We start from the raw sequence: 72089 nt of genomic DNA, 5'->3' as shown, positions 1-72089 counted from the left end.
GCAAAAATGTCATGTTTTTTGTTAATCTTTTCTCTTTATTGTAAAACCTAAGAAGAAGAGTGGAGAATAAGTCCTGTCTAGCACAGAGGGCTGATAGCAGTGGGAGAGGGATCTGGTGGGGAAGAGGGGTTGGAGAGTGAATATGGTGCAAAAAATGTAAACACGTTTACATTTGTAACCTGTTTAAACTGTTCCATATATCATGGTGGGGGAGGAGTAAAGGGTTATGGTGGGGAGGAGTAATGGGTAATGATGGAGAGGTTGAATTCAAGTATGATATAGTTGATACATTGCAAAGACCTTTGTAAATGTCGCGATGTACCCCAACCCATCACAACAGAATGTATAAAATGGCAGTTGGATTTATGCTTGCTCACCCATATGGGTTTACACATGTGATGTCGAGCTACCGTTGGCAAAGAAATATTCAGAATGGACAAGTAAGTTTTCAGTTGCTCAAGGTATCTTCTTCTCAAGAAATGAACGTATCTTGCTTTTAACTTCACAAGATTTCTATACACTCATTATTTATACATCATGTGTTTATTTTAATGAAACCTGATGTTGAATGCTTATTTAATAATGTAGCAGATATTAAAGAGATAAAATTTAAGTTCCTTTTATTCTAAAATTCTTATGAGAATACTTTCTGAAGTGTGATAAATAAACCCTCCACTACAGAAACAAATCAATGAAAATAAGAAGATACAGAGAGTAAGATGTTAACTTCTCGTGAGTATCTACTTCTTAGAGTTGATGTAAGAACTGAATTGAGCATATTACTACTTATTAAGAACTTAAGAGTTTCTGCCCTAGGTATGCACAGTATAATTTTCATATAATTTTTTAAAAAATTTATGTAACACAAAGAAAGGATTCAGTTGATCTCAGGCAAAATACGAAAAACAGAAGAGTAAGAAAATTATGTGTATTAAAGATTACAAGTTTACAGAGTAATTCAGGAAAAAAACCCTGAAATATAATTGGGAGTGTGTTAAAGACATTACTCTGAAGGGCAATTTAAAACACTGACCAAGAAACAACATGATAAATGTATTTTAAAATTTAGAAGATTCCTTTTTAAATGGTAGTTTTCAGACGCAGCATCATATGGAACTTCATTCCAAAAGCAGAAATTTTCCTGTCCTGAAAGTCAAAGAATTATTTACATACAGTTTTTCTCATTCCACTCAATTTGGGAAGACCACTACTCTGTCTAGGAACACATTCTATTGTAGGATAGCATTAATATTTATGAGGTGCCCTAAAGTGGAGTTACTTTTGATATTTCCATGAAATAGTCTTATTGTATCAAAGACTTGGATTATTTCTAATTCCCTTATTTCCTTTTTTAGGTTTCAGCATGCTAAATTATCTTAGTGTTGTGCAAATGATGATTTTAGATAATAACCCTCAAAATTATATTGTTTTATTTTCTAGATATATCTTTCATGTGCCAAGAATAAAAATAATTTCAAAACTTTGGTCACTTTTGTTAAGAATACAAGGATGTATTGGTTACCATATTGGTGGAAAACCAACTGATATTAATTTGGGAACATTTCTGTTCAAATCATTTTTCATACCCATTGCTTAATTTTTATAGGTATCAAGGAATATTTCTAGTTTACACCTGAAGAAACTGAGCCAGACAGAAGTAATGTATCCTAACAGAGATTTTTAGACAAGTATTATTGGAACATAGGTTTTAATCCCAAGTTTCTTCCACCAGTGCAACTAAAGTTTCATGACATTGAAGTGATTCCAGGGATATGAAGAAGTCATTGGTTGACCAGAAAACAATTGGATAAAAATACATTGTTCTTTTTGAAATATGTCACTAGAGAACTAGAGTCCCCAGAGAGGATAACATCTCAGCAAATGAACATAAAAGTACTGAATGAGTTGAATTTTAAATATAGACAGTGTAGAGACTTAGTAGCAGAATCAATTGGGTTTAATGTAATGGAGAAGGAAGATGGATATACATGTACGTTAACAATCTGAACCTTTTTGCTTTTCATAACTAAGGATGCTAATGATTGGATTGGGCCACCCAATAATAATGGAGCAACTAAAGAAGTAACCATTAATGAAGACAGTACTTGTGGCAATGACTGGGTCTGTGAACATCGATGGCGTCAAATAAGGTGGGAATGTTTATTTACAGATATCCTCTAACAGGATTCTTAACCTATTTTTTAATGTCTAGAAGTTTAATGGTACCAGCATTTCATATGACATTGTGCTTTAGGAACATGGTTATCTTCAGAAACGTAGTTGATGGCCAGCCTTTTTCAAACTGGTGGGATAATGGTAGCAACCAAGTGGCCTTTGGAAGAGGAAACAGAGGCTTCATTGTCTTTAACAATGATGACTGGTAAGTAGCTCTCAGGTAACAATTATCCTTTATGCTATGATAATCTTAGTTTATTCTCTCCCTTCTTTGATTGTTTACTTTATTTTTCAGTACTGCATATTTTTTTTCCCAGCTCTGTGTCTGAACTACTACTCTGTCCGCTGTTGTGGAATACAGACTCCTCTTTTCCTGAGACAAATAATATTTTAAGCATATGTATACAAAATATGCATTGTATGGTCGGGATGTTCTTGGGAAATTTTTGAGTTCACCTGTAATACTTCCCATTTGACTTCTGTACTATTAAATGTTAGTACACTAGGAAGTTTCTAGGTCTTTGGTATAATCACCTTTGATCTTCACATCTACCAAGAGGTTTGTGTTTGGTCTTTTTCTTATTAAGACTTTGACAGCGACGAGTTTTACAATACAAAGTTAGTCTCTTTATTTGCTTTAGAGACAGCCCACATTCTTGCATTGACAGTGTTGAATTTTAGTTAAATATTACATTTTATTGTTCAGGTCATTTTCATCCACTTTGCAAACTGGCCTTCCTGCTGGCACATATTGTGATGTCATTTCTGGAGATAAAGTTAATGGCAATTGTTCTGGACTTAGGGTCACTGTTAACAGTGATGGCACTGCCTATTTCTCTATTAGTAACTCTGCTGACGACCCCTTTATTGCAATTCATGTTGATTCAAAATTATAAAATAAAAATTACAAACTTATAACCATGTAAGACAGCTATAACCATGCATATTTGTCTTCTTGTTTGTAGTAATTCTAATTTTTCATTAACATTTAGTAGAAGTTATAAATAATGAGTTTGAAAATAATTTTTAAAAACAGTATATTGCATGTACAATTACAACTACAATAAAGATGTTATTATTTTGGAAGACTTACTTTAACCTACATTTGAAAACTATTTCTAAGAAAAGCATCCTGACAAATGTATTTTTTTTCTCATTAAGAGCACTGTCCACTATGTATCTTGCATTTCTGGTTGTAATATTTCTTCCATGGAGTGTTCCTCTCAATTAGTTAGAATTTATTTGAAGGTGATTTCCTGTAAAATGCAGCTCATTCATATGGTTTTCACAGTAAGGAAATAACAGTTCAAAACAGAAGAAACTTTAATTATGCACACAATGTTTTTTAAGTTCTATTGACTTCATAGGATTGTTATACTTGCTGTATAGTCTTCTCTAACTTTCTTTGTCTGGATTTGTTTGTTTTGTATGGCTTTATGTTCATTGTCTTTATATCTATGAATATTTGGTTAGAGATGCCATGACACTATGTGTCCTAGGTTTTCTTCCTAATCCTATATCCATTTATTCTCTTTCCTATGACTTTCTATGTAAAAATCTTGTTGCTTGCACCTAGATCTTCTAATAACTCTCAGTTGTTTTCTTATGTTTAAATAAGAAAATAGAAGCTATAACTTATCAACCCCTCCTTCTTTTTCGTATCATCCTATGAAGCAGATTCACTGTGTATGGATTTTCCATTTCAACCCACTGTACCTTGGGCTGCACTTTCTACCATTTTATGAGTCTTATGAAATAGAATGTATACAAAAATAAGAAGTTGCATGAAACCTGCTTATTATTTACTGATTGTCATCATGGGACATCAGAAACCTAGCATTCATAGTGACCCAGACCCGGAAGGATCAGGAAAGCTGCCTAGGTCAGATGGAGTCTCATCTGCATCTGCTCCATTTACTGCACAGCACAGGGACCCAGAAAGTAGTGTGCTCTAGATTGGATACCTTAGGAGTCACACTGAGCTGTTTGTTGGGGGATGTCCTCTCCTTGAAGGGACAGAAAGTGTGGGTTATTCCTGCCAGTCCTTCCTCATCTTAGGATGTGTTTCCTGCACATTCTACAGTTATTGTTGAGAATTACATGCATAAAATGGGGGAAAAGTAGGTTGGTCTATGACCACTTGACAATTTGTCTATTTTGCCCTAGAATTTTCTTTCTTCCTATGTCATGATAAATATATGCCTCATCCTAAGAAAGTCCATTACTTGCCCTTGAGGTAATGATGCTGTGCCATTTATATATTTTTTGTAGTTATCTTAGGCTACATTGTTCCCGCAGATTACTTGCACTCCATTCTTTCATCTAGAAACCCATGCTTTGTTTTGATGGTAGTTTGTTCCCAAGTAATCTTATCTGGAAGCTTGGTCCCTCTGTGGTGATGGGAGAGTTTTCAAACTACTAAGAGATTGCACCTATTGAGATGGTTCGGTCATTGAGAATGCTGCCCTCAGAAGAAATGAAGCAATGTTTTTTGGGTCCCTCTTTGGATTCCTGTCTCACCCTGTGATGTGATGTAAGGCCATGATGCCATGTACCATGATGCCCAGCAAGAGGTGAAATGAACTGACTAATTGATATTGGTCTTGCAGCCCTCCTAAATGCAGACAAAATAAACCTATTTTCTGTCTTTACTACTCAGCCTCAGCTACTTTGTGGTCACATTTCAAATTGAATTCAAACCAGGCACAAAATTCAGAAATTCAGGTATACCTCTTATCTTTTCTACACAGATTTCTATTTTTTCATTACAATCTTCACATTCTCAGAATTAATCATTTTTCTTCAATGTCCAGTGTCCATCTTCAACACTTCACTGAATCTGCTGTTGTCATCATCAATGGGATATTTATGCTGCCAATGCAATGTGCACCTCTATTCTCGTTGTACTCTACTTCAGACACTATATAATATGGTGGTTGCTCTCCCATTTCTTCCTTGGCTCCTACAACTCTATAATTACAGTCTCCTTCTACATTTTTGACTACTGTTTTTCATGTTCTTTTGCTGGAGAATGTTCTTCATGCCAGAATTACATTTATTCTTTTATATAAGACAGGATCTGAGAACCTCATTCAGAATTTCTCAGTGGTTGGCCAGGGAATAATGTATGGTGCCTATGATAATAAGGAAGGGATAAAGACGTATCTACCACAGCAGGAGAGGGGAAAATGACCATATGGACATGAGGTAGCAAATGACTTTAAGGATACCTATAAAGAATTCTATAATAGCATAATAATATTTGTCCATGGGAATATTTGTCCAGGGGTTAAAGAGATGGTCCAGGAAAGTAAAACATTAAAGGTGTATATTATATGAACTGTTTAACTTATAGAATACCTCAAATGAAATTCTGTTGATGATCAAGGGAGTAAGTACTGCATTTACACCTACTTAATTTTTCTTCTAATCATTCTTTTCTCTTCTGTACAACCAGGCCAATATTCAAAAAAGAAAATTACCATCATCCCCACTGCAGTGTCTCCAAATTCTATCATTGGATTCCCATTTACATTAGGATAAGTCAACATCTGAAAGTCTTACCTCGTAAAAATCTGCCTTTAACTTCTGCTTCCTAACCAGGCTAACCTTTAATTACTTACAGTAACCTTTCAGTTATTTCCTGAGGAAGCCTGTTGCTGGATCAAATTCAATACAAAGAACATTTTGCTCCTTCTACTAGCAATGCACCTTCCTTTTTCCATTTATCCAGTATCTAGAACATATAATAAGAGATCTCAGCCATTATTTGTAAAATGAACTGAGATAATGTAAGAGTAGAAAAATTAAAATACTGGTGTTTGACAAGAAATGTTTTCTGCTTTGGAAAAATTGTTTAGTAGGAAACGTGGTCTAAGCATGGAGATTTTACTCTTGTGTTCTTTCCAGTTCTTCCCAAATTTCATTCCTGAATAGTTTTGACTTCTCAGGTCATGATGTTCAAATGTTGAATATTGTGGATGTACCCTATCACATTTTCGGGATTTTATAAGTACAAGAGTAGTCAATTCTTTGGTTTGCTACATCTCTAACAAGTCAGCAAAGTACTCTTTAAGTAGTATTGGAAAAATGATGCCACACTGGGTATGATAAATTTGACATCAATTTTACTATATCCTTAGAACTTTGCAAGTATCTCTTGTATAATAAGTGTTACTGATTTCTTTCTTTTGGTTTTTTATTTGTAGAACAATTTCTGTCTGCAAAACTGCTGTTTTTTGCCTTCTCAAACAAGAAAAATGTCAATTTTTTTTTAATTCTCCCTGTTCGTGATTAGGCTTTCATTTCCAAGGTCACTGAGATGATAGGTTGATATATGATGAAAATGTCAAGGCCAACTTTGGGAGATTAGAGTTGTTAGGAAAGAATCAGGCATAGTCAAGGGAAGGCAATCACGAGGAGATAGAGGGGCCATTGCCTCAAAGCTTCCTCCTGGGGCGTTCTGTGGCATAAAGGGCTTGTACCGTAAGTGGAGGAGGAACAGGACAGGAAGTCTCTGTGCTGAGAGTGGTAATGACCATCCAGGGCATGAGTCTCCTGTTTTTTTCTTCTCTGGAACTTCTGATTATTTCTTGACCTTTAGTGGCGGGCTATTCAACTTTTTAGTGGCGGGCTATTCAACTTTTTGGTTTTTAGTTTTTTAAATTTTAATTAATGCTTTTTGTTAGTTGATACATAGAACCAAGAACTAAAGAAAAAATTACAAAGGTCATGAGCTATTCTGGATTCCGTAAATCTAAAGACAGGTTTAGAATTTAACAAGTGAACATCTAGTTGGAACCTCTCTTTCACAATAGGATTAGGAAGGGGTAAAAAGTGGGGAAAGTAAAGACAAGTCTAAATGGGTGGCCCAGTGACACTATGTTCAGCTAACCAAATCTCTGAAGACTTCCCTTTCTTTGTTATAAAAGGACAGTTTTTGAAAAAAAATTTATTATTATTATAATATTGCTGTAGAGTAATGGCCCAAGTGATGGAGTGTCTGCATACAAGCCCAAGACACATTAATACAAAATAAAAATTAATACAAAATAAAAAAATCTTAATCAGTTAAACCTAAGTTTTTAGAGTTTTCAAGTTTTGTCTTGTGGGAATATCCAAGTAAATTTTTCAATCATTTTGAAAATGACTGGAAAAAAATTCAGGGTTGTTTTGCTAGTTTGAGTGAGTGTCAGTTTTTCTTGTGATTTCTTGTGCAAATTAAGTTAAAATAAAAAAATAGAAGGAAAAATATCTAGGTATAATAGATGTAGCTTGCAAATTGGTGGTTAAGATGATGAAGTTTTAGAAGAATTCGGTTAAGATCTCCAATAAAAAATACTTTAAAGAAGTTAAATAATATATTAAAATACATTTTGATGTTTTTCACACGAAGCAGAACATATGAGTAAATACATAGTCTGTTTTCTGGTTTTGTCATTGAACATAAAACTGAAAAAAGAAAGCAATCATATGATGTGTTCTGATGTAGATATAAATGTGTTAAAAGGGCTTAGATACAAATAGCATCACTTTGGGATGAATAAAAATCATGTTTGTTTTTGCTCTGCACTTATGAATGCAACTCATTATTTTTTATGTTATTGATTTAAAGGCGCTTTTTTGAGTTGTATAAAGTTATATTTTTAATAACTCTATAAATAAATGGACATTTTTAAAAAAGCAAGCTTCTCTGAATCCCAGTCTCTTCATGGAAATGGACATAATGGAAAGCATAGCTCTTTTTTCAGCATGATGGACTAAATAAGAAGTAGTATATAATAAAGTAAACACTGTTACTGAAAAAGGCATATGTCCTCATCTCGTCATTAATTGCATGGCTGTTATTCCCAAGATTGAGGGCTGGCAAAAATCCAATTCAAAGAAGAATAACACATACATTTGGAATTAGAACAGAAAGTAATACTGCACACTTGTGTGACATCTTACCAATTTCAGGCTATATCCCATTAACTGAAGCTAGTTTCTGTTAAAACCTGCTTTTGCTAAAGAAGCACCTGGGCCTGTACATGTCTGATGGGTGACAAAAACCATGATAAAAATTTGGTAACTCTGCTTCAAATCGCATCTGTCTCCTCTGCCATGTTAAATTTTGGTTCAGAGTCCTGCTGAACCTGCTTGTAGAAATGTGAATAATTTAAGGAATGTTGTCTAAAATGTAATATGAGGTTGTTAGTCCTAAATTTAATCTAATATCTCTCCTCCTCTTCAAGACTGAAGATAGCAAAAGAAGAATAAGATATTTTAAAGATTTTCAGGTACATCTGTTGACATCATAGAGAGTAGATTATCACCACCAGCTTTTACAACATCTGTTCCAGATCACCTGGTGCCACCCAGAAGGCATGGCCTTGAAACAGAAGGAGGACCCAATCATGGTCCTAACTAACTCCATTTTATTCCTCTAAGCTGCTCTCTGTCTTTGAGTCATTTCTCCTCCCTAGTTTATCTTCAATTCTGGCAACAGTGGGCCTTGAAAGCAATCATTGCCATTGGCCTGAGTAAGACCCACAGAACTAGACCTGAAATAATCACCAACTGACCACAATTTGATGATGACCACTTTGTTGTGGATACTTCTTCCTCCCCTCCCCATACTGTTGTCCTTCTCCTGTACAATCCCACAACTATTTTCAGTACCTCAAATGCAATCCTTAGGTCAACGTTCTTCCCAGCATGGCCATAGAAGATAAATTCACTTACTGCCTTATCATACACACTCTCCCTCTGTGGACTATATTATCATAGAGTGACTGGGTCTGGTGTGTCAGGTCTCTTAGAATCAAAATCCTAGCTTAAGATTCTGCTAAGAAATTGACAATATGTAGCTGTGTTGAACTTAGTGTTGTTTGTAATTCAGTTTTCTGGTCATAGGATTTGTAGGCAAGTTTCCATCAAAACTCAGGTTCTACATTGTATATTATGATCAGGTATCCTATATGTGCTCTTGGGCCACAGGTAAAGGTTAAATAGATGTGTATACTGCAGTGAAAATCCACATTAACCAATACAACAAATATTTATCAATTCTTAGCTGTCTTTTAGGTACTTTGAAACATGTTCCTCATATTTAAGTAGAAAGAGAGGAAAGCAAATTACATCTATAATATCTTAATAAGAATGCAGTAAAATAGTTAAAGTAAGGCATGATAAAGGAACAAAAGTAGCTTTTGGTCCTGTGGTCAGGGGAGAGATAGGGCATGTGCTGAAGTGGTCTGCAGAGTTTTATTGGAAAGGAAATGCTTGGTATAGATCCCAGAGATTCACAAGAAAAAAAAGGGAGGGCGCACTTTCCAATAAGAAGAAAAAGTATGACAATGACATAAAGAAATGAGTGAAATTTGTCAGTGAATAGTTCAATTGATTAGGAAGACTGCAGTGGCAGATTTATGTAATTAGCAAAAAATATACTGAGAAGAAGAAATAGTCAATAACATAATCCATTTCATGTCAAGATTTTCCTGTTACGTTTGAAGGTTTCATACCAGCAATACTATCTCTAAATATGAACAATGTCACTAGCTGCTCAAGATAACCATATAGTTGTACCACAGAGAAATTCCAGGATCTAATCAGCTTTCTAGGTATTAATACTGATAAAGATTGGCTAAAGAAATTTTAATGTACATTACATTTGCTGTTTGCTTCCCTCTTCCCTCCTCCCTCAGTCTTCAATTTAAATGAAACCGAATTCTCCTCCCCAGCTGCCATTTTTTGAATGGCTCCAGATTGTATGAACTTGCATTTGTCAACCCTCAGAATTCTATCATCATGTGTTGAAATAATTGATATTGAATGACAACCTGCTTCACCACTGGAGATGGAAAGAGTGGAACTATCCCTTGATCAACAGAAGCATGCTACATAAATTAAACAAAGCCCAAAAAGTTCCAAGTGCTGATGATTTCAGTAATACCAATGTCTTTTGTCAAATTTCAGACATAAATGTTTCCCTTCTTCATAATGGGATTAATACGATATATTAAAAATGAAAATGCAGAATTGCATCCAGCAAAAGAGTATTGGAACCATAGAGAAATTGGGAAATAGGAGCTTACTTTTTGCTATTTGCCACTCTGTTAGGAATTAAGCTTGACTCTGGGAAAACTCTTTCTGAGAATGGAGCCAAGACATGAAAGGAAAGCACAACCAATCAATGAATAAAGAAGGTATCTTGAGGATTTTGTGAGCTCACAATACCAGTCTGAAGCCATCTGTGTTGCTGTGCTTCTGAGTTGTCTAACAGAATTTCTTCCCACTGAGTGAATGGTTTTTGCTTGAAATCTGAAGCATTTGTCTGAACACTTATGACTTCCTTTATTCTGTAGTCTTTCTGCAAAACTCTTTTTTTCTTGATTCCCTTGTCACATCCCTTATCTCGCACACCAACATCATCTTGTCTCATGGGCCAACAATTTTTCTGACATCTTAAGTTTTCACTCATGATTAATTCACTTATTTTGTTTCCTGAAATGAAGATTTGCTGAATAAAATGTGTTCTTACATCATCTTTATTTCCCTATTTAGGAATTTATATTAACCCCCAGATTCTAGTGAAAAAGGTATATATGTTTCATTGTATGTCCCTAATATTAACTATAGTTATTATTGCCACACTGCCAGCTTGCCTTCAAACTCTTCCAAATTCTCTGTTCAGATGGCTTGGTGACATATTTCACATCTGAACACATTCCCGCTAACCACAGAGCACAGGCTACTTTCTTCCATTATATTATGGATTCCTAGGTGCCTGTTCACCAGTGTATGAATTGGCTTTTTAGCAAATATAGTCTTTTCCTTGCTCTTGTGAATTCTCTGTGGAAGAGACCACTATGCTCTGAAGCCACACTTCCATGACAAAGCTACTAATGGAGCTCACATACAGTTGGCTTTCAGTATCAATGGGATCCCCACCCATGAGTTGAACCAACTGTGGATTGAAAATATTTTTAAAAACCACAAAATTATTTTTGTATGAACATGTACCTATTTTTGTCATTACTTTGGAAATAATACAGTGCAGCAACCACTAATGCAGTATTTACATTTTATAAGGCCCAATAAATAATCTGGATGATTTTAAGTAATGGGACAATGTGTGTAAATTATGTAACTTTACACTATTTTATATGAAAACCTTAGTCATCTGCTGCCCTTAGTATCATGGAATTAATCCTCTGTGAATGAACACCATGAAGTCTAATATTTAACAAAGATTTTTAGTTATGATGTATAAAATCTTTCTTTGGTCATTATCAATCAATCTATGGGAGGGGTTGAATAGTAGAGCCCAAAGAACAAAGCTGAAATTTACTTCTTTCCTATTAACCCTCAAATTTTATCTTTCCTTCTTACAAATTTTATCTTAAGATTTCCTAAGTTCTTGGGAAAGACAGAGGTCTTATCCCTTGCAATCTTTCATTGTTTGTGCAATTGTATCAGCAATACAGCTTCTAGTCATGTTGAGAATACATCATGAAAATATGAACGTTTCACATTGGATATGCAGGGCTTCACTGAATTCCTTTTGATGGAGTTTTAAATTAAAGTTACTTTTAATTGAGCCATAAAAACGTAAAATTGTGCATGTTTATGGAATACCAAGTGACATTCTTTGAGACAGGGTCTCACAAGGTTTTCCAGATTGGCCCCAAATTCATGAGAAAGACAAGACTGGAGGTGAATTTGTGCATTTCCATATCAGCCTCCCAAGTGTTTTGATTACAGATATTCAGCACCATGTCCAGCTGATGTGATGATTTGAAATAGGTATTCTTTGTGTAATGTTTAAATCAAGTTAAGCACTTCTGTCTTCTCAAACATTTATCACTGTGTTATTTAGAAAATATTCCAAATTCTCTCTCCCTTTTAAAATGCACAGGAAATTACCAGTCTCATGTCAATGGCTCACATCTCTGATCCTAGCTGTTTGGGAAGCTGAGACCAGGAGGATCGTGGTTCAAGGTAGCCTGGATAAATAGTTTTCAAGACCTCATCTTTAAAACAACATGAGCAAAATGAACTGGGGCATGGCGAAAGTGGACGAGCATCTGCTTTGCAAGCACAAAGCCCTGAGTTCAAATTCCAGTCACAAAATAAGGGAAATATACAGTATTTTATCATAATCGAGTCATCCTACTACATAGTAACATATCACAGCTACCAATTCCATCTAATTTCACTTAGTCTCTAATATTTTTGTTGTGTATCAGATGACAATCCTATTCCTATTTCCAAATGAACATTCCATTATTTGAAGTCCACTTCCATTTTTATTTATCATAATATAGTCATTGTACAGGGGGGATTCATTAGGACAATTCCAAGTGCATTTATATTGCACATTAGTTAAGTCTCTACCAGCATCTCTCCCCCTGTGACCCTTCCCTCTCCCACTTAAAGTAAGTGCAAGAGGTTTCTTTGTGCTGTTTTATATAGTCACGTAGTACAGATTAATGAATTTATCTCCACCTTTCCCTCACTCTTACTCCCCAAGCCTCTGAAAACCACCATGATACTCTCAACTTCAGTGAGATCAACTTTTATAGATTCCCCATATGAGTGAGATCATACTGTTTTCTCTGTGCCTGCCTTATTTCACATAATGATATCATGTTCCATTGATGTCATCACAACATATAGGATTTCAAGCATTTTTGAGAGGTGAGTAGTACTGTATGATGTATGTGTGCCACCATATTTTCATTATCCAGTTATCAGTTCATGATAATTTAATTTCTTGTCATGTCTTAACTATTATGAAAAGTACATACATGTAGGAGTGCAGGTATCTCGTTAACATACTGATTTCATTTTCTTTGTACACACACCCCATAGTAGTGTCAGTATATACACATGTCAGGTGCTTGGTTTTGCCAAAGAAGTATTTCTGGGGTAGAAACACAAGACAATTTTAACAGAACAAATTTCGTTAATGAAGAAGTATGTACATTGGCAAAATTATATCCTCAAACTAATTTAGAGGCAGAGAAGTTCTCCAAGCAATCGAATGCTCCAAGCTCTGAGTCTAAGGCATTTTAAAAAAAGGGCTCCATGAGTATGCTAAGAATATGCACATAATTGTGGAGATTTATGGGAAATGGGAGGAGTTTACAAGAACAAAGGGAAGGGGACTATATTGCCTAGAAGGTGCCCTCAGACACAAGTTGTTGAATTGAGGAGAGATGTGCACATAACTACAACTATAACGAGATGCAGTTGAGGCCTCTGGTTATTCGTTAGGGTTAGCAAAGTCTGTTGGGGACTGATGGTGATTGCACCTAGAAGTAGCCTCAATTCTGGTCAACTGTAACTCCAAGTCAAGGTGGAGCAGGATGTTTGGCAAAACATAGCTGGATAAGGTACTGCCCCTGGTCTTTGTCTCCTTTGTGTCAGTGTTTCCTTTCTGCCTGTCTTCCTGCCCAACCTATCTTAGTAGGACTGATGGTGAGAGTTCTAACTTTTTAAGTCATCTCCATACTCTTCAAAATGACTTTACTAACACATATTTCCAGTGAACAGTATCAAGATTTTTTTTTGTCCTGATTTGCATGAACACTTGTCTTTATTCCTGGAGTGAGATGATATATCATTGTGGTTTTGATTTGCATTTCCCTAAGGAGAAGACTGCTATCAAGCATTATTATATAACTTTGGCCATTTGTGTATATCTTTTCATGAGAATTGTCTGTTTGGAGATATATCCTACGTTTTCAAAATCAACTTACTTGTTTTATGACTGTTGAATTTTGGAATTACTTATATGTTTTCCCATTAACTCCAAAGCTGATTCACAGATTTCAAATATTATCTCCCATTCTGTAACTAGTTTCTTTATTCTGATCATCATTTCCTTTGTTGTGCTTTTTAGTTTGATGCAAATCTGTTTGTCTAGGTTTCCTTTTATTTCCTGTGCTTTTGAGGTCTTGTCTCTGAAATCCTTTTCTATGCCATGTCCACCCCAAAACCTTATGTTTGTCTAGTAGTTTATATTGTCAGGAATCCTACCATGAAAACAGAAAGCATTTCTTACTGAAGATACTGAGTTTAATCGATGTATATATGTTTTCAAATGACTATTAGGGTACAGCTGGATTATCTTACCTTGTCTCAGAACAGATATACATTACTGTAGATTAAAGTTATAGAAGCTTAACACAATAATAGAATAGGGAATAACCCATAGGCAAACAAGAGTAAGTGAAGTTTTCCAATGAATACAACACTAGCTTTTAGAAATCACAGGACTGTTAGGATTATTTCAAAATCAGACATTTCTATAGTCCAAATGTTTGTATTTCCCTAAGCCTCATAGGTTGATATTCTACCCACAGATATGATGGTATTAGGAGGTGACACCTGTGGCCAATGATTAGGGCCTGATGGTTTAGCTACAAGAAAGCCAGGGTACCTCATTACCTCTTCCAGCATTTGAGGACCAGCAAGAAGAAAGTCACCCTATGAACTGGATAGTTGGCCCTTGCCAGACCCTGCTCCCAACTGTGAACCCTAGCACACCTATAAATAATTCTACTCGAAATTTAATTATTTCACCCAAATGTATCTATTAGTTTAGAAAAAAATACAAACTTTTGCTATCCTGTTTGAATGTGGCAATGCTTGTATTTTGAAATATATATTGTATATCACTTTTGAATCTTTATTTATATTTACTAGATTACCTTGGTCTACTGAATTCAAAGCTTTTCACTACAGTGTTGCTTTAGATGGTAAAACATATAATCATTTCCAAAATTTCATTGCTACCACATCCTGTGAGAGAAGATATTATGTCAGCTAAGCTGTGTTTGTGATACATAGCTATAGAGGGACTGCCCAGATGCTCTGTGGCACAATAGGAGATTGGATGAATCAAAGTTTGAAGATCTTACTTCTGGTCTGGTTAGGATCGTTGTTGTCCCCTCAGTGGGAAAGAAGCTACAGAATCGCCTTCTCTATGTTTCTTGTCTTGTGGTTACTAACATTGTATACATACTATAAGCATCTATTAACCATAATATAAAAAATCATACTGAAATTGAACAGGGATGTTGGGACTCTGCTAAGGAAGACTGCTTTTTCAGATGCAATAAGAAGTAAAGTAAACATCTTCTTTGGTACAGTTTACAAGAATCAGTGATAGGAATTCTATCTCAGGTTCTTGTATTCAGTCACTATCAGTCTTTTCTGTAATTTAAATTAAGTAAGGCATTTCTTTCTTTTTTACTTGTTCAATAAACATTACTTCAATGAAGATTTACTATTCCTATTCTAACAGAGAATATATGTATATATGTATAAGTATACATATAACATCCAAGGGATTATATATATATATATATATATATATATTTGTATCAAGAAGTCTAACACATTGGAAAGAACATTTATACCTTTAGAGTAAATAATATGGTGCAAATGAAGAAGCTGATATTTTCATTGTGATAATGCTAATGAGTTGCAAGCATTTTAATTAAAATATGTTGCTTAAATATTTCTATCACATTATTAACAGTAGTATAAAGTATACATACAGTAAGGTATGATGGTAGATATGAAAGGAAAAGAAAATTGGAATTAAGACATAAGTGCCAATAACATTTGTCTAAAATCTCTGTCAGTATTCGTAACTTCTGTGTGCCTCAGTTTCCTTGAGGATCTATAGAATGCGGGCAGCAGAATGCGCGGGCGGCAGAATGTGTGGGCGGTAGAATGCGCGGGCGGCAGAATGCGCGGGCGGCAGAATGCGCGGGCGGCAGAATGCGCGGGCGGTAGAATGCGCGGGCGGCAGAATGCGCGGGCGGTAGAATGCGCGGGCGGCAGAATGCGCGGGCGGCAGAATGCGCGGGCGGTAGAATGCGCGGGCGGCAGAATGCGCGGGCGGTAGAATGCGCGGGCGGCAGAATGCGCGGGCGGCAGAATGTGGGAGTAGTTTCCCATAGCCTGAGAAATCAATGCACATGATTTGCAGGTTAAGTCTTTTGATGGAATTGGTGAGTTCTTTTATATTTCTTTTGCAGCTCTTGCGTCTAAGAATTTTTCTGTTTTTAAATATATCCATCTTATCTGTGAGCTCTGAAATTCAGTTGTCCAGTTGTTCTAGGCCTTTGGAGTGGCTTTAAACTGTATTTTTCATTTGACTTAAGGAACTTTTTATTTTGGAGGGATACTGGGACTTGAACTCAGGTCTTACACTTCACCAGTCCTTTTTGGTGTTTATTTTGTGGTAGGGTCTCATGAACTATTTTACCGGGCTGGCTGAAACCAAGATCCTCCTGATCTTGGTTCCTCCTGATCTTAGTAGCTAGCATTATAGGTGTGAGCCTCCATCCCTCAGCTAACTTAAGGAACTATTTATTTACAACTCCCTTTTTCATTTATGAAGGTTTGAGCATGCTAAAATCTCTTCGTTTTGTACAAATTATGATTTAGCACTGATAACCATCCAAGATTTCTTTGTTTTATTTTCTATATATATCTTTCAATGTGCCAAGAACCCCCCAAAATTTAAAAGTTTGGTCAATTTGATAATGAAGTACAATGTATTGGTTAACATATTAACATAAAACCAACTGATATTAATTGGGGATGTTTTTCAGTTCAAATCATTTTTCATATCCATTGCTTAATTCTTCTAGGTGCCAAGTAATATCCCTACTTTATTCATAAGGAAACTGAGGCAGACAGAAATTTTGAATATTGACAGAGATTTTAGACAAGTGTTATTGGCACTTATGTCTTAATTCCAATTTTCTTCACACAAGTGTCTTGCAGTTTCAATGACAACTACTTTCAGTGATCGTAAGACGTCATTGGTTGAAAAGAAAATAATTGGACAAAAATATGTTGTTCTTTTGAAATATGTCACTCCAGAACTATAATCTACAGAGAGGATAACATCTCAGGAGATGAATATAAAAGTACTGAAGGAGTTGAATATTAAATATAAACAGTAAAGAGATTTAGTAGCACAATCAATTGGGTCTGGTATAATAGACAAGGAAAACCTATATACATGTATGTTATTAATCTGAACCTCTTTCTTCATAAATAAGGATGTTAATCATTGGATTGGACCAGTTAATAATAATGGAGCAATTAAAGAAGTAACCATGAATGCAGACACTACTTGTCACAATGACTGGGTCTGGGAACAATAGTGTCAAATAAAGTGGGATCCTAACAGGATCCTAAACATATTTTTTAATGTCATGAAGTTTAATGGTACCACCATTTCATATGACATTTTGCTTTTAGGAACATGGTTATCTTCTGAAACTTAGTTGATGGTCAGCTTTTCCAATCTGGTGGGATAATGGTAGCAACCAAATGGCTTTTGGAAGAGGAAACGGAGGATTCATTGTCTTTAACAGTGATGACTGGTAAGTAGCTCTCAGGTAGCAATCATCCTTTATGCTATGATAATCTTAATTTATTCTTTTCCTTCCTTGATTATTTACTCTTTTTTTCAGTACTTCAATATTATTTCCCCCAGCTCTGTGTCTCAACTAGTACTCTGTCTGTTACACTGGAATACAGCCTCCTCTGTGTCTCTGTGATAAATAATATTCAAAAACATATGTGTAAGAAATATGCATCATATGTTCAGGATTTTCATGGGAAATTTTTTAGTTTACTTGTAATCCTTCCTATTGCTAGCCTTTCATTTTGATCCTTATATCCTACACATTTCCTCTAATGATTCCCTTATGTACAGAGATGTTCCTCTTTGTAAGCAATTGAAATTTCTCAGTTGAAGACCAATTTCTACTCATGTTCAGACCTTTTTGCATAAATTTTATATTACTGGCCAAACAAAGACTAAATTATTGAAGAGCATCATTTTTGCCAAAGAAGTCCTTAGGAAGCTCTTTAATTACTATCTTTTCTGAATGAGGAGCCAAACTAAATTCATAAAAGTAAATTTGTGTTTCAAATTATGTATTTCCTAGAAATATAAGTTATTTTTTTCCTGTTTTAATTCCTTTTAGTCTCTTGGACTGAAGACAATGAAAGAATTTTCTTTTGAATATGTGAGGTGTTTTATACCTTGGCTAAAGTGGTATTTGCCAGGGTTTACACATTTATCAAAACATTAACCTATACACTGAAAATGTATGAAATGCATTGTCATTGAATCGTATTTTGAAACAGTTCACTTATAAAAATATAAAGGTTTATTTAAGTGTAGATTAGATCAACTTAAAATTGTACTGGAGCCTAGATATAAGCCTGCCTCTGGGTCAGAATGTTCACCCACATTAAGGAAAATGAAATAGTAGGCATACAAATGGTAAAAACATATATTTACAATTTTATCCCAAACTGGGGAGAAATAAATTCTCTGTCTTCATCTCGCCCATAGCAGTACTACACATATAAAAAAGACAAAACAAAGCCCGAAAAATATATATTCATAGAATGAGGTGTGGTCCCCAGTTATCAGAAGTGGAAGGTAAGTTTTTCACCAACAACATGGTTCAGAGCCATTGTCACTCCCAGCATGGTATTTCCTGTTGGAATTTGTAGCTGAATAATGTAATGTTAAGAAATAAATGCTAATTCCTAAAGCAACATTACAAAAAAGAATTGCTGAAAGATATATTTTCCTAGGAAATTTGCCATCGGTGCAAATGCATACATCTGTGTCTTTCTGCAATGTTAGAATTTATTGAAAAAAATGTATTCAAATATATATCCATTTCCAGGATACTTGACATCAAAAGCATATAATTCTAGCCTTGGCTACCCACATCTCCTTGTACATGGCACAGAGAAATATGTTCTTACTCTACCTCAAAGATTCTCCAAAGTTTGCACAGTTCCAGCATTTCTCAAAATTCACATCCCCATTCTCTTCTGAGACTCAAGACAAATAATTACCTATGAGTCTCATTAATATTCAAAATACAAACTATGCTCTTCTAGCATATAATGGCATAACATAGACATTTGTATTACAAAAGTAGGATTAGGAAACAGAAATGAGAAATTGAAACTTAAAAAGATGAAAATCCAGCCAGGCAAACATTGAACACTGTTGCTCCATATCCAGTATTTGGGGAACATTGAACAATGATGTGAGGTCCAAATGGCTTGTGAAGTTCTTCCTCTGTGTCTGTGCTGCTTTGAGACAACATGCCATCACTCCTGGACTTACTTCATTCACTGAGTTATGGTTTTCCCCAAAGAACACCCATGCTATTGGACTGGCAGAATGACTCAAGTGGTAAACAGCCTCCCTTGAATGCATAAAGCTCAGAGTTCAAACTCCAGTACTGCAAAAACAAAGAACAAACACACATGCTACTGATATCTCTGAATTTTCACATTTTGCTCTCAGCTTTTATTCACTCTCATAGTTTCAAACATCAACCTCAGGGGTAGCCTACCAGGATTCTCACCTTGCCTTACATTTCCTGAGTCCTAGACCTTTCTATGAAATCTTGTTGGAAGTCTCTGTGTCCTTAGAACTTGCATTCTTCATGCCTGAAAAACAAGCATCACATGCAGGACACCAAAAGCCCTGCTGCCAATTTGAGCAACATCCTTGTGACCTTGGTCCACAGTTGTAGTGGCCTCTGAATGCCTGGATAGCTGAATGTAGGAAAACAGTTCCCTAATCAGTCCTGTGTGAGCATGGCACCATGGAGTGCTCCTCTGTTATTAAAATTCTTTCAAATGGGTTTATACATGTTCACCATTCACCCTGCCATGGGTGTTTCTTGGCCAGTTACTGAAATGCCCTCAAGGCATTTTTGCTGTTTTCCCAGGAGAAAGTACTTGGTTTCTTTTTAATGGGGCTAACTTATTCAGCAACTATTCTTTCTTTGGCTCCAACTATAAACATACACTTTTCTGGTCAGTCCACGAGGTTTCCAAATCCTCTTCCTGACTTTTGTACTTGATTCTAACTGTGGATCTGGTTAAAATCTGCCAGCAATGTCCATGCCATCACTCCAGTGATGTGCTGCCTTGAAATTTTCCTGGCCAGGTTAATTGAACTGTTCACCTTTAAACTGAACCTCCCACAAGCCTTAGGGAAAGGACCCAATGTGAACATATTCTTTGCCAGAATGCTAAACAGATGGCCTCTCATATCTTTTCCAAGTGTCCTTCTTTCATCTTGTGAACACAGTGTCACTCTTCACATTGCAATGGCCATTCTGGTCTTCTGAGCTCACACTGGAATCATCCCTTAAATTCTGCCTACACTATTGTAAGCCTTTTGTACCTGTTTGACCAAAGTTTTCCAAATCCTGTATCAATCCAGAAAGTTCTGAACCATACAGTCAGGTACAGTTACACAAGAAAACCTTACTTTTAGGTGCCACTTTTCTTTGTTACCTTTTGTCTCTGTGACAAATAACTAATAAAGGACATGAAAAGGAGGAAGAATTTATTTTCATGGTTTCATAGGTTTCATTCCATGTCACCCATCTCCATTGATTTTAGGCTGTTGTGAGACAAAGTTCATGGCTGGGAGCATTTGATGAAATGAGAGAGATAGGAAAGGGACAAGATATACCTTTCCAGGATATGACATTGAGTGAGCTATGCCATGAACATAGATAAACACATGTGTGACTTTTTTGATGTCAAAATTTATATAATAAAACAATTTCACCAGCTATGTCAGTTTTATCAGTTTTCACCCAACTAGTATTCTTGAGTTATCTTGGAAATAGAGGCTCTGGTAAGTACAAATTTTTTATTTCATTCCAATCTCTATTCATAAAATCAATAGTACTCAGAACATATATTGTATTCACATGATGATAAATGATACACAACAGCTAATAATGGCTAAAGGGGCTGAGGGATTCAGTCATTACTGAAATCATATGTAGAAGGCAGATACTGTTGCAGAAGTTCACTGCAGGTGATCAGAGAATAGATTACAGTACCCAGCCTCAGTACAATTGATGGGCAGTTTCTGTTGCCATTTTGGATTCTCAGCTTTAAGTGGACCATATCTCATGGGCAGGAGAAACCATGCTTGAGTTTTAACTCAGGACTAGTGAAATTTCTTTCTCTAGCAATCTTTCTGAGAAAATCTACTGAAATCAAACTGTGGGATTGATCAGAATGGTTTGCCATCAACTTGTGGTGCTCCTTGTTTTATAATCTCAGGTAGTGGACTTATTGCAAGTGTTATTGATCTGCTCATGGGTCTAGTTTGTTTCATATATTTGAAATATTTACAAGATGGATTTTCGCAAACATGAATAAAGTATTCTTTAGTTTGTTCCTTCTGATGTGCTGGAAGATGATTATTTGTCTTCTTGTATAAACAAAAAGAACAGTCATTCTACTTTGGCACCTACACTCAAAATGGATTAACTCAAGGCAAATTATTGTTTCATAAAATGGAATCACTCAATACAAGGCATAATCTGATAGGTGCTGTTCTATACTTGATAGAGTAACTGAGCAGGGCATATACTGCTCTACAAATATATTATTTAAATTGTACAAAGTTTGAAAATGGACAGTATCAGAATTTAAAAGATATTTTGTACTATAATGGTGAATTCTGCATATTTGATTTTAGTTCTAGATTTAAAGATTTAAAGCAGTCAAATACAAATAAAATTTGTATTTTTATTTTTTTGAGTTTCATGAAGGGCTCCCTTCCTCCTTTTGTCTTGAAATAAGTGTTTTCTGTCCCATGATTTTTATATATTTCCGAGTCTCACAGTCCTTTTGGTTTGTTGACAATGCTTGTCTCACTGTTCAGCAGCACAAAATGTATTATTGATATTGATGTTGGAAGTGTGACAGAGCCTTGGCTCAAAATGTTTCTGTAATTTCAGGCATCTTCTTCACAAATATAATCAATTTGCCTTCTTTTTCTCACCTTCACATGGGACTTTTCCTAAACATAGTTTCGTTTCCTTTTTTCTTTTTCATTATTCTGGTTGGGAGAAGTGGTAGATGCTTTACTGATTTGAGAAAAATGTATAGCATTCAGAGATGTGATATTAATGCAACCTTGTTCAAATATTTGATGATATCTCTATGAAATGATTTACTCCATAGGCTCATATAGAGTTACTAGAACATTAAGCTAGTACATGGAAATGAGAAGAGTGGATTACTGTCTATTTTTGATTGATTCTTATTCATTTGTATGGTATAAAACAGTAGTATGTGACATATAAATAAAGCTACTTAAAATAGGAAGAAAAATCACGTTAAAATAATATTTATATATGAACAGGATTAAAAGAGATACACATTTTTTGGAAGCTACTATTATTTAACAGAACTTTTTCAATTTATTTAAGTCTGCCACTTGCAAGATTTAAGAGTTTAAGCTAAATTACTGAATTATGGTTCTCAATGTGTAAAGAGACATCCTGACTTTCCACTAGAGTTTTACCCCTATAATATTATTCATTTTCTGCATATTAAATAAATTAATAAATGTATGTTAGATAATATGAATTGAAAGAAATTTTGAGAGCACTATCAAGTGGGCACTTTTGAGTTAGAATTTTCTTAACATTGGATTTGATTTTAAAATTTATACTTTATATTTTACTTATTTTTATTTGAGCTACAGTTATTTATAGTGTACACTTTGATCATTCAGTACACTATATAATGTCTAATTACAAATCAGGTTAGTTCCATCTCCTTAAATATAAATGCAATTACTTCATTAAACTGCAATGATCATATGTATTTATAAGGTGACTATAATTCAAAAAGTAATAAGCAGTATATGAATTATTAGAAAAAGGAGCTTGAAGACTCCATTAAATACAAAGTAATGATATAAGGAAATTTTCATTAACCTATTTTGATCAGTATACACAGTGTCTATGTATTACAGTTTCAGTCTGTATCCCATATATGTCACACACTGTTGTTTCAGGAATGATTTAAAATGTATTAGTAGGTGAGTGTTAAGCTCAATCCCGAGGTCTGCATAAATAAAGCCTCCAGCAAAAGCAGGCTGACAGCAGTGGGCAGGTGAGCCACAGCCACAGATAGCCATTCACAGAATTGTCTCCAGACTTTTTTTCCTCCCTACCTTTGATGAGACAACAATTGAACTACACTTGCATGCTGAAAAACATACTGAAACTATATTGCATTTGAACTTGGGACACTTTGTGGTGTTTTTGTTTTGCTTTGTTTGGTTTGGTTTGGTTTGGTTTTTTTCCCCTTTGATGAGACAATAACAGAACTACTTCTGAGAAACCATCTCCAGGATTGGAGGCTTAGGGACTAACACCAAAATTACTAAGACTGAAATTTTATTGCATTTGAACTTGGAGATTTTTTATTATTTTTTATTTATTTATTTTTATTTATATATATTGTTAATTTATTTTATTTTTTCCTCAGTCATCTTTCTGTCTCTCTAATGCCTGTTCAGCTTACTGTTGATTAGTACACTATCTCTTCCTGTTTATATCTTTGAAACTTTGTTTGTTTGTTTTGAGTTTTTTGTTTGTTTACTTGTTTTTCCCTCTTTCCTTAACTTATTTGCTTTCCCTCTCCTCTCACCCTTCCATTCTAAATATCACCATTGTTATTATTGCAAGCTAGAAAATACTTAATTGCACACAGTACAGGGACAATAACAACACCAAGGGCAATGACAGGAAGACAGAAAACACAGGGAAACCAGTTTCCCCACAGCAAAAAATTAGTACAGAAACCAGAGGGAAATGAAGAGAACAAATACTCAGATCCAGACTCCAACAAAATGCAGATAAACTATGCCAAAGAACCCAATGAAGCTCACAAGAATAATCTAAAAGAAGAAATACTACGGGTAATCAATGAGAATTTTATACAGATGACACTGGATATCAACAAACAAAATGTACAGGAGACACTCAAGAAATTCCAAGAAAACAAAAATAGAGAATTTGAAACAGCACAAGAAGAATTAAAAGAAATCACAGAAGCGTTGTATAAACAACAAAGTAAAACAAAGAACATGATTAATAAAGAGATAAATGAATTCAGGATGAAAATAGACAACATTAAAGAGAAAATGACTCAGGATATGGAAAACCTCAGAAAAAAAAATGAAACAGAATTGCAAAACAAAATGGAAGGATAATCCAGCAGAATAGAACAAACAGAAGACAGAATCTCAGAACTCAAAGATGAAATGGTAATTAAAGGAAAACCAAAGAACTATTAGTTAAACAATTCAAGACCTGTGAAAAGAAAATGCAGGAACTCACTGATTCCATCAAAAGAACAAACCTGAGAATCATGGGCATTGAAGAAGGAGAAGAGGTGCAAGCAAAGGGAATGCAGAATATATTCAACAAAATAATAACAGAAAATTTCCCAAATCTAGAGAAAGATATTCCCATACGGATGCAAGAGGCCTCCAGGACACCAAACAGACCAGATCAAAATAGAACTATCCCACAGCATATTATCATTAAAGCAACAAATACAGAGACCTGAGAAAGAACACTGAAGGCTGTAAGACAGAAAAACAAATAACATAAAAAGGTAAACCCATCAAAATCACAGCAGACTTCTCAACAGAAACATTAAAAGCAAGAAGAGCTTGGGGTTAGATCTTCCAGGCACTGAATGAAAATAACTTCAACCCTAGGATACTCTACCAAGCAAAACTGTCATTCAAAATAAATGGAGCAATAAAAGACTTTCATGATAAGCAGAAACTAAAACAATATGTGACCACAAAGCCACCACTACAAAAGATTCTTCAAGGGATTCTGCACACAGAAAGTAAAACTCAACTTAACCATGAAAAGACAGGTAGCACCAAACCACAGGAAAAGAAAAAGCAAGAAAGTAGAGAGTAACCTTAACTTAGGCACACACAATCAAACGTTCAAACAGCTAAGACAACTAAATGACAGGAATCACCACATACCTATCAGTACTAACACTTAATGTTAATGGACTTAATTCCCCCATCAAAAGGCACTGTTTGATGAATTGGATTAAAAAGGAAAACCCAACAATTTGTTCCTTACAGGAGACCCATCTCACTGACAGAAATAAGCATAAGCTTAGGATGAAAGGCTTGAAGAAGATTTACCAAGTCAATGGCCCCCAAAAACAGGCAGGAGTAGCAATACTTATCTCTGACAAAGTAGACTTCAAACCTACATTGATCAAACAAGATAAAGAAGGACATTCCATACTAATAAAAGGGGAAATAGACCAAATGGAAATAACAATTATCAACCTATATGACCCAACGTCAATGCACCCAATTTCATCAAACATACCCTGAAGGACCTAAAAGCATATATTAACTCCAACACAGTGGTTGTGGGAGATTTTAACACCCCATTATCATCAATAGATAGGTCATCCAAACAAAAAGTCAATAAAGAAATCCTAGATCTAAAATATACAATGATCAAATGGACCTAGTTGATGTCTACAGAACATTTCAACCAACTTCTACACAATATACATTCTTCTCAGCAGTCCATGGAACCTTCTCCAAAATAGATCATATCCTAAGGCACAAAGCAAGTCTGAGCAAATATAAGAAAAAGGAAATTATACCATGCATTCTATTTGATCACAATGCAATAAAACTAGAATCTAACAACAAAAGTAAAGAAAAAAACATGCAAACAGCTGGAAACTGAATAACTCATTACTCAACGAACAATGAGTCATTGATGAAATAAAAGAGGAAATTAAAAACTTCCTGGAAAACAAGGAAAATGAAAACACAACCTACTGGGACCTATGGGACACAGCAAAGGCAGTCCTGAGAGGAAAGTTTATAGCCATGAGTGCATATATTAAAAAGACTGAAAGATACCAAATCAAGGACCTAATGATACATCTCAAACTCCTAGAAAAACAACAAGCAAACCCCAAAACAAATAGAAGGAGAGAAACAATAAAAACATGACCTAAATCAATGAAATGGAAACCAAAAAAACATACAAAGATTTAATGAAACACAAAGTTGGTTCTTGGAAAAATAAACAAGATCTATAGATCCCTGGCAAACCTGACTAAAATGAGGAGAGAAAAAAACTCAAATTAGTAGAATCAGGAATGCAAAAGGAGAGATGACAACAAACACCATGGAAGTCCAGGAAATCATCAGAGACTACTTCGAGAACGTATATTCAAATAAATTTGAAAATCTTAAAGAAATGGAGAGATTTCTAGATACATATGATCATCCAAAACTGAACCAAGAGGATATTAATCACCTGAATAGATCTATAACACAAAATGAAATTGAAGCAGCAATCAAGAGTCTCCCCAAAAAGAAAAGTCCAGGACCTGATGGATTCTCTGCTGAATTCTATCAGACCTTTAAAGAAGAACTAATACCGACCCTCCTTAAACTCTTCCATGAAATAGAAAGGGAAGGTAAACTGCCTAACACATTTTATGAAACCAGTATTACACTTATCCCCAAACCAGGCAAAGACACCTCCAAAAAGGAGAACTATAGGCCAATCTCCTTAATGAACATTGATGCAAAAATCCTCAATAAAATAATGGCAAACCAAATTCAACAACACATCAAAAAGATCATCACCATGACCAAGTACGCTTCATCCCAGGAATGCAGAGGTGGTTCAACATATGCAAATCAATATATATAACAAACCACATTAACAGAAGCAAAGACAAAAACCACCTGATTATCTCAATAGATGCAGAAAAAGCCTTTGATAAGATCCAACACCATTTCATGATAAAAGCTCTAGGAAAACTAAGAATAGAAGGAAAATACCTCAATATTATAAAAGCTATATATGACAAACCTATAGCCAGCATTATACTTAACAGACAAAAAATGAAACCATTCCCTTTGAAATCAGGAACTAGAAAAGGATGCCCACTATTTCCACTCTTATTCAACATAGTACTGGATTTCATAGCCAGAGCAATTAGGCAAGAAGAAGGAATAAAAGGAATACAAATAGGTAAAAAACTGTCAAAATATCCCTATTTGCAGCTGACATGATCCTATACCTTCAAGACCCAAAAAACTCTACTCAGAAGCTTCTAGACATCATCAATAGCTATAGCAAGGTAGCAGGATATAAAATCAACATAGAAAAATCATTAGCATTTCTATACACTAATAATGAACAAACTGAGAAAGAATATAGGAAAACAATTCCATTCACAATAGCCTCAAAAAAAAATCAGATACCCTAGGTGTAAACCTAACAAAGGATGTGAACGACCTCTACAAGGAAAACTATAAACTCCTGAAGAAAGAGATTGAGGAAGACTATAGAAAGTGGAGAGATCTCTCATGTTCATAAATTGGTAGAATCAATGTAGTAAAAATGTCTATACTCCCAAAAGTAATCTACATGTTTAATGCAATTCCCATCAAAATCCCAATGACATTCATTAAAGAGATTGAAAAAATCTACCATTAAATTTATATGGAAACACAAGAGGCCACGAATAGCCAAGGCAATACTCAGTCAAAAGAACAATGCTGGAGTTATCACGAAACCCAATTTCAAACTATATTACAGAGCAATAACAATAAAAACCGCATGGCACTGGCACAAAAGCAGACATGAAGACCAGTGGAACAGAATAGAGGACCCCGATATGAAGCCACACAACTATAACCAACTTGTCTTTGACAAAGGTGCTAAAAATATATGATGGAGAAAAGACAGTCTCTTTAACAAAAACTGCTGGGAAAACTGGTTAGCAGTTTGCAAAAATCTGAAACTAGATCCATGTATATCACCCTATACTAAGATTAACTCAAAATGGATCAAGGATCTTAATATTAGACCTCAAACTCTAAAGTTGGTACAGGAAAGTGTAGGAAATACTCTGGAATTAGTAGATATAGGCAAGAACTTTCTCAAAGGAACCCCAGCAGCACAGCAACTAAGAGATAGCATAGATAAATGGGACCTCATAAAACTAAAAAGCTTCTGTTCATCAAAAGAAATGGTCTCTAAACTGAAGAGAACACCCACAGAGTGGGAGAAAATATTTGCCAGCTACACATCAGACAAAGGACTGATAACCAGAATATATAGGGAACTTAAAAAACTAAATTCTCCCAAAACTAATGAACCAATAAAGAAATGGGCAAGTGAACTAAACAGAACTTTCTCAAAAGAAGAAATTCAAATGGCCAAAAAACACATGAAAAAATGCTCACCATCTCTAGCAATAAAGGAAATGCAAGTTAAAACCACACTAAGATTCCACCTCACCCCTGTTAGAATAGCCATCATTAGCAACACCACCAACAACAGGTGTTGGCGAGGATGCGGGGAAAAAGGAACCCTCTTACACTTCTGGTGGGGATGTAAACTAGTACAACCACTCTGGAAAAAAATTTGGAGGCTACTTAAAAAGCTAAACATTGATCTACCATATGATCCAACAATACCACTCTTGGGCACATACCCAAAACTGTGACACAGGTTACTCCAGAGTCACCTACACACCCATGTTTATTGCAGCACTATTCACAATAGCCAAGTTATGGAAACAGCCAAGATGCCCCACTACTGATAAATGGATCAAGAAAATGTGGTAACTATACACAATGGAATTTTATGCAGCCATGAAGAAGAACGAAATGTTATCATTTGCTGGTAAATGGATGGAATTGGAGAACATCATTCTGAGTGAGGTTAGCCTGGCCCAAAAGACCAAAAATCTTATGTTCTCCCTCATATGCGGACATTAGATCAAGGGCAAACACAACAAGAGGATTAGACTTTGATCACATGTTAAAGCGAGAGCACACAAGGGAGGTATGAGGATAGGTAAGACACCCAAAAAAGTAGATAGCATTTGTTGCCCTCAACACAGAAAAACTAAGCAGATATTTGAAAGCAAATGAGTTCAATAGGAGAAGGGGACCAGGAACTAGAGAAAAGGTTAGTTCAAGAAGAATTAACCTAGAAGGTAACACACATGCACAGGAAATCAATGTGAGTCAACTCCCTGTATAGCTATCCTTATCTCAACTAGCAAAAACCCTTGTTCCTTCCTATTATTGCTTATACTCTCTCTACAACAAAGTTAGAGATAAGGGCAAAATAGTTTCTGCCTGGTAGTGAGGGTTAAGGGCGGGTAAGGGAGGTAGCAAGGGGGGTTGCAAGGGAGGCTGTGGGGAGAATGGGGGAGAAATGACCCAAACATTTTATGCACATATGAATAAAATAAAAATTTTAAAAAAGTATTAGTATACCATTAAAAGGGATAAGAGGAGATGAATGCAGGCCACTGGTCTAAGGACCATGGAACAACAATGGATGTTTTTTGAACCTTCAAAAGTAGATACTTCTTAGAGAGTATTGCTTTTCTGTTAGGATATTACCAAATGTCTTCTTTCATACTTGTGTGTATTTCTTTGTATATGTGTGTGTGTGTGTGATCCTTGTATTGACCAAGGGCCACACACATGCTAAGCACATGTTCTAGCAGTGAGCTAAGTTCCTGACCAATAAGCAAGGTCAATTTTTAAGGAAACCCCCTGCTACCTCATTTGGAACAGGGCATTTATATTAATATTAATAAATGTCAGAATATCTCTGAGGATTATTATTTCATGATGTCATTCCATTAAGTAGATGTAACAACTATTTCATTGTTCCATTTTTGTTATGTCTTTGGGATCAAGAACATCACTGATTTGTTTGTAGACTTTACTTCAGAAGATGTAAATGTCTTTTGGTTAGTTTGAGGGCTTTCATATTGCTTTTATGGCTCTTCAGTTGCTTATTTGAGCAAGGAAATAAATGAAATTAGCAAATATAGGACAATAGCTGACCCTGGTTGAAATGCATTATATGTTCATATATATTTTGCTGTCTTGAGGTGCCAATGTAATTCCCCCAAAATATCTTCAAGATATCCCTTCCTTTAATAATATCTTAAATGAATTGCAATAACCACTAATTTGTTCTTAGAAGAATAGGTCAGAGTTATCTGACAAGATAATGATATTTCAAAACTAGTAAGGTTCTAGTAGAAATTATAAAGATGTGCAGAAAGAGAACGGCAAGAGGAGCAGTATGAGGATGGAAGGAAGGAAGGAGGAAAGGTAGTCATGAAGGAAGGGAAGAAAGAGGGAAGGGAAAAATAAAAACACTAGTAAAAATGTGCAAAAAAACTCCATGTAGAGAACACTGTTCATTGCTTCATATGCCCTTCTGTTCCTTTGGGGATAAGAAAATATTTATGAGAAATACCAAGAATTACACAAGTTGGGCAGTGTAGAATGAAATGATAGCATGGCCACACGATGACACCGTGAGGGTGGGAACAGAGCATGAGTTTATAGTACAGCCAGTATTAAAGATAATAATACCATAATGACAGCAATATTATAACAAGTACATATATAAGTACATATATTGAGATTTTCCTGTTTCAGTACACTAAGATAACAGTTATATTTGCATTAGTTTGTTTAATTAAGATAATAACTCTATGAAGTGTGAGTTACTTTTTCTAGTTCATAGATAAATCAAATTTAGAGAGATTACTTTTCAGGGTTCTGATAAGTGGAAAGGTCTGGACATAGAGTTTATCTTATTTTTAGGGTCATGTTCTATAGTAATACATTTTTGACCTTTCGAAACTTGAGTAAAGTATGAAATTCAAATATGCCTTCTTCTTTGACTCTCAATCCTTTACAACCTCAGTCCCATATCACCCATATCTGTCTTCTGGCCTAATTTGATTATAATATTCAATCATATCCAATTAATCTTCTGTTCTCACTGATGATTTTTTTCTCCTCTATTCTTTGTAAACCATGCCCTGGTAATGAAACACCCCTCCCTTACTTTGAAGGAAACTCTTTTTCCTCTCCTTCTTGTTCCTCCTAACTCTCACTTATATAAACAAGTAAGCTTCACCCAAATTTACGATTTTGCATTACTGCTGCCTGTTGGTACCTTGTCATCTGTCAAGAATCCCATTCTCCAGCTCTGAAAATTGAACTTGAGTGCATTGGTCTGATCATTGAAGTTGCCATCACATCTGTTCTATGCAGTATCTGGTAAATCAATGGTGACATACTTCATGTGTCGTTCCTCAATCAATTAATGCCTTGTTGAAAATTTCCAAACCTGTCTGCTTCTTATAGCTGTTTTAAATGTCTTTATATTTCTCCTTGGTTTAAAAGTGATACCTGAAATGGAACATTCTTCTGTATTAATTTTTCATTTTCCCTAAACTGAGTCTGCAGCTGGATGCACTATAAGTGATAAATGTATTGCCATTCTTTACTTTCCCAAAAATCAAAGCACAGAGACCCTCCCACTCATTTTCTTCCTCCATTAAATTTTAGGACATAACCTCCCATTTTCTGTAACCAGTTTCCACCAAATCTATAGCATCTCCCTTCTATATTAGTTAATTATTGCTGAATAATAATAACTCATGTTTCACAATTTTATGGGTTAACCAGTTGGTTCTTCTGCCCCCATTCAAGAATTGTTAGGTGGTTAGTGGACTAAGATGATTGGAATGATTAGGTACATTTAGATCTCTTTATCTTTTCCTTCATTGAAGTTATGCTCAGAGCATGATCTTTAAGAGATCAAGTCTTCTGTGAAAATCTTAACCAAACTTTGGTTGGTTTCTTGTTGGTTGACATTCCATGGTTAGGTAAAGTCACAATCCAATCCCATGGACCATGTCTGAAGAAACTCCACCTAGGTGTGAATACTAATCTATCATAAAATCTTATTTCCCTTCTTTCTGCTATAAGGCTAGTTCAGATTTTCATCACTGCTCTGTTTATTAATGCAGAAAAATTTTTCAAAATTAATATGTACTTATTGTACAAAATAAGTAGTTTCATTTTCATATTGCCATAACTGCATGTTGTGGTATGTCCATGTTCACCACCTTAATTACCCTTTTTATCTCCCTTTTCCACTTCCTCCTTTTCCCTTTCCTATCCACATCCCTAGTCCCCTAATCATTGTCTAGGTTCCCTAGTCCCCTAATCATTGTCTAGGTTCCCTAGTCCCCTAATCATTGTCTAGGAATATTAGATAGAAGCTGAACTTTAAGAAAGATGATCCACAATGGTAAACATATGCTCATTTATTTATAATATGTTTGCAATATAGATTAAATGCCATTTAAAAACCTCATATATGCTATAAATCTGTGCCACAACAGAGGAGTTATTAACTATACCTGGGAATATAAGGGTAGATTTCATAAAGATGTTGCTGCAGCTGAATGTACATCATAACACAAGAGTGGTGGAAGGGGATCATAGGGAAAAGAAAAGCACTTGGAATTTTTTGTCTATACTATGATATTGTGTTTTAAATCTGAACAGTGTTCATGTGGTTTGGTGGGGGAAGGGGCAGGACAAAAGTAAAACACTGTGATTATTTACGATGTTAATACACTCTTGAAATACTTTCCCAGGGTTGGTGTCTCCTCATTTTTCCTTGTCTTAATAGATTATATCATCATCAAATATCTCCATTCTTAGTATTTCTCTTTCTTTCCATTATTCTATCTATTTATAAACTTATTATCTAGCATATCCTGTTTTTGTGTTTTAGATTTGACTATTCATATTTATTTGTTTTTATTTTGGGGTGTGGGTATATTGTGGTATTTATAACCATTCTTAAAATAGATCAAATATATCATACTTGAATTCATCCCCTCAACCTTGTAGCCTCAAGGCACTTTATTCATATTCTAAAGTCTGACTTATCCTGACACTTCTCTAACCTCATCAGTGTTACCTTCCGATTTTTCAGCCTGCTGTCTTTTAGCTCATTTGTTTTTAAAGCTAATGTTTCTTGGGTATTATAAGGTTTTTTACATCAGTGAGCAATTCCTGTATCTAGAGTGCTCTTTCTCTGGTCTTCAAATGACTGGTTGCTTTACATCTTCAAATCAAAGCCAAGATCACTTTTCTCAATGATACTTTGTCTACTCAGTTTCAAATAGCCTGATAGTGAAACCACTTTCTATTTTCATAATTTTACTTCATACTGGGGCTGGTTGTGATTTGAAATTATATTATCATCAATTTTATTACTAATATAGTATTTACTTACATATTTTTTTCTTCCTTCCACTAGAATGTAAGCTCTCTTAGATAAGGGACATTTCTGTCTCACCCATCTTTTTATCCCTTACTTGGCCCTAGTGCTTGGTAAAAACACAACCCTCAATCCACTCAGTTGAGGTCAATTTCCACCACTTCTAAAATTATTCTCTTTCAAAGGATGTCAATAATGTTAAAGAGGACAAGAGATGTGAATTCTTTTATTTAGTTTCACACACGAGATATGAAATGTTTGGCCAACAAATATACCACTGTTCTCACCAATATTAACTACACAACTTGAGGAAGTGTGAAATGTTGACTTCTCCACAATTCAAGGAGATTTAAATTTCACTTCTTTCTTAAATTTTTTTCTAGTTTGTTTTGAGGCAGCATCTTTATGTATCCCAGATTCCCCTTAAGCTCATAACCACCGTGCTGCATTATCAGGTGTGCACCATCACACCAGACATATCTTTAAATACTACTAGTATTATTTAAATAACTAAAAATTTGTGATAGGAGAGAGAGAAAGCAGAACTGTTATCCTGTTTCTCTCTAGTTTTCTCCATTCATCAGTTATGTAAATGTTTTATGAAGGAGGTAGAAAGTTTGGAGGTCTTCATTTCAAATTACTTTCATTTCAAGCCAACTTTTGCTACTTTGGGAAATGCAGTTATAAAATGCCAAAGAGATAGTGTTATCCTCTACAGTTTACTAAATAATTTTTTTTTCTACCTAAAGTTAAAGTACAGACTTTGCTTTTCAGGTCCGTATCTACGTGGATGCTGTAATTAACCACATGTGTGCTGAGAGTAGAGGTTCAGGGACGGGCAGTACTTGTGAAGTTACTTCAACGCTCAGAACAGGGAGTTTTCTGCAGTTCCATACTCAGCTTGGGATTTTAATGATGGTAAATGCAAAACTTCAAGTGGAGGCATTGAGACCTATAGTGATGCTTCTCAGGTAACTTTGTGCTTTTCTTCTTAACTATCAGAATAAAGAACTGTCTGTGCCTTTAATATGCAGCTGTGGCTTATTAAACACCATTTCAGATACTAAGTTATATCCCTTAGATACAAGTTACCAGCACTGTCTGTATAAAAGTAAGAACTCACCTCAATATTCAAAAACTTTCCACAAATCATAGGACTACATGGTAGAGCATTGCCTTACATGCATGAAGCTTTGATTTTGATCACCTGCACCACTTACAAATATGCAAACACACACACTCACACACACACACACACACACAAACACACAGAAAGAAAGACAATTCCTCAATATACTGAATACCTCTTCTATTTTATTTCCTACTTTCTCCCCTTATGCTCAAAAATATTTTGATGGTACATCCACAGCAGAATTTCAGTACAACCAGCACCCATGTAAAGCATTACGGAAATGTCTATTGATGAATAAGGGACTGCATGAATAATCACAAGGACTCTTAGGTGAGAGATGATGTTTCATCAATGAATCACAAAATGTTTACCTCAACAGGTCAGAGATTGTCGTCTGGTTGGCCTTCTTGATCTTGCACTTGGCAATGATTATGTTCGTACCAAGGTCGCTGATTATATGAACAATCTCATTGACATTGGAGTAGCAGGGTTCAGACTTGATGCTTCTAAGTACATGTGGCCTGGGGACATCAAGGCAGTCTTGGATAAACTGCATAATCTGAACACAAAGTGGTTCGCTTCAGGAAGCAAACTTTTCATTTTCCAAGAGGTACAGCTCTCTCTCAGTCTTTCTCTCTTTCAGGCTTTCTCTCTCTCTCTCTCTCCCTCTCTCTCCCACTCTCTCTGAGATCATATAAAATAATATCACTTTGTTAACAGTAAAGGACATATTAAGCAATTTCTGTGGAATAAAGGCCAGATGAATTATGTTGAGCACAATTTTTATTTTCCTTATATTCAGAGCAAACACACTAAACTTCTTACCACAATAGGGGCTCTATGGATGTGCAGAGGATTTATGGCTGTAGGTTTCACTCTACAGTTCTTATACTCCCCAACACCATTATGCAACACAGAAAATCATAAGGTTGCTGTGGTTCAAGCTAGTCTATCTGAGTTTGAATCCTGGCTATTATCTGTACCAGCCTTTAAGCATATTGATTAAGCTTTCTGTGCAGTAGTTTTTCCACATAAAGGAAATAATGGTAATATTTATGTATTTTTGCGTTGGAAAGTCAAATGAGCTCATTACCAAGCACTGACAAATGTGCATCACACAGTAAATCCTGTTTTAATGTCAGCTATTGTTATCATTTTTCTATGAGAGTAAATTTGGTCAACATTCTGACAAGACATCAGGTAACCTTTTCATCAGACTTGTGGAACTAAGTTAGTATATAGATAGTTAGAGGAGATTAACCATTTGGGGGTATAACACATATATAAAAAGAATATCACAAAGAAACTCCCTGTGTAGCTGTCTTTATCTCAAACTAGCAGAAGTGTCATGTTTTTCTGTTTATCTTTTTTCTTTTTTGCAAAAATCAAAGAAGAAAAGTGGGGGAGGTCCTGTCTAGTGGTTGGACTGATAGCAGTGGGAGGCGGGATCTGGTGAGGAAGAGAGGTTGGAGAGTGAATATGGTGCAAAAAATGTGTACAAGTACATGTAAATGGAAAAATGTTACCTGTTGAAAGTGTTCCATATATCATGGTTGGGGAGGAGTAAAGGGGAATGGTGGAGAGGTTGAATGCAAGTATGATATAGTTGATACATTGCAAAGACCTTTGTAAATGCCACAATGTACTCAACCCAGCACAATAGTACAGGAAGGGAGAGAAGGTGCGGGAGGGGATCCAAAGGGAGCAATGACCCAAGCAATGTATGCACATGTGAATAAAAGAATAATAATAATAAAAACAAGAAGAATCAAGTGTTAGCATAAAAACAAAGAGAATAAGTCTTAAGTCAGTAAGAGAGGACAGCACTGTCAACTGGAACTCAGAAGTCACATAAATGTGTTGTGAAAGTATTAAAAAACAACAAAATAGAAAATCTAAGAACTTGGTATAAATATGTTCCAAAGTTGATTTTATAGCATCCTACTTTATCCATTAAAATTCTTAAGTTATGTTAACATGATATTTATCCTATATTTCCATTAAGTGATTGATCTGGGTGGTGAAGCAATCACAAGTAGTGAGTACTTTGGAAATGGCCGGGTGACAGAATTCAAGTATGGTGCCAAACTCAGCAAAGTTATCCACAAATGGGATGGAGAAAAGATGTCTTACTTAAAGTAAGTAAAATATAATTTGGCATTTCAAATAATTCAAAGCTCTTTCAGTCATATTACTTTTATATGAGTTACTTTCTTAGAAACTTCTTGTCAAGAAGCCCCAGCTAGTTATTTTCTCATTTAGAATGTCAATCATAAACAAACATTCTAGAAACTTACACATATCTTGAAGGTTTTTTATCTCTCTCCAATATGAGTATTCTTGATTTCTTTGATGCTTGCTTATATTCTGTTAAATTGCAGTTATTATTAAAAAGATGTTCCCAACTACAAAGCACCTAAATGGAGTCATAGTATAGAATTTACACCTCTTATATGAATTAGTTAATATGAAATAATAAAATGTTAATATTATAGTAGTACTGTATTGATTCCTCACTTTATCTCAGGCTGCCATTCTGTATAATGTGATATGATTGATGTCCTTTTCACATTCATCTGAATTATAATATACTGAGATCTTTAAAAGGATCTCTTTTAAAAACAAAAATATTTTATAGGTAACATGAATGTAATGTAAATAACCCATACATACAGACATGGAATGCATTTGTAGATTACACATATGTACTTGCAAACACAAATACAGGTAAACTAAATCCTATGGAACAGCATTGCATTAGAAAATTTATCGGAGGATGCTATATAAAAGGAGGTGCAGATTTAGCTTAATCTATTGTGAAAGAATACACATGTGCGTGTATTATTATTTTTCCAACAGGAACTGGGGAGAAGGTTGGGGTTTCATGCCTTCTATTTCAAATGGTGGTACTACTCTTTGATCACACTGTATCTTGTAACTTTCAGACTGTATAAAATGGCAGTTGGATTTATGCTTGCTCGCCCATATGGGTTTACACGTGTGATGTCGAGCTACCGTTGGCAAAGAAATATTCAGAATGGACAAGTAAGTTTTCAGTTGCTCAAGGTATCTTTTTCTCAAGAAATAAAAATACCTTGCTTTTAACTTCACAAGATTTCCATACATTCATTATTTATGCATCATGTGTTTATTTAAAAGAAACCTGATATTGAATGCTTATTTAATCATGTAGCAGATATTAAAGAAATAAAATTTAAGTTCCTTTTATTCTAAAATTCTTATGAAAATACTTTCTGAAGTGTGATAAATAAACCCTCCACCACAAGAAACAAATCAATGAAAATAAGAAGAAGATACAGAGAGTAAAATGTTAACTTCTCGTGAGTATCTACTGCTTAGAGTTGATGTAAGAACTGAATTGAGCATATTACTACTTATTAAGAACTTAAGAGTTTCTGCTTATGGTATGAACAGTATAATTGTCATATAATTTTAAAAAACTTTATAGAAAGCAAAGAAATGATTCAGTTGATCTTAGGTGAAATAGGAAAACACAAGAGTAAGAAAATTATGTGTACTAAAGATTACAAGTTTACAGAGTAATTCAGGAAAAAAAGGAGAAATACAATTGGGAGTATGTTAAAGACATTACTTTGAAGGGAAATTTAAAGCACTGACCAGGAAACAAGATGATAAATGTATTTTAAAATTTAGGAGAAGTTTCTCTTTAAATGGTAGCTTTCAAACGCCGCATCATATGGAACTTAATGCCCAAAGCAGAAATTTTCCTTTCCTGAAAGTCAAACAGTTATTTACATACAATTTTTCTGATTCCACTCAATTTGGGAAGACCACTACTCTGTCTAGGAACACATTCTATTGTAGGATAGCATTAATATTTATGATGTGCCCTTTAATTTGAGGCAACTTCTAATATTTCCATGAAATAGCCTTATGGTATCAAAAGTCTTGGATTATTTCCAATTCCCTTTTTCACTTATGAAGGTTTCAGCATGCTAAAACCCCTTAGTGTTGTACAAATGATGATTTTACACTAATAACCCTCAAGGATTATATTGTTTTATTTTCTAGATATATCTTTCAATGTGCCAAGAATCCCCCCAAAATTCAAAACTTTGGTCACTTTTGTTAAGAATACAAGGATGTATTGATTACCACATTGATGGAAATCCAACTGATATAATTTGGGATTTTTTCTGTTCAAATCGTTTTCATATCCATTGCATAATTTTTATACATACCAAGAAATATTTCTATTTTACACCTGAGAAAAGTGAGGCAGACAAAAGTTATGTATACTGACGGAGATTTTTAGACTAGTATTATTGGAAGATAGGTTTTAATCCCAATTTTCTTCCATCACTGCACTTAAAGTTTCAATGACATTGAAGTACTTCCAGTGATATGAAGAAGTCATGGGTTGAAAAGAAAACAATTGGATAAAAATACATTGTTCTTTTTGAAATATGTCACTAGAGAACTAGAGTCTCCAGAGAGGATAACATCTCAGCAAATGAATAGAAAAGTACTGAATGAGTTGAATTTTAAATATAGACAGTGTAGAGACATAGCAGCAGAATCAATTGGGTTTGATGTAATAGAGAGGGAAGATGCATATACGTGTACATTAACAATCTGAACCTTTTTGTTTTTCATAATTAAGGATGTTAATGATTGGATTGAGCCAATGTGTGACAATGGCATAACTGAGTGAAATTTGTCAGTGAACAGTCCAATTGATTAGGAAGACTGCAGTGGTAGATTTATGGGATTAGCAAAAATTATATTGAAAAGAAAGAAATACTCAATAACAGAATCCATTTCATGTCAAGATTTTCCTATTACGTTTGAAGGTTTTATACCAGCAATACTATCTCAGAATCTGATTGATGTTTCTCAGTACCCATGATAACCATTTACTACATTCCAGAATCTAATCAGCATTCTAGATATTAATATTGATACAGATTGGCTAACCAAGTTTTAATGTACATTACATTTACAGTTTGCCTCCCTCTTCCCTCAGACCCCAGTATGCAATTTAAATGAAACTAAATTCCACTCCCCATCTGCCATTCCTTGAATGGCTCCAGATTTGCATGAGCTTGTGCTTGCCATCCCTCACTCCAGAATTCCATCATCATGTGTTGAAATAATTGATATTGAATGACAACCTGCTTACTATTTTAGTACCATTGGACATGGGGATACCAGAACTATCTCTTGATTTCACTGTCAGTCAAGTGACAACACAAGCATACTATGCACATTAAATAAAGCTCACAAATCTACAAGACCTGAAAGCTTCACTAATACCAGTGTTTTTGTCAAGTGAATTTCACACATAAGTGTTTGTTGTCCTCTTAATGGGAATTAACATAATGTATTAGAAATGAAAATGCAGTTTTGCACACAGCAAGAGTACTGAGACCATAGAGAAATTGGGAAATAAGCACTTACTTTTTTCTGTTTGCTACTCTGATGAGAATTAAGCTTGACTCTGGGGAAAGTCTATCTGAGAATGGAGCCCAGACATGAAAGGAAAGCACAACCCATTAATGAACAAAGAAGGTATCTTGAGGATTTTGTGAGCTCACAACACTAGTCTGAAGCCATCTGTGTTGTTGCATTTCTTAGTTATCTAACAGATTTTCTTTACACTGAGTCAGTGTTTTTCACTTAAAATCTGAAGCATTTGTCCTAACACTTACAAGTTCTTTTCTTCTGCAGTTCTTCTGCAAAACTCTCTTTGTCTTGATTCACTTGTCATAGCACCTTATCTGGCACACCAATATCCTCTTATCTCAAGGGCCATCAATTTTCCTGCAACCTTAAGTTTTCACTCATGATTAATTCACTTATTTTGTTTCCTTAACATTTAGACTTGCTGAATAAAATGTGTTCTTTTCCATCATCTTCATTTCCCTATTTAGGAATTTATATTAACTCCCAGATTCTAGTGAAAAGGTTTACATGTTTTATGCATGTCTCAAAAATTAACTATAGCTATTACTGCAACACTCCCAGCTTGCCTTCAAACTCCTCCAAATTCTATGCTTGATGGCTTGATAACATATCTCACATCTGAACACAGTACTCACAGGGCACAGGTACTGTCCTCCATTAGATTATGGATTCCAAGGTTCCTGTTCACCAATGTATGAATCAGCTTTTTAGCAAATACAATCCCTTCCCTGCTAATGTGAATTCTCTTTGGAAAAATGACCATTATGTACTGAAGCCACACTTCCAATGACAAAACTAAGAATGGAGCTCACATACAGGTGGCTTTTAGTATCAGTGGGTGTCCTACCTGTGAATTGAATATTTTTTAAAACTCACAAAATTATTTGTATATGGACATGTACAGTTTTTTGTCATTACTTAGGAAGCAAAACACTGTAGCATCACTTATGTAGTATTTACATTGTATAAGGCCCAATAAATAATTTGGATGATTTTAAGTAATGGGACAATGTGTGTAAGTTATGTAATTTTACACTATTTTATCATGGAATTAATCCTCTGTGAATGAACACCATGAAGTCTAATGCTTCACAGAGATTTTTAGTTTGATGCATAATTCCTTTATTTGATCCTTCACTATCCATCTATGGGAATTGAAAACTGAATAGTAAGCTCAGTACTACAAGGCTGAGAATCACTTCTTTCCTTTTAACCTTCAATATTTTTTCTTTTATTCATATGTGCATACAATGTTTGGGTCATTTCTTCCCCCTTCCCTCTGCCCCCTCCCTTACCACCCACCTCCCTCTCTCTCCTCCCCACCCCCTTGCTACCAGGCAGAAACTATTTTGCCCCTATCTCTAATTTTGTCAAAGAGAGAGTATAAGCAATACTAGGAAGGACCAAGGGTTTATGCTAGATGAGATAAGGATAGCTATACAGGGAGTTGATTCGCATTGCTTTCCTGTGCATGTGTGTTCCCTTCTAAGTTAATTCTTCTCAAACTAACCTTTTCTTTAGTTCCTGGTCCCCTTCTCCTATTGGCCTCTGTCACTTTTAAGTTTCTACATTAGTTTCTCTACATTGAGGGCAACAAATGCTATCTAGTTTTTTGGGTGTCTTACCTATCCTCATATCTCTCTTGTGTGCTCTCGCTTACCATGTGATCAAAATCCAATCCCCTTGTTGTGTTTACCCTTGATCTAATGTCTGCATATGAGGGAGAACATAGGATTTTTGGTCTTTTGGGCCAGGCTAGCCTCACTCAGAATGATGTTCTCCAGTTCCATCCATTTACTTGAAAATGATAATATTTCATTCTTCTTCATGGGTGCATAAAATTCCATTGTGTATAAATACCACATTTTCTTAATCCATTCCTCAGTGGTGGGGCATCTTGGCTATTTCCATAACTTGGCTATTGTGAATAGTGCCACAATAAACATGGGTGTGCAGGTGCCTCTGGAGTAACCTGTGTCACCTGCTTTTGGGTATATCCCAAGAGTGGTATTGCTGGATCATATGGTAGATCAATGTTTAGATTTTTAAGAAGCCTTCAAATTTTTTTCCAGAGTGGTTGTACTAGTTTGCATTCACACCAGCAGTGTAAAAGGGTTCCTTTTTCCCCCCATCCTCGCCAACACCTGTTGTTGGTGGTGTTGCTAATGATGGCTATTCTAACAGGGGTGAGGTGGAATCTTAGTGTGGTTTTAATTTGCATTTCCTTAATGGCTAGAGATGGTGAGCATTTTTTCACGTGTTTTTTGGCCATTTGAATTTCTTCTTTTGAGAAAAAGTTTTGTTTAGTTCACTTGACTGTTTCTTTATTGGTTCATTAAATTTGGGAGAGCAGTTTTTTGAGTTCCCTATATAGTCTGGTTATCAGTCCTTTGTCTGATGTGTAGCTGGCAAATATTTTCTCCCACTCTGTGGGTGTTCTTTTCAGTTTAGAGACCATTTCTTTTGTAGAGCAGAAGCTTTTTAGCTTTATGAACTCCCATTTATCTATGCTATCTCTTAGTTGCTGAGCTGCTGGAGTTCCACTGAGAAAGTCCTTGCCTATACTTATTAGTTTCAAAGTATTTCCTACTCTTTCCTGTACCAACTTTAGAGTTTGGGGTCTGATATTAAGGTCCTTGCATTTTGAGTTAATATTGGTATAGGGCTATAAACATGGATCTAGTTTCAGTTTTTTGCAGAATGCTAACCACTTTTCCCAGCAACATTTGTTAAAGAGGCTGTCTTTTCTCCATCATATATTTTTAGCACCTTTGTCAAAAATAAGGTGGGCATAGTTGTGTGGATTCATATCTGGTTCCTCTATTCTGTTCCACTGGTCTTCATGTCTGTTTTTGTGCCAGTACCATGCTGTTTTTATGGCTATTGCTTTGTAATATAGTTTGGAGTTGGGTACTGTGATACCTCTAGTGCTGTTATTTTTACTGAGTATTGCCTTAGCTGTTCATGGTCTCTTGTGTTTCCTAATAAATTTAACAGTAGATTTTTTAATCTGTTTGATGAATGTCATTTGGGTTTTGATGGGAATTGCATGAAACATGTAGATTGCTTTTGGGAGTATAGACATTGTTACTGCGTTGATTCTACCAATTAACATAGTGGGAGATCTCTCCATTTTCTATAGTCTTCCTTAATCTCTTTCTTCAGGAGTTTATAGTTTTCCTTGTAGAGGTCGTTCATATCCTTTGTTAAGTTTACTCCTAAGTATTTTATTATTTTTTGAGTATATTGTAAATGCAATTGCTTTCATGTATTCTTTCTCAGTTTGCACATTATTAGTATACAGAAATGCTAATGATTTTCTATGTTGATTTTATATCCTGCTACCTGCTTAGCTGTTGATGGTGTCTAGGTGCTTTTGAGTAGAGCTTTTTGGGTCTTTAAGGTATAGGATCATATCATCTGCAAACAGGGATATTTTGAAAGTTTCTTTACCTTTTTGTATTCCTTTTATTCCTTCTTCTTGCCTAATTGCTCTGGCTGGGAATTCCAGTACTATGTTGAATAGCAGCGGGGATAGTGGACAGCCTTGTCTCGCTCCAGATTTTAGAGGGAATGGTTTTATTTTTTCACCATTAAGTATAATGTTAGCTGGTTGTAGGTTTGTCAAATATAGCTTTTATAATGTTGAGGTACTTTCCTTCTATTCCTAGTTTTCTTAGAGCTTTTATCATGAAATGGTGTTGGATCTTATCAAAAGCTTGCTCTGTATCTATTGAGATGACCAAGTGATTTTTGCCTTTGCTTCTGTTAATGTGCTATATTACATTTATAGATTTGTGTATGTTGAATCATACCTGAATGTCTGGAATGAAGCCTACTTGGTCATGGTGAATGATCTGTTTGATGTGTTGTTGAATTTGGTTTGCCATTATTTTATTGAGGATTTTTGCATCAATGTTCATTAAGGAGATTGGCCTATAGTTCTCCTTTTTGGAGGTGTCTTTGCCTGGTTTGGGGATAAGTGTAATACTGGTTTCATAAAATGTGTTAGGCAGTTTTCCTTCCCTTTCTATTTTGTGGAACAGTTTAAGGAGGGTTGGTATAAGTTCTTCTTTAAAGGTTTGATACAATTCATCAGAGAATCCATCAGGTTCTGGCCTTATTTTTGAGGAGACTCTTGATTGCTTCTTCAGTTTCATTTTGTGTTATAGATCTATTCAGGTGATTAATATCCTCTTGGTTCAGTTTTGGATGATCATAAGTATCTAGACATCTGTCCATTTCTTCAAGATTTTCAAATTTATTTGAATATAGGTTCTCGAAGTAGTCTCTGATGATTTCCTGGACTTCCATGGTGTTTGTTGTCATCTCCCCTCTTGCATTCCTGCTTTTACTGATTTTGTTTTTTTCTCTCCTCATTTTAGTCAGGTTTGCCAAGGGTCTATCAATCTTGTTTATTTTTTCAAAGAACCAAATTTTTGTTTCATTAATTCTTTGTATGGGTTTTTAGTTTCTATTTCATTGATTTCAGCTCATATTTTTATTATTTCTGCCGTATTTGTTTTGGAGTCTGCTTGTTCTTATTTTTCTCAGAGTTTGAGGTGTATCATTTGGTCATTGATTTGAGATCTTTCAGTCTTTTTAATATATGCACTCATGGCTATAAACTTTCCTCTTATGTCTGCCTTGGTGTGTTCCATAGGTTCCAGTAGGTTGTGTTTTAATTTTCATTGACTTCCAGGAACCTTTTAATTTCCTATTTTATTTCATCTACGACCCATTGTTCATTAAGCAATGAGTTATTCAGTTTTCAGCTGTTTGCATGTTTTTTGTCTTTATTTTTGTTGCTGAGTTTTAGTTTTATTGCATTGTGATCAGAGAGAATGCATGGGATTATTTCTAGTTTCTTATATTTGCTGAGACTTGCTTTGTGCCCTAGGATATGATCTATTTTGGATAAGGTTCTGTGGGCTGCTGAGAAAAATGTATATTGTGTAGTGTTGAATGAAATGTTCTGTAGACATCAACTAGGTCCATTTGATGTATAGTATGTTGTAGATCTAGGATTTCTTTATTGATTTTTTGTTTGGATGACCTATCTCTTAATGATAGTGGGGTGTTAAAGTCTCCCACTACCACTGTGTTGGAGTTAATACATACCTTTAGGTCTTCAGGGTATGTTTGATGAAATTGGGTGCGTTGAGATTAGGTGCATCTAGGTTGATAATTGTTATTTCCTTTTGGTCTATTTCCCCATTTATTAGTATGGAATGTCCTTCTTTATCTCATTTGATCCATGTAGGTTTGAAGTCTACTTTGTCCACGATAAGTATTGCTACTCCTGCCTGTTTTCAGGGGCCATTGGCTTGGTAAATCTTCTTCCAGCCTTTCATCCTAAGCCTATGCTTATTTCTATCAATGAAATGGGTCTTCTGCAAGGAACAAATTGTTGGATCATCCTTTTTAATCTAGTTTGTCAGACGGTGCCTTTTGGTGGGGGAATTTATCAATTAACATTAAGTATTAGTACTGATAGGTATGTGGTGATTCCTGTCATTTAGTCATCTTAGTTGTTTGAAGGTTTGATTGTGTGTGCCTAAGTTGAGGTAACTCTCTACTTTCTTGCTTTTTCTTTTCCTGTAGTTTTTTACTGCCTGCCCTTTCATGGTTATGTTGGGTTTCAGTTTCTGTGTGCAGAATCCCTTGAAGAATCTTTTGTAGTGGTGGCTTTGTGGTCACATATTGTTTTAGTTTCTGCTTATCATAGAAGACTTTTATTGCTCCATCTATTTTGAATGATAGTTTTGCTTGGTAGAGTATCTTAGGGTTGAATTTATTTTCATTCAGTGCTCAGAAGGTTTCACCCCAAGCTCTTCTTGCTTTTAATGTTTTTGTTGAGAAGTCTGCTGTGATTTTGATGGGTTTACCTTTGTATGTTATTTGTTTTTTCTCTCTTACAGCCTTCAATATTCTTTCCCTATGTTCTGTACTTGTTGTTTTAACGGTAATTTGTTGTGGGGTAATTCTATTTTGGTCAGGTCTGTTCGGTGTTCTGGAGGCTTTCTGTATCATATGGGCATAATTTTCTCTAGATTTGGGAAGTTTTCTGTTATTATTTTGTTGAATGTATTGCTCATTCCTTTTGCTTGCACCTCTTTTCCTTCTTCAATGCCCATGATTCTCAAGTTTGGTCTTTTGATGGAGTCAGTGAGTTCTTGCATTTTCTTTTCACAGGTCTTGAGTTGTTTAACTAATAGTTCTTTGGTTTTTCCTCTAATTACCATTTCATCTTCAAGTTCTGAGATTCTGTCTTCTGCTTTTTCTAGTCTGCTGGATTGGCCTTCCATTTTGGTTTGCATTTCTGTTTCATTCTTTTTTTCTGAGGTTTTACATATCCTGAGTTGTTTCCTCTTTAATATTGTCTATTTTCGTCCTGAGTTCATTTATCTCTTTATTTATCATGTTCTTTGTTTCACTTTGGTATTTATACGATGCTTCTATAGTTTCTTTTATTTGTTCTTGTGCTTTCTCAAATTCTCTATTTTTGTTGTGTTGGAATTTCTTGAGTATCTCCTATACATTTTGGTTGACCATATCCCGTATCATCTCTGTACTATTCTCATTGATTCCTTGTAGGTTTCTTCTTTGAAGGTGTTCTTGTGGGCTTCTTTGGGTTCTTTCGCAAAGTTTATCTTTGTTTTGTTGAGTATGGATCTGGGTATCTGTTTTCTTCATTTCCCTCTGGTTCCTATACTAATTTATTATTAGGGGAAAATGGTTTCCCTCTTTTTTCCATCTTCCAATCATTGCCCTTGCTATTGCTACTGTCCCTGTACTGTGTACAATTCAGTATTGTCTAACTTGTAATAATAACAATGGTGATATCTAGAATGGAAGGGTGAGAGGAGAGGGAAAGCAAAGAAGGTATAGAAAAAGGGGAAAAAAAAACAAAAGAAAAAAACAACAACAACAAAAAAACAGAGCCAAAGAAATAAACAGGGAGAGATAATGTACTTATCAGTGGTGAGCTAAATAACCATTAGAGAGACAGAGAGAGGATTAAAAAAAATCTCCAAGTTCAAATGCAATAAAATTTCAGTCTTAATAGTTTTGGTGTTAGTCCTTCAGCATCCAGTCCTGTTGTTGGTGTCTGAGTAGTAGTTCTTTCATTGTCTCATCAAAGGGGAAAAAAAAAGATATCACAAGTTCAAATGAAATACAGTTTCAATTAGTCCTTCAGCATCCAGTCCTGGTGTTGGTGTTTGAGTAGCAGTTCTGTCATTGTCTCATCAAAATAAAAAAAAAGAGTCTGGAGAAAGCTTTGTGAATGTCTATCTGAGGCTGTGGCTCACCTGCCACCTCCTGTCAGCCATCTGCTGCTGCAGGCTTTATTTATCGCAGATCTCAGGAATGAGCTCTACACTCACCCAGCCCCACAGGCTTTGTTTATTTAGAGTTCTCCTGGATGCATGCCCCTTTTGTTTTCTCCAGTACACAGCCTTACCGGCCTGTTGCAATTGCAGTCTTTTTTATTTAGAGCTCCTGTGGGGATACGCCCCTCCCCCACTCTCTGGTGGATCATGCCACACTTTAGACACTGTTGGATGGCTTCTCCTCTCCGAGCACACGGGGGGAGGTGGCTTGTTTATTTACAGTTCACGTAAGGGAGTGCTCCTCCCCCACTCTCTGGAGCTCAGGGCACCCTGCCCTCTTTGCTGCATGTCTCTTTTTCTTTTTTTTCAACTGCTTGTTTACTATTCAGATTGGTTTTTTCCTTTTTTCCCTTGGTGGGGGTCAGTATGGCTAGGGGGCTATGCTGATTTTTCCCAGGGTTGTCTGTGGGAGTACCTAGTGCTGCTTATTTGCTCACATGTGGGTCTGCCAAACAGATTATGAGCTGGCATCTGGCCACACAGAAGCCCTCCTTGTTTCTCTGTTTAATGTGGAGTGGGGATGCTATGTGCAGGCTGGGGGTGTGGAGGTGTCAGAGTTTTTCCTCTTCTTGGTGATTTTTCCTGTAAGGTCCAGCATCTCTCCAAGATTTTACTTTAGGAAGCATGCTTTCTGCTTCCTCCCTCTAGTCACCATCTTGGAATCTCTAACCCTCAAATTTTATCTTCTTTTCTTAGAAATTGTATCTTAAGATTTCCTAAATTCTTGGGAAAGATAGAGATCTTATCATTTGCAATCTTTCATTATTTGTTTAATTGTATCAGCACTACAGTTTCTAGTCATGTTCAGAATCCATCATAAAATATGAACATTTCATATTGGATATGCAGGGCTTCATTTAATCCCTTTTTATGATGTTTTAAATTAAAGTTACTTTTAATTGAGTCATAAAAACATAAAATTGTGCATGTTTATGGAATACCAAGTGATATTCTTTGAGATAGGGTCTCACAAGGTTTTCTAGATTGGTCTCAAATTCATAAGGAAGAGAAGACTGGAGTTGAACTTGTGATTTTTCCATATCAGCCTCCCAGGTGTTTTGATTACAGGCATGCACCATGTCCAGCCCATGTGATGTTTTGAAATATGCATACTTTGTATAATGTTTAAATCAAGTTAAGCACTTCTGTCTTCTCAAACATTTATCATTTTATATTGAAAATATTCCAAATCCTTTCTTCTTTTTAAAACACACAGTAAGTTATCAGTCTCATGCCAGTGGTCCACATCTGAAATCCTGGCTATTTGGGAAGCTGAGATCAGGAGGATCATGGTTCAAGGCAGCCTGGGCAAATAGTTCTTAAGACCTCATTTCCAAAACAACCAGATCAAAATGAACTGGAGGCATGGCTAAAGGGGAAGACACATAAGGGACTTTTAACACAGCAAATTTTGTTGGTGAAGAAGTAGGTACAATGGCAAAAGTACACCCTCAAACTAAGTTAGAGGTATACAATTTCTCCAAGCAATCAAATGCCCCAAGCTCTGAGTCTAAGGCATTTTTATGGAAAAGGCTCAATGAGTATTCTAAGGATATGCACATAAATGTGGAGATTTATAGGAAATAGGAAGGAGTTTCCAAGAACAAGGGGAAGGGGACTGGATTGCCTATAAAGTGCCCTCAGACACAAGGTGGTGAATTGAGGAGAGATGTGCACAAAACTACAACTGTAAAGAGATGTAGATGAGTCCTCTGGCTATGCTTTAGGGTTAGGAAATTCTGTTGGGCCTGATGGTGATTGCACCAAGAAGTAGCTTCAATTCTGGTTAACTGTAACTCCAAGTCAATTGTGGAGCAGGATGTTTGGCTAAATGTAGCTGGATAAGTTGCTGTACCTGGTCTTTGACTCCTTTGAGTCAATGTTTCCTTTCTGCCTGCCTGCCCATCCCTTCTCAGTAGGACTACAGGTAAGAGTTCTGTTTTAACTTTTTAAGTCATCTCCATATTCTTGATAATGAATTTACTATGTTTTATTCACAGTGACAGTATGGAAGTGTTTTGCTTCCTCCTAATTTGCATGAACACTTGTCCTTTGTCTCTTTGATAATCAACTTTATTCCTGGAGTGAGGTGATATATCTTTGTGGTTTTGATTTGCATTTCCCTAATGAATAGACTGATTTCAAGCATTTTTCATATGACTTTTGGCCATTTGTATATCTTCTCATAAGGAATGACCGTTTATGGCTGTTTCTCATGTTTTAAAAATCAAGTTACTTATTTTATGACTGTTAAATTCTTTAATTACTTATATACTTTCTCATTAACCCCATAGCAGAGCCACTGATTTCAAATATTATCTCCCATTCTGTAACTAGTCTCTTTATTCTGATCATCATTTCCTTTTTTGTGCTTTTTAGTTTGATGCAAGTCAATTTTGTCTATGTTTACTTTTATTTCCTGTGGTTTTGAGGTCTTGTCTATGAAATCCTTTTCCATGCCAATGTCCTAACCCATTTACCACATATGTTTTTCAAGTTGTTTCATATTGTCTGGGATCTTACTATGAAAATAGAAATCATTTCTGACTGAAGATATTGGGCTTAATCAAGGCACATAGGTTTTAAAATAACTTTTAGGATGCAGTTGAATTGCCCCTATGTCCTCAGAACAGCAAATACATTACTGTAGATTAAGATCATAGAAGCTTAACACTAACACAGAATAGGGAATAACCCCTAGGCAAACCAGAGTGAGTCAAGATTTCCAAAGAATACAATGATAGCTTTTAGAAATCAGAGAACTCTTGGGATTATTTCAATAATCAAACATTTACATGGTCCAAATGTTAGTATTTCCCTAAGACTCATATGTTGAAATTCTACCCACAGAAATGATGGTATTAGGAGCTGACACCTATGGGAGTTACTTGGGTCCTAAGGGTGGAGCTACAAGAAACCCCAGGGACCTCATTGCCTTTTCCATCACTTGAGGACCAGCAAGAAGGCAGGCACTCTATGAACTGGATAGTTGGCCCTTGTCAGGTACTGCTTCTGTGAACCCCATCACAAATATAAACAATTCCACTAGAAATTTAATTATTTTGCTTAGTCACCCAAAAGTATCCATTAGTTTAGTAAAAGATACAAACTACTGCTATCCTGTTTAAATGTGTCTATGCTTGTATTTTGAAATATATACTGAATCTCAGTTTTGAATCATTATTTATATTTACTGGCTTACCTTGTTCTACTGGATCCCAAAGATTTTCACTAAAGTGCTGCTTTAGATGGTAAAATCTATAATTATGTCCAAAATTTTATTGCTACCACATCCTATGGGAGAAGAAACTATGTCAGCTAGGCTGTTTTGTGATATGAAACTCTAGAGGGATGCCCTGATGCATTGTAGCACAAAAGAGACTGGATGATCAAGGTTTGAAGATCTTACTTCTGGTCTGGTCAGGCTTTTTGTTGTCCCCTCAGTGCAAAAGAAGCCACAGAATCACCTTCTCTTTTTTTCTTTTTTGCCTTACTATTGCTGACATTCTATAGTAATACATACTATTAGTATCTATTATGCTCAGAATAAAATGTCATATTGAAACTGAAGAGGGATATTGGGTCTCTGCTAAGGAAGACTGCTTTTTCTGATGCAATAAGAAGTAAAGTAAAAGTCTTCTTTGGTACATTTTTAAAGAATTGGTGATAGGAATTCTATCTCAGGCACTTGTATTCTATCAATATCATCTTCTTCTGCGTAATTTAATTTGACCAAGGTATTTCTTTCTTTTTATACTTGTTCAATAAACATTACTTTGCTGAAGATTTACTATCCCTATTGTAACAAAGAATGTATGTATATATGTATACATATATATATATATATATATATATATATATAACATTCATGGGATATATATATATAATGAACATTTATATATTTTTTATAAATATATATATATATATATATATATACAATGAACATTTAATGATTAGAAGGAACATTTATAGGCCTTAGAGTAAATAATATGGTGCAAATGAAAAAAGGTGATATTTTGATTGAGATAATACTTATGAGTTACAAGCATGTTAATTAAAATGTTACTTAAATACTTCTATCACATTATTGACAGTAGTACAAAGTATACAAGCAGTGAGGTATAATGGTAGATATGAGAGGAAAAAGAGCTTAACTATGCATGACCTTTTTCTTGAAGATCTATCACTTAGTAGAAACTGGGCAATAGTTCACCATGACCTCAGAAATCATTGCATTTGTCTCTCTCTTTGTGTATAATCTGAAATATATACAAAGAGAAGATGAATAAAGCATGACACATTACTTTTTGTTGTCTCCTTGTAATGAATTAAATTTCTGATTGCTGTAGAAAAAATTTGTCTATTGATGTTTATTTAAAATATTTGAAAATAAATCTAAAGATTAGCTTCAATAGTAGTTTATTCTGCCACCTCCCTACATCATTCATCTACTTTCAGAATCTAAAATAATATAAAAATTCATTGATTTTTATTAAAAACAATAACAATCTTCTCACATTTTTTTCCAAGTTTATTTAGGATCCTAGTTTATATTTGCTAGGACAAAGAGTTGGTATATCTGAAATGACCTTTGCAGTTTATACCTGGCTCTGGATTACCTATAATTGTTAGAATGCAGACTTTATGAGATATCTAAAATATCTTGTAAATTATGTGATAGTATAATGTATAAAATGATGATGTTTTATACCTTGTTTGCTTTTATGTGAAGAACCATATGAATCTCACTTAGATACCTGACTCTATCTTTGACCCAAGTACACATGCATCCTACAGGAATGTGGGATCTAAGGAGCTGTAGCTGATATCCCAGGCTTTTCTCTGCTGTGTTTGATTCACTTGGTTGATTATATCCTTGAAATTTTTGATAAAGATTGCCATTGTGATCAGATTTCTGATTTCCATGTATCTGATTTGACAATCCAATTCTGTGGATATCTCAGGGGGAAAATAAAATGCACTCTACAAACACAAAGGAAGCCTATAACAAAAAGCTTCATAAAGAGCCATACAGATTTTCTTCTCATTTTCAAAAATAATTGAGAAACAGGCAAAAGTGTTTCAAAGAATAGAAACAATCTTAGAGCACATACTGTAGAATTGAAAAAAAAAAGTGTTCTGAGATAGTATACACAAATGATAGCTATTGTAGGACAAATGCCCATCCAACCTTCAAATATACAAGCAAAGCTTTAGTTAAAGACATCTATGCATAGTAAGGATAGTATTTAAAAAGGAAACTATATATAGCTCATGTTATGTGATTATAAAAGAATGTTGTGCAAAGTCAATGTCATTCTTAAAAAGCAGCAAAAGTAATTTGCAATTTAATTTAAAATAACAATGAAGTTACATTGCACTTATAACTACCAAAATATTTATACTGATACTATAAAGAACATTTTACAAAATTTGAAGACATATAAAAAATGAATGAAGATATATTTCATGACTGATATTCATTATACAGTATTCAACCCTACATATTTTGCCATAGCAATTCAAAATGAACTAAGATAATATCCAAAGTAAATACAATTTCTATCTCCCATGTTCATTGTGCATTATTCACTACAGCTAAGATATGGAAATAATTCAAAATTCCTTCAATGAATGAATGGATAAAGAATATTTTTATATGCACACAGACACCCTTACACAAATAGAATATTATTCATCCTTAAAAAGACAAAAAGCCCTCATTTTCAACAACATGGGTAAGTCTGGAGAACATTATACTAAGTCAAACAGGCATACATAGAATTAGCAATATTGTAATGTACAACTTTGTAAATTGTAGTTATAATAGAAATAAATTCTGGAGAGCAAATGTTCATCATGCTGATTACAGCCAATGATAATGTCCTTCATACTTCAAAATAGCTAAGAGAGTAGATTTTAAGTGTTCTCTCCAAACAGACACCAGATATGTGTGTGGCAATGGATGTGTTAATTAGCTTGATTGTGTTAGCTTAATAATTTTTACATTTATCCAAATATGTTGTGTGCCAGGATCACAGAGGTTCTTTATCTAAATTGGCTCAGGAAAGAAATGAACAGAAAAGACACAAATTGAGAAGACCAGAAGGCTGGTGACCAACTGGCCAATTCTTATTTTTGCATTAGGCTTATAAGCAGTACAAAGCAGGAAGTTACACAATGCAGGAAGAACTTCTGTGCTTGGGAAACAATGACATCATTCCAACCTCCCTTGTTTCATAAACAAAACCCGGAAGTACCAAGTTTCACCTAGTTTCATATACAAAAATCCCAGACCTTGGTTGCCAAGGACATGTCGCCCTATTCCTAACCTTTCTGTCTTGCTCATACTAAACAGATACCTTCATGTTATTAATGTCTCTTTTCTCCAGACAAAGGAAGCCACTCCATATTCCCTCAAAAATCCCAGTGAGAGACATGGTGCACCTGTCTCCAACATTGTGTGGATCCTACTAAGCCACAATGACGTTGTCAGATTGTGGCTCATGGATCCCAACATCTCCCCCTTTTTGTATTTTAAGTGGACATGGTGGAACTCCGCTTTGAGTTGGAAGATCTGGTACATTCCAAATCTACAGAAGACTGGGAACAAACAGAATACAATGAACAAAAGAACAATGATTTCCATCAATATCTCAATATCCAGAAAGAATGTCTTAAAACATGAAAGGAATTAAATCCTTGTAATTCATCTAACACTCTACTTGCTACTTCCCCTGGGTGGATATTGGGCAGTTTGCTATTTTGGATACCCAAGATTTCTTTATGTAAAGCCATCAAGTCTATACTTAAACTTGGGACCAAACTCCCTGTAGATGATGCTTGATGTGCTCCCATTCCCAATGAGAATCATTGTAAGGATTGGAGGTAGCACATATCCATTGGAAAGATGCATGACACCTTAATGATGCCCAGGTTTTTAGGGCCTGTACCTCATTGTCAGTCATTGTAACTACTGATTCCAGCACATCAAGTCGGGTTTCTATCTTACTGTTAATATTTTTTTATATATTTAAAGCTAAAGAGGGATTTTTGGCAAAGCTGTTAATGTAATGAGCTGTCTGAATGCTTTGTGCTAGTGCTACCATGGAGACCACAGCAGAGGCAATCAACATCACTAGTGCCATACCCACATAATAATGAGTCCAACTACCTTCCTTTTTCTAGTCAATGCCTTCTCAATTTCCAACAAGGCTTGCATCCCAGGATAGTCACACCAAGTGTCATTTACATGTACTGGAAACATCACAAAAGCAGGTTGCTTTACTATATGTATCCTCCTTTGATCTAAGGGTTGAGAATTATTAATACAGTTTGTTAGAATGCAATGCTCACAGCAAATCTCATAGTAAGGTTCCCTCCCAGTTTTATGTTTCACAATATCAATATAACCAGTCAACAGAAGATAGGTGGGGAGATACAAGCAGTAATGTTATGTAAATTTCATGGCTACAGATTGATGACACTGTGACTGGGCTCATGGCAGCAAGAAGGCACCAAATGCCCTGCTGCATAGTACCCACAGAAGTAACCAGAATGTGTGAGAACAACCTGCAGGGTCACCCAATCCCCTTCTTTAGAGGAGTTAGGGTGCCTATGTGACCAATCCCACAAATAATTATTTGTCCCCAAACCATCCAGGGCCCATTTGACCAGAATTGGGTAAGCACAATCCAGCCAAGGAGGAATGGCCCCAAAAATTTTCTCCTCAAAATTGGGACAAAGAGGAAGTGTCCCGGGGGATCCTTGCTGATCTATGGTATGGTAGCCTTGAAAACCCACTTTCACAATGGTATGCAAATCCTTTTTTTGGCTAGTAGAATTGTCCAATGATCCTACAGCAATAGAGATTTGTGAGGTCAGTTCCACATTCAAGCAGGGCAATGCCATCATTCCTAGACAAGCACAAGGGTGGTAAGTTAGACTAGGCTGAATAATTTAAAAAGGCCCACTGATGGAGAATGTGACTGGAGTCTGAGCCTCACAAGAGGTTAATGTTGTTGGTAGATATTTTGATTCCAGTATCATTCCAAGATGTAGGGTGAACAATAGGAGGGTCAGGGACCTATGCCAAGTAAGTCTCCCTCAATGTTCTATGCACCTGATAAGAAAGTATAGCTACCATAACCAGCAAAAAGGCCTCAGGTGTCAAAGATTGTGAAGTACAGTGGAGCAACTCCTCTCCCTCAGCTGCCAGTCACTTGATTTGGCCCCAAAAAGGCAGGGGAGAAATGTGGGTGTTACATGCCTTCTCCTTCATTCACTGCACAGGAGACTCCTGATCTATTCTCATCCTCTTGCCTCCCTGCTTGATCTTGCCCACCACTCTGGGCTCCATGTCAGAGTTCATGCTGCTACACCCACCTACCTTTCTGGAATCCAATGAGGAGAGTCAGCATCCCTGGGAAAAATGCAAAGAAAACCTCTTCCCCACATCAAAACATCATCAGGACCCATCCACTGCCCTGTCAATGGATCTTTCCACATCACCAAGGGATGCTGCTTCTCTGAGGGGCTCCAAAACCATTCTGGAGTAGACTTTCCCTGCTTATCAACATTCAAAAAATTTAGAGCAAAAAGAGCATGGTTAAGCCTATAAGCAGGGGCAGTATATTTTATTCCCTCTTTCTGTTTTGACAATTGAGCTTTCAACATCCAGTGTGCTCATTCAATGATTCCCTGACCCTGAGGGTTATAAGGGATCCCTATTTTTTAAGGTTAATGCCAAAGCACAAAGGCTTTACAGGTGTAGTCCAGAGCATTGTCTGTTTTGATACATTGTGGAATTCCTATAAAAGAAAAACTATGTAAGCAATGGGCAATGACATCTTTTATCACTTCCATGGTATGAGCAGTAGCTGAAATGAAATGAGAGAAGATATCAATAGTTACATGTAAAAACTGAGATCTGCCAAACTCAGATATGTGTGTAACATCCATCTGCAATAAACGACCAGGTAAAAGACCTGGAGGGTTGATACCAAAAGTAGGAACAGAGAAGTGCTGCGCACAGGAAGTGCACATATGGAAAATTTGGTGGGCCCGTTCCCTGGAAATGTGAAACTGTTAATTTAGAGCATCAGCATTCTGATGATAAAGAACATGGAATTCCTGTTGCAAAAAGAAAAGTTGTTGGGTAGCAACATCCAGGGCAGCATTGCCTTGAACCGATGGTCCGGGAAGGTTGGTGTGAGCTCGGAGATGTCTCACAAAGCAGGGAGCAGACCCTCAATGAATTAGGCCCTGTAATTGTAAAAAAAAGTGAAACAATTCTCCATCAGCTGTGTAAGAAATCAATGCTGTCTTGATTTTAAGTAGAACCTGGTAAAGATAAGAACTATCTGTGTATAGATTGAAGGCTTGATTGGTCAGTAAAGAAAAGGCAAGAAGGATAGCATGCAATTCAACTCTGTGAGGACATCAGGAGGCACTGCTTTATATGTGTTTGGGCATCAATAACTACAGTGGCCACTCCTTTGGCAGACCCATCAGTGAATACCAATGATGCGTTGGGAAACGGTGATTTCTTTATACATAATCTGAGGTGTTATTTTTAAAGAAATGAAACAATTTATCAGCAGGGTAATGAAAAGAAATTTGTCCAGTAAAGTCTGCCAATGCTATTTGCCAGTCCTCAGAAGATTGATATAACTACAATAACTGTGATTTAGTAAACAGGACCACTATAACATCTATTTCCATGCCAAACAATTGTCATGCAGAAGTGCACCCTTTCATGATTAAGGCAGATACCAGGATACATTATGGCACAAGCACACAGAAACCAGATACTGGCAAATGTTGCCATTCCAGTGGTCTGTATTCCTGCCACAGTAATGTGGTAGGAGTGTGGTCTGTGGCTAGCATAAGCAAGTAAAGAGGTTTAACAGGGTCCACCCAGGTAACTTGGGTCAGGTGAAGTGCCTGAAATTATCTGTAACACTCTCTTTGTGGCTGATGTGAGCATTCTAGGGGAGGAGAGATCAGTGTCTCCTCTGAGGATGCCAAATAAAGGCTTTAGATCTTCTGTTGTCAGTTGCAAAGTGGGTCAAATCCAAATGATATCACCTAATAACTTTTGAAAGTCATTTAAAGTCTGTAAATTATCTGTCTTAATTTGTGGGTGTAAAGGTTTAATTCAAGAATGTTCAATAAGATGTCCCAAGTAAGAGTAAAGGTCCCTTTTTTGAGCTTTTACTGGGGCAAGGCATAGTCCTGAGGCAGCTAAGGACAGCTGCAAGGCATCAAAAATAAGATTTAACTGATGCGCTTTTGAATGGGCAAGCAAGATATCATCCATGTAATGAATTATATAGGTGTCAGAAAATTGAGATCAAATTGGAGATATGGCTTGGAAAATAAATTTTTGATATAGGGTAGGGCTGTTAGACATTCCTTGGGGCAGAACCCTCCATTGAAATCTCTGCATAGGTTCCTTAAAATTTGTAGCAGGCAAACTAAAGCAAATCTCTGGCAATCATTAGGATGGAGAAGAATGGTAAAAAAAAAAACCAATCTTTTAAATCTAAAGGAATGGCAGTAGGGGAAGGCAGGCTGGGCTGCAAAGGACCCATAATTTGCATTGTTTTATTAATGGCCCTTAGATCCTGTAGCAGCTTCCACTTCCCAGATTTCTTTTTTATTACAAAAATTGGAGTATTTCAGGGGCTATTTGTGGATTCTATATGTCCCTCCTGTAATTGTTCCTGTACTAACTGATGAGCAGCATTCAGTTTCTCCTTTGTAAGGGGCCACTGATCCACACAGACAGGCTCATCAGATAATGAAGTAATTGCATCAGCAGTTTGTGGTGGAGGAGTCATCAGGGCCCCTACAAAAAATTTTGAAACCCCAAACCATGGTGATCAGTTTCTTGGACGGGCTGTATAGGCTGTGTTATCCCTTGATATTGAGCTCCCATGCCTGCTCTAGGACCAAAGCCCAGGGGCAGCATCATCTGAGTGACTTGTTGATTGGGGCTGAGGACAAGCAGTCCCATATCCTTAGGACATCCCATCCCCACAAATTAACAGGGAGATGGGACAAGATATACGGTTGAAACTGTCCTCTGTTTCCTTCAGAGTCCTCCCACTGGAGCAGTGAAGTGCCAGGATCACAGAGGTCCTTAACCTGAATGGGCTCAAGGCAGGAATGAAAAGACAAGACAACACACATATCCAGAGGGCCAGGAGGATATGAAAAAACTTCTTTTTCTCAGCAAGCTTTATACAAAAGAGGAAGAGACTTAAACATCAAAACACTCTGACCTAGTTACAACCCTTCTGTTTTTGCCATCCTGTATATTTACTCCCAGTGTTCTTGACTAAGTATAAGCTTCTTTTCAGTCAAGGGAAACCACTTAGCATTACTTCCCACCATGAGAGACATGGTGCACCTGAAGATTCCGACCTTGTCAGAATGCTGCTAAGCCACAGCGACCTTGTCAGATTGTGGCTTTTGGTTCCCAACATCTCCTCTCTTTTATATTTTTAATTGAACATGGTGAAGGTCCGCTTTTAATTTGAAGAGCTGGTACATGCCAATTTGGCAGATGACTGGAAATTAACACAGAATAAGTAAAATTAGAAAAGCCATTTCAAGCATAATCCAAAATGAGTGTCTTAATATGTTAAAGGGGTTAAAACTTTAAAAAGTGTCTAAAACCTGGGCAGCCACATCTGAGGGTTGAATGATAGGCAAATTACTGTTTTGTATGGCTAACATTTCTTGATGAAAAGCAACTAAATCTAAACTCAGGTTACTATGAGACCAGGCTCCTTTTAAATGCTGTTTAATACATTTCCAGCTCCATTGAGACTCATTATAAGGTTTAGCTGTGACACAAATCCATTGGTAGGAAGAGTGACAGTGCAGGGACACATGGGTCTTTATGGCTTCTACCTCATCCCCAAGCAACACAACTACTAATTCTGAGGCATCAAGTCATGTCTCAACCTTTTTGTCAATAGCTTCTTGAGATATTAATGTTAATGACACATTTTTAGCCATAAGATTAACATAATGAGCTGTTTGGAAACTTTGTGACAAGGCTACAGTGGATGCCACAACAGAAGCAATAAGTGACACCAGAACCAATACTCCAGCAATAATAAGGCCAATGACTCTTTTGTGCCTGGTTAAAGCTTTTTCAATTTCCAGTAAAAACTGTACTCCTGGATTGTCATACTAAGTACCATTTATCTGCACAGGCAGCATAACAAAAGCAGGCTGCTTCACTATCAGTATCCTTTTTTGGTCTAAAGGTCTTGAGTTATTAATACAATTAGTTAAAATACAATGTTTACATGTCATATCATAGTAAGGGTAAGGGGCTCTATTACTACCCTTAGCTATCATTACCTGACCTGTTAGTAAAAGATAAGGTGGAGAGATACAAGCAGTTATATTATGATATACAATCTGATAGTGCTGTGTTGATAACACTGTCACAGGGCCCATAGCTGCTACCAACCACCAAATATCCTTTTGCATCACTGCAGAAGATGTAACCAATATGAATGAGATCCATCCTGCAGTTGTGACCCAATCTCCCTCATGGACAGACATAGGTTGTCTTTGAGACCAGTCTCAGAGATGTTCATTTGTCCTGTACCTATCCAAGGGTCACTTAACAGGTGTTGGGTATGCAAAATCCAACCAAGGAGTAGTTCCATAAAACTTTTCATCCAGATCGGGACAAGGAAGAAGGTGCCCAGGTGGCCCTTATTGGTCAATAGAATAATGACTAGGAAATCCCATCTTAATAATAGTATGCCAATGTAATTTAGGAAAATCATCTTATGAGCCCAAGGCACTGGAAATTTGAGTAATCAATTGAACATCCAAACATGCAATGCCATCATTCTTACAGTAAAGTATGGTGACCATGGCCAAAAACAAGGTCTCTGATGTCTGAGGTTGTGAGGTACATCACAGCAACTCCTCGCCCTCTGCACCCAACTTTTTGATTTGACCCCAAGTAGGCAGAAGAGAGGCATGGGTATTATGTGCCTTCTTTACTGGATGAGGGGGCAATCTCTGAGCTATTTTTATTTTTTTTTACTCCCTGGTTGATCTCATCCACCACTTTGGGCATTACTGGAGAACTCATGATGTCTCACCAATCTTACTGGAATCCAATAAGGAGAATCAGCATCCCTGAAGAAAACACCAAAGAAAGCCTCTACCCCACATTAACACAGGGTTGGGGATCCTTCCACATGACCAGAGGATGAGTCTATTTAGAAGGGCCCCCAAATCTTTCTGCTGCTGACCATCCCTGTTTATCTACATTTAAAAAATTTAAAACAAAAAGAGTGTGATTAAGTCCATTACCAGGCGTGGCATACTGTATTCCTCCTTTTTGTTTTAATAATTGAGCTTTAAGCATTTGGTGTGTAGGTTTAACCTTGCCTTGACCTAATTGACATATCTATATATGTCTATATACATGTTTATATCTATATACACATCTATAGAGAACAATGAATATAACAAAGATAGAATATGTATTTTTAAGTGAATAAAGTAACAATTTTTTGAGTTATTAAGCCTTAACAATATTAAAGAACATATTAGAGAATATATTTTTTGACAGTAGTGATATTAGGCTAGAAATCATTGGTTAAAAACATGAAGGTCTTTAGCTATCTGAAATTATGTAAAATAATTTAAATTATTTGTATGTGAAAAAAGAAACACAATAGAAATTTCAAATCTTTTGAATTAAAATATAGTACAATATGACACAACACTTGATAGGGGAATTGATAATCTTGCCATACATGAGAAAAAAGAAAGGCTGAAAAATAACTGTCTAAATATTAAAATTAAAAAATGAACACCCGGTTAAAGGAAGTGTAATTAATAAATTAATAATATTAATTAAAAAGCAAAGAGTGAAAATCAAGTCAAAAGTTGGTTTACAAAAAATGTAATAAAATTAGTAAAATTTAGTAAGTATGGTTAAGAATAAAAGAGAAAAGACATAGAATACTAATACCAGGAACAAAATAAAGTGACCCCATAATAAATTTTACAAAAGATAAAAAGACATCACAACTTGATGCCTATAAATTTTAAAATGATCATGAATATCAAACTCTTTGAAAATCACAATTTAATAATGCTGGTGCATTTAGAAAAGGAAATTTTAAATTGGTCTACATCTTTTAGAAACATTTTTAGACAACAGAAAAATAAATAGCATTTTAGACATAAAGTTATTTTATGATGCCTATAAATTCTTAAAACAAAAACTTGACAAAGTCTTGTAATTGGCAAAATATAGGGAACCATTGCTCTCTAAAGCTTTTAAAACACAGGCTGTTAACCTCTGGATTTTTGTCTGGTAAAATTGTACTGACTTTTTTTGGGTCTAGTTTTATTGAGATAGAATTTATAAGAAAAATTGTATATACTTAAGGTACACAAGGTGATCATTTATTATATTACCATAATGTTTATCAGGGTCAAGTTAACTAAGTAATTAACACAACCATCACCTCACATAGTTGTGTGTGTGTGTGTTTAAAACACTTACAGTTACTCTCTTTAGCAACTTTAATTACATACTACTGTATTAACCATAGTCACTATGCTGCACAGCTGATCACCAGAGTTTACCCATTTTATAACTGAAAATGTTTACCCATTATCTAGCATCTCTTTCTTTCCTTCTTTCTTTCTTTCATTTTTACTTCAACTCAAGCTCTGGCAAGTACCTACCATTTTGTTTCCTCTTTTTATTTGACTTTAAAAATTTTTATATAAATCATATGACACAGCAGTTAAGTGTGTGTGGTTAATTTTATTTAGCATAATAAATTACATGTTTATTTATGTGATCAAAAATTGGAAGATTTCCCTCTGAATAATATGTCATATATATTATATGATATATATAATATATATATTAATTTATCCATTTGTTTATTTATTTATTTATGCTACTGAGGACCAAACCCAGGTTTCCAACATGCCAGGCAAACACTACAACTGAGCTGTACCCCAGACCTTAAAATTTTTAATTTTAAATAAGAACCCTGTATTATTAATTTCTGAGAAGCAATAAACTACAGATTAACCATCCATCTTTACTTTTATACACATTTGTAAATGACACTGTAGCTAAATGTAATATTAATGTTTAATATTTATTTATATTTTTGAGCTTACATAAATGTATTTCATGAATTAGTATATAAAATTACTCAAACTAATTTATAAATATCACTAGTATTTTTATTTTACAAATGATAAAACAACAGTTTACAGTGATTTGTTTATGGTTATAGTATCCAATGGAGGTTAACATACTTTTTTGTTCCATCTCATGTTCCTAATAGACTTGTTAACAATGAGAGCCACTGGCCTGGGGTAAATAGAAGAGTGGAGCATTGTAGAAGAATTTATGATCTTAAAAATGAAATAGAGAGATAGAAGGTGTGTTATGATTTTGTCTCACTTGCATTTAGAGTCCAGGCCTAAAAATGACTGTTTATTTTTGGTTTCTTAAATATGAGGAAAATAGACAGGAGAATCAATCAGGATCTCTTATTTATTAGTACCTTGGGTTTTTTTAAGAGTAGTGAAGGCAAATGTATTTCCTCTGATTAACTAAATCACATTTAGGATACATGTCAGTTTTAACATTTTGTAGTACACTTTTTAGAAATGGCCTAAGTGTGAGAGTTTCTCTAATATGTGTTTTAAGCAAGAGAGTAAACAAGCACTCCTATGAGAATGTTAAATTTAATATTTTTAGAAGTTTTTTTTTTGTAGTGAAAAAATGATATACTCTAAACGGTAAAATAGTTTAGGGCTGAGTCATTTATGTTGTCTCAACCTCAAGGTTTAAGAGTATACACATGTTGACTTATAGATGTTTTTGTTAGGAACTTTGTAACTGTAATATGGACTTGGAACACATCTATAAGCAATGGTGTGAAATAAGACTGTTGAAAAATGGATTGTCATTTCTTTTTTAATGGAGTAAGTCCTTAATATCACAGGGTGCTGGGATCCAGATTTTGTAAAATCCTGTAACTTCTAAGAAAGCTCTGAGCTGCTTTGTGGTATGGGGGAGTGGGAAATGGAGGATTGGGTAGATTTGTTTATGACTAAGGGAGTGAGCCTCTCTCTAAACCCTTGTGGTAATAAGTTAGTTACTGTGAAGGGTTTCTGAGATCTTTAAAGGCAAACAGGGGCTATCAGGATGCAGATTAAATGTAACACTTTTGAATAAAAGAGAGCTTTAGCTCATCATTTTACATAAATTGACACTTTTAACTCTGTAAATGTTTGTATCATATTTAGATGAAGTATAGACACAGAACTCAGTTATAAGGTGGTCATTTAAGAGACCTTTGCATGAGCAAATACGTTAATTTATGTATTTAGTAGTACTTAAAGCTTGAGAAGATCAACAGAAAACACAAGTAATTTCTTTGATAAAATCTTTTTTTATAACAGTTTGTTGTAGATGTTACTCAGAGCAGAACAATATTAAGATAGCTTTGTTATTTTATGGACATAGAAAATTAGATTTTAGTTTGATATGATCCCAAAAAATCTTTTAGGCAACTCTTAGATTATAGTCAACTTTAATTTTATCAGTTTGTAACTTGTATTAGAATTTTAAATTTAAATTTAAATAAAGTTGGTTTTTAATTAGCCTTATTTTTATTATATAGACCCATATAGAAAAGCAATTTTAAAGTGTTTTTATACAATAACCTATAAAGACACTATTTGTTAATAGATACAATAATAAATATAATATTATGATAAATATTATATATACATATATTTTATCTATATATATTTAAATATATATAGATATAATAATTTAACTATCTATATATGGTTAAGTATATATAGATATAATAACAAAGGAATGGAATATAATTTACTTCTGATGAAATGAAACAGAGTAAGGTTACTGTCCATAAAATAATGCCTATAATTTAGTTAGACCTGATTGATATAACTTTCAAAAAATTGGTTTTTCTTAAAAGTATCAGCAGAAGAGGTGGGGGAGAGAAGAGAATAGAAGCCTTGTATTTTTTTACATTAATTTTATAATAAGAACAATCCTAAAGATGTTTAAATATATGCATATGTAAAAAAGTTTTAAATTAGGCATGCCATAAATGTCAATTTAAGTGTGCATAGATTCAAGAGATCAAGAACATGTAAAAATTAACTAAGTGACCACAAGTACATTGATAAGTTATTTATTAAAACTTTTATGAATAGATTGAGAAGTGCCCCATTCTGTATTTTTAGGATTCATTTTGGGTAGATTGATAGCTGAAGTAAGAGTCAATTTTAAGAATAGTGTTTTGAGTCAGACCAAGTTTTCAATAAGACTGTTATCATAGCAATTAGATTTTTTCTCTAATAAATTAATCATATCATAGACATACACAAAACTTACACAGTGAAACACAAAACAATTACAACAATTTCAAGTGCACTCTTGGACATAAGACAAAAAACATTTAAGCTGACTTTAAGATAATTTACAGCCTCTACTACACAACATTGAACATAAAATTTCTGTAAAGAAAGACTGCTCCTTACTTACTTGTTGGCCCATTTCTCTCTTAATGTTGTTCCATATCCTTGAACTGAAACTAAGATTATGTTTGTGTGCACCTCTGGAGCCTTCCTTACCTTAAACCTCTGTTCCAGTCCCTGTTTTTGGAGGCATCACCTGCTGGGATCGCAGAGGTCCTTAACCTGAAAGGGCTCAGGGCAGGAATGAACAAGATAAGACAAGACACATATCCAGAGGGTCAGCAGGCTGATGACCAACTGACAAAATTTTATTTTTCTCAGCAAGCTTTATACAAAAGAGGAAGAGACTTGAACATCAAAAACACTCTGACCCAGTTATATCTTTTCTGTTTTTGCCATCCTGTATTTTTACTGCCAGTGTCCTTGACTAAGTATAAACTTCTTTTTAGTCAAGGGAAACCACTTAGCATTCCTTCCCACTGTGATAGAGACCTTGTTGGAATGTTGCTAACCCAAAGTGGCTTTGTCAGCCTGTCGCTTTTGGTTCCCAACAGTGAAGAGCATTGGTAAGGAGATTGATTTTGTCCAATACCATAAAGCTGTGCAACAGCAGGTTGCATTGGCCAAGTGGCAGGCCAATGGGTCAAAGAAATCACAGAAACATCAGCCCCCATATCAATTAGACCTTTAAATTTTTTCCCACTAATTTTAAGCTCTAGTTCTGGCCTATTTTGTCCAATTCATTGATCCAATAAGCCCTATCCAATGATCCAAAACCTTTGGTACCACAGGACTGTTCTGACAGGACCTTGGTAGAGCCCAAAGGATAAGGGATTAAGATCAATTGTGCTATTTTTTGTTCTGGAGTAAGAGGATCGTTTTAAGAGTATAAGCCATGATCCTAATTTCTCCCTGAAAATCAGAGTCTATAACTCCAGGGAAAACATGAAGACTCTTCATAGTTAGACTGCTTCTGCCCAACAACAGCTATACACTGACTGCAGGCAGCAACCCATAAATCCCAGTAGGGATAGCTTGGGCCCCTGTTTCAGGGGTCAATATGATTCTGATGACAGAGTGAGCCAATCAGGTGCTCCCTGGTTTGGCTTGTTGAAGATCTGAAACCCTCCGTTTGATTCTGAGCTGACCTGAAAGTCATGGCTGCCATTGTTTGTAGGGGCCTGGCAGCTGGGCCCCCATGCTAGTTTCCCTGTGGTGAATTTTTCCTGTGTGGGGTTAATGAGCTGGTCATCAGTGGTATATTTTGAGTGGCACTGATGAGCCCAGTGTCACCCTCTATGGCACTTTGGACAAAGTGCAGGTGGAGGTGGCACACTATTTGATCTTGCCTGAGGCATAGATCTCTGTTGTTGTTGTTGTTGTTGCCCCTTTCTCTGTGCACCCTGTTTAGCAAAGTGTCCTGGATTCCCGCAAACAAAACAATTCTCTTAGGCAGCTGACCATTTTGTTGCATGGCTTTCTGCAGCTGAGGAGGTGTCATTCCCTTCATGGCCGTGGTAATGGCCGCTCCCTGTAAATAGTAAGGTCCTATATTGGCACAGATCTGAGTGTAGTCCACCAAGGTTCCCCTCTTTTATAAGAGTGGATGGCTGTTTGACAAGCTTCGTTGGCATTCTCAAAAGCCAACTTTTCACTAAAATCATTCCTGCCTCTCCGTCAGCTACCAATCTACCCAAGGCTTGTAACAGCTAGGATACAAAGTCCAGATAAGTTTCATCTGGCCCCTGCCTGATTTTGTAAAGCTCCTCTATTTTTAAATATGAAGAGGGAAGCTTTCTCCAAGCCTGCTCAGCCAAGATATTAACCTGTCCATAATATTCTCAGGGAAATTTAATTGTTGATGCACACTTCCCCATTGACCCTCCCCTGCCAGCTGGTCAGCAGTATAAGGGTGCTGTGTGCCATGGTTACTATTTGCCTGATCTAAACATCGATCTTGAAACTCTGACTTCCACAACAGTTAGTCACCTCCTGAGAGGCATGCTTTAGCTATTGTCTTCCCATCTGAGGGTGGCAAGGGCTCATGAACAAGAGTCTCTATAATCTCCAAGGTAAAAGGGGTGGTGGCCCCATATTGAGCCATCGCCATCTTTAGTTCCTTAAGTGTCTTAAAAGGAAGAGCGTCATGAACCCTCTGATCATTTTGCACCTTCACCAGAAAACAATGAAACTCTCATGTCCCCTCCAACCTGTAGCCTCTCTCATTGCCTTCTGTAAAGGGGACAAACTACTGTGTGAGCCACTGCTGGTGACGGGAAAAACTCGAAGTGATTTAGAAGAGGCGGAGGAGACTGCAGGTTTTGAAATAAACAAGGACTTGAGTAATTTTAGCAATTTGGGGGGAATGGTGATAATATTGGGCTGCCTGTTTCTCCAATTTCATCGGGGAGCTCATCTGGAAGTGGCAAATTTAATTCTGAAAGAGACAAAAATGGGGAAGTCTGAACATCTACCTCCTGCTTTGAGATCTCAACTTTAGATTAGGAAATAATTGTGACCTCATGATGTGTATCAAGACAATCCCTAATTAAATTCCATAAGGAAAATCATCTACTGGGGCATAGGTAGATCCCTCACTGGTATAATGATCCTTTAATCTTTGACCAACCTTTTCCCAAGTTTTGTCACTAGAGAACTAGAGTCTTCAGAAATGATAACATCTCAGGAGATGAATATAGAAGTACTGAATGAGTTGAATTTTAAAAATAGTGCAAAGACATAGCAGCAGAATCAATTGTGTTTGGTGTAATAGAGAAGGAAGAGGCATATACATATATGCTAACAATCTGAACCTCTTTCTTTATGATTTGGGTTGTTAATGATTGGATTGGGCCACCTCATAATAACGGAGCATTTAAAGGGGAAGTAACCATTAATGCAGACATTACTTGTGACAATTACTGAGTGTGTGAACATCAATAGCATCAAATAAGGTGGGATCCTAACAGGATCCTAAACATATTATTTTTAGTCTCATGAAGATTAAAGCATTTCATATGATCTTGTGCCTTTAAGAACATGGTTATCTTCTGAAATGTAGTTGATGGCCAGCTTTTCCAATCTGATGGGATAATGGTAGCAACCAAGTGGCTTTTGGAAGAGGAAACCGAGGATTAATGTCTTTAACAATGACTGGTAAGTAGCTCTCAAGTAAAAATCATCCTTTATACTACTATAATCTTAGTTTCTTCTTTTCCTTCCTTGATTATTTAATTTGTTTTCAGTACTGCGCTATCTTTTTTTTCCTATCTCTGTGTCTCAACTGAATACAGCCTTCCCTGTGTCTCTGTGACAAATATTTTTAAAACATATGTGTAAGAAATATACATGATATGGTGAAGGATTTTCTTGGGAAATTTTTGAGTTTACACCTTTCATTTGTGATACATACATCCTATGCTTTTCCTCTAATGATTCCCTCATATACAGAGATATACCTCTTTGTAAACAATTGAAATTTTTCAGTTCAAGACCAACTTCTTCTCATGGTCAGATCATTTTGCTTAAATTTTACTTTGCTGGCCAAATAAAAGCTAAATCAGTCAAGAACATAATTTTTTTTGCCAAAGAAGTTCTTAGCAGGCTCTTTAGTTTACTGATTTTTCTGAATGTGGATCTAACTAAATTCTTAAAAGTAGATTTATGTTTCAAACTGTGTACTTCCTAAAAATACAAATTATTTTTTATTTCCTGTTTGAATGTTTTTGTTTCTAGGAAAAAGTCAGTTTGAAAAAATAATGATGAATCTTAAAAATAATTGGTATTTCCTTAAGTTCCATAATTGACATATTTAAACTATGCATGTTTACAATAGGCAATAATTCTTTCTGAGGGTGCCAATTCTCTTTGATATTTTTACTGACATTCTTCAACTTCTGGTTTTTGTTACAATTCAACAAAGACTAGGATGTTGTGAAGTGTTTGGTATAATCACCTTTGGCCCTGACATCAACTGAGAAGTCTCTATGTTTGGGTTTTTTTTATTGAGAGCTTGACAGCTAGGAGTTTTACAGTACAAAATTAATCCCTTTATTTGCTTTAGAGAAAGCCCACATTCTTTCATTTAGCAGTGTTGAATTTTAGTTAAATTTCATTTTTCAGGTCATTGTCATACACTTTGCTAACTGGCCTTCCTTCTTACTCATATTGTGATGTCATTTCTGGAGATAAAGTTAATGGCAATTGCTCCAGACTTAGTGTCACTGTTAACAGTAAAGGCACTGACTATTTTTCTATTAGTAACTCTGCTGAAGATGCATTTATTGCAATTCATGTTGATTCAAAATTATAAAATGTGAGTTAAATACTCATAGAGAGAACAATTACCAAGTGCGTTTGTAATAATTCTTATTATTATTAACTTTTAGTGAATGTTATAAGTAATCAGCTTGAAAAAAATCTTTAAAGACATAGTAAATCAGATGTACAATTATAACGACAACCAAGATGTTATTATGGTTTGGAAGATTCATTTTAGCCTATTTTTGAAAAGAATTTCTAAGACCTTAGAAAAACATCCCAACAAATGTATTTTCTTTTTATCATTAATAGCAGTGTCTGCTGTGTATCTCAAATTTCTCTTTCTCATCTTTCTTCCCTGAAGTGTTCCTATTTATTAGGTAGAATTTGTTTAATAATGATTTCCACTAAAATGCAGCCTATTTGTGTGGTTTCATAATAAAAAATAAGAGTTATAAACAAAAGATACATCAATTATGCATTCTATAATTTTTGCTTATATTGAGTTTACAGGAATATTCTATTTTCATGAATAGTCTTCCTCTCACTTTCTTTGTCTGATTTAACTTGGTATTGTATGGCTTTAATGTTCTTTGTCTTTACATCTATGAATGTTTGGTTAGGGCATCCATGACTCTATGTGCACCAGGTTTTCTTCCTTATCCTCTATTTATTTATTCTTATTCCTGTGACTTTCAATATAAAGTTTCTTGTTGCTTTCACCTGGATCTTCTTATACTTCTCAGTTTTTATCTCATGCTTAATTAAACAGATAGAAGCTATATGCTGTAAACTCCACCTTCTTTCTACATATCCTCCTATGAAACATATTCACAGTGCATGGGTTACCACATCAACCCATTGAATTTAGGACTACACTTTCTAGTATTTGATGAGTCTTATGAAACAAAATGTATACACAAATAAGAAGTTCCAAGAGACAGGCTAATATTTACTGATAAACAGCAAGGAAGATCAGAAGCCTACCATTCACGGTGAGCCAAACTCCCAAGGATCAGGAAAGCTGCCTAGGTCAGATGGAGTTTCATATGTCTCTGCCCCACTTTCTGCACAACACAGGACACCAGAAAGAAACCTGCCCTAGATTGCATACCTCAAGAGTAACACTGAGCTATGTGTTGGAGGACATCCTCTCCTTGAAGGAACAGAAAGAATGTGGGCTTTTATTGTGGGTTCCTTATCTCAGGATATAGTCACAGCACATTCTATAGTTATTGTTGAGAATTACATGTGTAAAAGGGAAAAAACTGGGTTGGTCTATGACCTCTTGGAGAATTGTTCTGTAATTGCCTGAGAATTTTTTTGTCCTATGTCATGATAAAAACGTACCTCATCTTAACAAAGGCCATTCTTTCCCCTTGAGTGAATGATGCTATGCCAAATATATATTTTTGATATAGCTATCTTTGGTTACATTGGTCCCCTTAGATTACATGCACTACATTCTTTCAACTACAAAGTCATGCTTTGGTTTGATTGTGGCTCTTCCCCTAAGGGTACATGATAGAGGCTTTGTTCCTACTGTGATGATGCCAGAAGTATGGATTGTTAGGAGATGGGGGCAGGTGGGATGTGATTAGATCATTGAGGATGCTGCCCTCAGGAGGAATTAAGGAAGTTTTTCTGAGACCTTCATAGGTTCCCAAGAGAGTGAGTTTCTACAAAGACAGAACCCAACTCCTGACCCCTGATTCCCTCTCTGGCTTTCTGTCTCAATATGTCATTCCTTTCACTTGTGCTTACACTAGAATGCCATTCACCATAAGGCCTTCACCAGAGGTAAAACAAAAGGGACTACCTCATATTTGTCTTTCATCCTCCCAAATTGAGACTAGATAAACCTCTTTTCTGTATTATTACCAAATATCAGGTATTTTGTTATAGCAGTGGAACACGAACTAATATAATGCATAAACCCCCAGGGAGAAGAAAGTCAATAATCAAAAGCTGAGTAGGATATTTGAGATACTTCCCACTCTACATTGTCAGTGCCACACCACCCTCCACGACCCACATGACAAGGCAGGTCTTGATAGACATCCCACCTCTCATCTTCTCTGTAAGGAAAAGGTATAGAACAGTTACCCAACTGACTTTTAGAGATGCTATGAAAGAGAATGATTTCTGTCTTGCCTTTATCCAAGAACTGATGGATACAAGGTAATGGAGTGAAGGTATTGAAAAAAGATAGGCTCATAGAGAACAGCACACATTTTGAAAATGTTAGAATAATACATGCAAAAACCCAAATGAATACATGTACATGTTTGACAGATCTACAGAAATGCTATCAAGTCTGTATGAAGTCTTCCCTATATGAATTCCAAGGACTAGGGTCAACCTTGCCTTATTCCTTTTCTTAACAGGAAAGATTTAAGTTTCTCACCATCAACTATTTTGTTTACTGTATGTTTTCTGTAGGTATTTATCATCAAGCTAAGGTGGTTCCTTTTACTTTCTAGTCCTTAGTCTGGCAAAAACCAGTTAGTCATTTTCTGTTGTGGTATGGCTAGGACTGACATCAAGATACAATGAAGGAATTTTCTAGTGAGTAGAAGGTGAGGTGTTTTACACCTTGGCTGGACTGGTGTTTGCACAGGTTTATCCATTTTTCAAAAACATTAACCTATACACTGGAAATTAATGAAATGCATTATCTTTGAATTGTATTTTTAAACTGTTCACTTATAAAAATAAAAAGGTATATTTAAGTGCAGATTAGAGTCAACACAAAATTTTACTGGAGCCTTAGATATTAGGCCTGGCTGTGGGTCAGAATGTTCACCCACATTAAACAAAATGAAATGATATACATAAAATGGAGAAAATATATATTTACAATTTTAGCCCAACTCGGGAGAAAGAAATTCTGCCTCCATTTTGCCCATAGCACTACTACAAGTATAAAAAAGATAAAACAATAGCCCCAAAATATGCATATGTAGAATTAGCTGTGGGCCCCAGTTACCAGAAGTGGAAGGTCACTTTTTCTCCTAGGACCATGGTCCAGAGCCACTGTCACTCCCAGCCTGGTATTTCCTGTAGGAATTTGGATCTGAAAAAGAT

The 72089-nt window shown here is 35.6% G+C and overlaps 1 protein-coding gene and 1 pseudogene across 1 annotated transcript; both read left to right on the top strand.

Moving 5' to 3' along the window:
* Window positions 1-308: 308 nt before the first annotated feature.
* On the top strand, window positions 309-3071 carry LOC109698191 (pancreatic alpha-amylase 2a5-like). The gene is made up of 4 exons (XM_020182222.2): window positions 309-440; window positions 2032-2150; window positions 2255-2380; window positions 2882-3071. Exons 1-4 carry the CDS (start codon window positions 309-311, stop codon window positions 3069-3071), a joined length of 567 nt encoding a protein of 188 aa, XP_020037811.2.
* Window positions 3072-21418: 18347 nt separating this feature from the next.
* Window positions 21419-69054, top strand: LOC109679685 (pancreatic alpha-amylase-like; annotated as a pseudogene).
* The last annotated feature ends 3035 nt before the right edge of the window (window positions 69055-72089 follow it).

The sequence above is a fragment of the Castor canadensis genome, chromosome 12 (assembly GCF_047511655.1).
Source record: "Castor canadensis chromosome 12, mCasCan1.hap1v2, whole genome shotgun sequence".
NCBI classification, from domain to species: domain Eukaryota; kingdom Metazoa; phylum Chordata; class Mammalia; order Rodentia; family Castoridae; genus Castor; species Castor canadensis.
The sequence above is the reverse complement of the archived record's forward strand: the minus strand, read 5'-3'. Positions and strand labels throughout refer to the sequence as shown.

What these genes read in the sequence shown, in the direction of transcription:
- LOC109698191 (XM_020182222.2), top strand. Translation starts at nt 309, where the DNA reads ATGTCGCGATGTACCCCAACCCATCACAACAGAATGTATAAAATGGCA. An exon ending in GAAATATTCAGAATGGACAA is followed by an intron (nt 441 to 2,031) that starts GTAAGTTTTCAG and finishes TTCATAACTAAG; the next exon opens with GATGCTAATGATTGGATTGG. An exon ending in CATCGATGGCGTCAAATAAG is followed by an intron (nt 2,151 to 2,254) that starts GTGGGAATGTTT and finishes ATTGTGCTTTAG; the next exon opens with GAACATGGTTATCTTCAGAA.